At 42.1% G+C, this 64,003-nt stretch overlaps 1 protein-coding gene and 1 pseudogene across 1 annotated transcript in view; one reads left to right on the forward strand and one right to left on the reverse strand.

The window, feature by feature from the left end:
* Nucleotides 1–12,083: 12,083 nt before the first annotated feature.
* Nucleotides 12,084–12,198, forward strand: LOC111827112 (annotated as a pseudogene).
* A 48,105-nt stretch (nucleotides 12,199–60,303) lies between these two features.
* Nucleotides 60,304–64,003, reverse strand: part of SPAG6 (sperm associated antigen 6) — a 105,049-nt gene continuing 101,349 nt past the window's right edge. The window contains 1 exon segment of the mRNA XM_006109726.2: nucleotides 60,304–60,367. Coding sequence (XP_006109788.2) covers nucleotides 60,304–60,367 — 64 coding nt within the window.

Below are 64,003 nucleotides of genomic sequence, written 5' to 3' on the forward strand. Positions count from 1 at the left end.
GGATGTTGGTGAGCCAATCACGCAGGCCAGGCTGAGGGACCCGACCAGCGCACGAATTCATGCAACAGGCCTCTAGTAGTAGATAAAGAGGAGGGAGACAACACAGCACATTCAAGTGATTTTGTGTGGCTAGGGTGTAGATTTAGAGGCCAAGAATAAACATGAGGCTGGATAAGGTGGGTAGCACCCACTGTATACCTATATCTTAGAGTGATGGTATTTAGAACTTACTCCTTCAACATACCAATCCTTGTGATAGGAATTTATCCTACATAAATAGTGAAAGTCATGTGAAAGAATTCTGCACATTCACTGAAGTTTGTAGTGGCAAAAATTGAAAATTTAAATTCAGGTAGAAAGGGAAGGTAAATAAATAAGAGTTTATCTTAAAAATAAGTCATGGTGCCCAACAGTACATAGAGGATAATCCCATTTGTGAGATATATATCCTCGCTTGTAGATATATAATCTTTAGGAGAAAACACAAGAAACCAGTTTCAGTGATTGCCTCTGGGAGGGGAAGTACATGACTTTGAGACAGAGGTGGGAGAGACACTTCCTCTAGATTATATACCCTGTTGTATCTTTTGCAAATACAAAATAAATTCTAACTTTTTAAAAGAATGATGGCCTTGAAATTGAGGGAAAGACTTTTGACTTTCAACATTTTCTTTGTTGTATCTTAGACAACTTACTCACTATCTCTTACTCTGGGAATTCATTCCCTTTTAAAAAAAAAGAAGAAGCTCCTTGGAGTGAGGCTCCAAGGCAGGGGAGCTGGGAAGTTGGCTGGTTAGCCACTTCCGCCTGAGTTCACTACAACCCCTCCCAAGGGGGGTATAGACAACTTGTTCTCAAGGTTTAAGGTTTGATTTCTTTGGGCCTTCTCTGGTGTGGGTAAGTAGACAAACGTTTGCACTCCAAAGAGCACTCACAGAAAATAATGGGACAGATGTCCACAAAGTGGTCTAAGCACAAAATTCATTCTTCTTTCTCATGGTAGCTGGGCTCCTAGATATTGCCACCTGCAGAGTAAGCAGGTAGGGTAATGCCTGGCAGCTTTTAAAGCCTTGCATTTATGGAGAAAGCTGTAGGTTCACCTGTAGTTGAATTTTTACTTCTGCATTTTCAACACCACTGAGCAGATTTCTTAAGTCTGGTGACACTGGGTCTGATTGGGTGGGCCTTCTCCTGGCTGAATTAAATCACAATTGCCAGTGATCGTGCCAGATGTAGATTCACTTTCTCATTGGGTGAATGTCAATTCAGCATTTATAACTTTATTTGTAAAAAATAGCATGTCGAAGCTTTTTGTCCCTCCACTTTTTTGTCATTTTTATTTCCTCACTTATTTGTATTTATTCATTGTTCCCAGCCAGAATTCTCACCCAGGCAAAATCAATTGAAACATGTGAATCAGATGTCAATAGCAGCCCTGATATTGGTGCAGGGAGCAGCCATAACCATGAGCGAAGGAAGGGAGAGGGCTGCATGGGCAGTGGAGGCTGTCAGAGTAGGTGTCCTAGACGCCTATAAACCCAGCCTGAGACAGAAATGCTGCCAAGAAACAAGATCTCTAGATAAGTGGAAAAGGCAGACCTCTAGGATTTGATTATACAGAATCTGCAACATAATCTCTCATTTAAAGGATTGTATTGAGCTCCTGTGTGTGAAGCTTTGTGTGAGCCACTGATGGTGTAAAAAAAAAAAAATGAACTAAAGGGGCTTATGAGCTAGCATGAAAGATAATTGTAATATCATGCCAGAACCGAAGGACTGACAGCACGGAGGAGGCATGGCCACCCCCTGGGGACCACTGCGCTAAAGGTCGGGGCCTCTATTCTCTGCTTGCTGCCTATAGGCAGATGCGTGTCTTCAGAGTACACACTGCACTTCTAAGTGGAAAGCTTCCAAGTTCTTCTTCCACTCCCCATCGTGAGAAGGGCACTGACTTTAAGATCATTTAGATCTGAGGTTGAATCGAAGCTCTGCATCATGACCCTGGACAGCTTCTGAGATTTCATTTATAGAAAGTGGATAGGATAATATACATGGTTGTTTTAGTGATTAACTGAAATAACAATATGTTATGCACTGGTTTTAGGACTTAGCACATAGGAAGTGTATATGTTCCCCCAGATCATTCAGAACTGTGGGTATTCATCAGATAGTCCTAATTTATTAATTAGAGGGAATCATTAAATCCATTTCCATACAATAATCTAACATCACAGATGCTTTCAAACTTCCTTTCTTATATGTTCACATGATGTCTCAGAGCAAGGTCAGCCATGTCTACTTTAATATGTCAGTGCAAGGTCAACCTTTTGGGGTTATAATTTGATTGTAGGTACAACAAGGTAGGTTCCAAGAAAGTAGGAACAAATGGGATCAGATGGTGCCCTAGATGAAGTAATGCCTTTTCAGGCCATTATAGAAAGCAATAGAGTGAAGAGAACATTGTAATTGTATAGAACTGGTGGGCCTACCTCAGAAGTCCAGGCTCTGGGTTAAAGCAACAGGAAACACAGCAGGTAAAAAGTTCCAGCTGACTATTCGCCCCACACACCAACTTTCCAATGAGAATTTTCTCCCAGGAAGATGATATGCAGACTCTCACCTCCAGGAACAGAAAAACAGCTTTGCAGAACCTGGTGTGCCTATCTCTGATGGGTTTTCTGTTGGGACTAGAATTCCATCTGAAAGTGTCGTAACAACATGTCAGACATAGTTTTCCTTCACCTTCACCTTGCCTCCTTGCTCAATATCTTCCTAAAACCTTCCTCTTTGCCTAATGGCTTCCAGCCTGATTTCTCTTGACAGATAAACTGTGTGCAGACCCTCAGGCAAAGTATTCTTTGGAGGATCTTGGATGCAACTCAGGAAAAAAAAAAAAAAAGCTTTATTGGACCAAGAATTCAGGAAAAGCATGCTGATGAGTGTGTTCTCTGTCTGAAAGAGACAGGGATGGGGAAGTAAGAGAAAGTCATTCCCAGCTTCTTGGATATTGTGAATAAGTGATGTCTTACTAAATTAAAAACACACACATAATAATGGAAACTTCTTAAAAATGTGTTTAAAGAACAAAGAAAAAGTTTTGAAAGCATAATAAAAAAAAGATGTCTAACCCATCAACTTGTAAATATAATCAAGGTCAGAAAGGGAAATTCAACAACACAAATTCCAAAAACCTTAGTGTTTTTGCTTGTGGCTTGAATCAGCCAATTCTTCTCACTTCCAGAGGGTCCCTTTCTCCAAGCCCCCAGAAGCCCACTGAGTAGAATCCCACTTAGCAAAGGTCAAACCCATCAACAAAGGTCAACGCTGTGGTAGCCCCTACTGCAATATTCCCCTGTCAACTTTTCAAGCATAGATTAGATAATAGCATGTTTCATAATCTAAAAGCAAGGATTAAAAGGTAAGTAAGATAAATTCCTATTTTTAAAGAATAAAAGTTATCTGAAAACCAGAGTTTACAGAATGCTTTTGTTGAGCCCTGCAATGACAAATGATCCCCAGGCACTGCAATATCCTAAAGGGCTTTATGACTCACCAAAGAATCACATAAATCATGGTTGGTTGGATTGGTCTGTGTGGTGTGAATGCTATTAAGGCCTTTGAACACTTTTTTGAAATTAAGTGGTTCATTTAGGGCATATTAATCAACTTAATCAGAATTCCCCCTTTCCCTATCATTGTGTGTGTGTGGCGGGGGTGGGGGGGGATTAGCACAAGAAAAAAGCATTGACTGGCCTTTCTTTATGATCATAAAACCTTTCATTAGGTCCATCCAGTCAACCATCCAAACAACAAATCTTTACTGACGTCTGCATTATATATGGGAGCTCTGTGGTGCTTGCATGTCCTCTATTCAGCCAATACCTCCACTGACCACCTGTCCTTTTCTCCCCTCAGTTTCTAATCACCTTCTTGTCTAGTCATTTGTGACAGAAGTTCTGAAATAAAGACAGGTCCTGTTTCCTCCAAATTTCAGAAAGTTACACATTTACTTTTACATACTTGAGTGAGACATTTGCTCAAATGCACAACTTCCTATGAGAAATATTAAAGGCTTTAATGGAACAAAGTATCCATTTATGCCCTGCTTCTAGAAAGTCATGTTTTTATGGTGATTTCATGTTGGGAACCAAGGGCAGACATCACCTCACTTGACTGTCCCATGGGTTTCACATTTCACCTTCTGGTACCTGCTCCTCAGTTGCTGCTGAGAGCTGGCGAGTTACAACAACTGTTGAGGGCTTTTTAAAAAATCAGTTTACTAGAGAATCTCACTTTCTCTTCACAATTTCTCAAATTAAGAAAAAGAATTCATTATACATGAAATCTGAAATAATAATTACTTTCTAAGCAATTACTTAACCATTGTAACCCTATAGATGGCAAACACAGCCAAATGCCTCTTTTACATAGAACAATATTTTAACAAGGTGAAGTAAATTTCTTTTGATGAGTACACTTCAGTAGCACTTTCAAATGCCTCTTTATTTGCAAAAGGTTAAGAGTAAACTGCATAGATATTCACCCAGTTGCAAATTTTGTCTTTACTTTTTTTTTTTCTTTTAACTAAAAAGTTTCTGGAGTCCCTAACAGCAGCTGGTGCTCTCTTTCTTTAAATGATAATATTTTAATTTTTTTTTCTTTTGAAATCCAGCTCTCACTAAAAAAAATGTATTCACATTCATCTTTGCTTGCTTTGCTAGTGACTGCACGGCACTTGTCAGCACACGCTTACTTCGTTTTGTGTCTTCCTCCCCTTATTCTTAGTACATGTGGACTTGGAGAAACTGGTCAAGTTATTTTCAGGCATTTAAAAAATGTAAATGTCATCACAGGGCAAATAAATAACAATGCTAAGTATGGAAAAGAGCAATTAAACTACAGCTAAACTTATGCTCTCTTGCTTGGGGGATGGCTGGAGGGGGCATGTGCTGGTGAGGCCACACCACTCCTTCAGGGAAATCACCTTCTTATTTGTTTTCTGTATTTAGCTACAACAGAACTGTTTTTGCAGGAAACATGAACTTTTAAAAAAAAAATTTTAGGTATATTTTTAATTATACTTAACATGCAATATTATATGAGTTTCAGGCATATAAAATAGTGATTCAACATTTATATACCTTACTAAGTGATCACCCACAGTAAGTCTAGTAACCATGCATCACCATACATAATTATGATATTAATGACTGTATCTCCTGTGTCATACATTACATCCCCATTTTCTGCCCATCTCCCACCCCCATTTAATAATGATTTTTATTTTGTTTTAAATATATTTTATTTATTTTTACAGAGAGGAAGGGAGAGGGATAGAGAGTTAGAAACATTGATGAGAGAGAAACATCAATCAGCTGCCTCCTGCACCCCCTACTAGGGATGTGCCTGCAACCAAGGTACATGCCTTTGACTGGAATCGAACCCAGGACCCTTCAGTCTGTAGGCCGACGCTCTATCCACTGAGCCAAACCAGTCAGGGCAATAATGATTTTTATTGATATGCACATCTCTGGATCTGACCTGACTCAGCCCATTGCACTGGGTGGGACTTAGAATAATCTGAAAAGAGTTCTGTGTGGGGAGCTGATAGGTCATGATATTACTTTAGACATTTCTTCTGACTTTTTTGTGAAAATCTTAATAAAGGCTCATAACATTCCTGAAAAAGGCAGTTTTCTCTGATTTCCAGAGATAGCAAACAAGTCCTACAGAGGTGAAAGTTTTCTCTTGCATCACATAAGAATTCTGGGGCTGTGGTGAAGGTTAGAATTTGACATGTCTACTTCCTAGTTTTTAAATCTTGCTAGAGAACATGCTCCCTCCCTTTAGGCCAATAAGTCATATTAACCCAGGTATTGATGTTGCTATTTCAATCTAATCATAAAGGTCACTTTCAGTAATGATAAAAGGACACATTTGCATATATCAATCGCAGTCCATTGTCCTGTGAACACTGCCATGAGCTGAACAAAGGCTTCTTCCCGAATTCTTATCTGTCTCAATGGTCCTGAATATATGGCCCATGTCACAGTATAAAAATATAAGCCAGCTCAGGACAAGTTTGTGTTACTGTAAATGCCACAGGAAGGGTGTGTCTGTGTGCGCATGTGTGTGTTTCATCAAAGCCATTACTATAAATAATCGTTTTCCCATATGTTCCTCTCTAATTCCTCATTTTAAAAGGGGAGGGGAAACAGGATGACTCGTGTTGGCAGAAATGTGTGGAATAAAGTGCAAATGTACATAGTAATTTTTATGAATTACAAGGTTTGATTCGGTTTTGCTTTTTAGCAGCTTCTCACTGTTGACAGAAAACAACTCCTGACAGATGAGCAGATAAACGTCACTGAAAGACACCAGGAGCTTCTGTGTCTGTTCAGCTTTAGCTGTGATAAATGGAAGCGTCTGCATCCTTCCTCCGAAGCCTGGGACCACTGGACACTGAATGCATTCATCTTCCCTTCAAGCTTTCCTCACTCAGCATCTTTTCTGACACCTATTTCCTACCAGTCTCCAGGCCTTATGCTAACCTTCAGATTTGGGAAAGAACTGAATTGGCTGCTGCCACTGGAAACTTTTCTCCATGAAGGCTTTTTATATGGTTTTGGCAGGCACATATATGCCAGCAGAGAGAGAAATCCCCCTGGCGAGAGAAAATAAAACCTTAACATAACTGTAATGGCCTGAGTGGTGTTTTACATGCTATGCTTGCTCAAGATTTATGTTAAAATCAACCCTGCAAAAGAGGTTTGTAAAAAGCCTTTCAAGCTACCAAAATTTAAATAGGTAACCAGCCTGGTACAAACTGGCATCTTCCAGCAGTCAAAGGCCTCGCGAGCCTGGTCTAATTTCAACAAATAATTTTTCATTTACTTTACAAATATCTGAGTCCTCTTATCCATCTCTCTCCTCCTCATTCCTCTCCTCTCCCCATGGGAATTGATACCAATTAATCTAAAGTCATTGAAATTAATATTTTAATTTGGAGACCACATTTGGAAATGCTCTGTCTTCGTCCTAAGGCTCCTCCCCTCAGACATTGCTGCCAGGCCTGAATGTTTTTGATAATCACTCCTGCATCACTAATTGCTGATGGTTTCTTCCTGAGTTAGCTAGATGTCACTTCTCCATGCACACCTGCTCCCCAGAGCAGCTCACCACTGCCAAGGCAGTTCTGCCTCAGGGGGAGGGTTAGGTCTCTTAAATGCAGCTTTTTCTGCTCCTACCTCCACTATCCAGGACTTATTGCACTCTGGAAAGAGGAAATACCTTTGCATCTGCATAACTAAGCAATATTTATATCTCCCTTACTTGGCTAATTGATTTACCTGGGAACTTGCATTTTTCAATCACTGAAGAAAAATTACTTTCCACACATGAAGCTCCTTCGTGTGGTTTAGAATACACTTAACTAGAATGAGAACTATATCTCTAATAATAAGCTGGTCTAACAACAAATCAGGAATTTTTTCCTTCTTTTTAATATATTCATCATGGAGAGGCCACCTGCTTCCAAGAAGGAGCTGAGGCAGTGGAACAAAATGGAAGCTTATGAGTTTTCATGCTGACACGGTACCTCAGCTGCCCAGTAAGTGACAAAGGGCTACAAGCTACGGAGGGAAAATGCAAAGGGCAGAATTCAGTAACCATCTGTAAGAAGGAAGGATGTTAGCCAGCTGTTTTCCATTCTGAGTGAGAACAGAGAGAAAGAAGCTGAGGTGGTGATTTGAAGAGAGAAGACGGGCTTATCAGGAAACATGGGTCCAGGCCCTGGCTGGTTTGGCTCAGTGGATGGAGCATCAGCCTGAGGACTGGGAGGTCCCGGGTTCGATTCTGGTCAAGGGCATGTACCTTGGTTGCGGGCACATCCTCAGTGGAAGGTGTGCAGGAGGCAGCTGATCGATATTTCTCTCTCATCGATGTTTCTAACTCTCTATCCCTCTCCCTTTCTCTCTGTAAAAAGTCAATAAAAAAATATTAAAAAAAAAAAAGGAAACATGGGTCCAGGTCTGAGGCTGTACCACCTCCTTTGGGAGCCTCACCAGGGACTAACCAGTCCCCATCAGAAGGACTAGATGAGGCGGCTCCAGACCCAGGGTTCTGTGCAGGAACTCTGAATGCCTTGTGGGCTGGTACCCTCTTGAATTTATTTGAATTTATAGTGCTTTATATTTGCTCTAACAGCATATAAACAAAAAGGTGATGGTGAAGACCATCAAAATAAGAGAACCACCAGGTGCTCCTGGCTGACAGGTCTGCATTCCTCACCCACACCAGCTGGATGCTGTTTCCAACCATCTGAAAAGCAATAAAGCCCACGTTGCCTAAGGGGGATCTTCACAGAATATTCTGCACATGGGACCCTCTAGTGAGGATTTCCCAGTATAAGAGGTGAAGATGGTTATTTCCTGAAAATATGGTAGGTTCCAAGAGGAAGCCTGTGACCTTTGAGAAGAGATTAAAAATGGAGTGGGGCAGAGGGCACCATTTAAGTTCCCAGTTGGAATGACCCCTGCCCCAGTCCCTGTGCCTAGTCACCAGTGTCTCGCCCCACTTCCAACAAGCAGAACTTTGGACAGGTCCTCCCCTTGAGGGCCTGGTGACCTGCTACAGAGCATAGTCTTGGGTGGTCATACACATACTTTTACAAGGTGCCTATTGAAAGTCACATTTCCAGCTATCTAGGACCTCCTAAGTGTACAGTAAATTCTAAATCACTTTGCCAATGTTAATTTTTCTTATCTGATGGATAACTAGTATGGTTAAATAAAACTACTGTAGACGTGTTCCACAATAGCTTTGCCTTCTTTGGTAATGGGGCTGGAAAGAGAGAGAGAGCCATCCCATTGGAAGACCATGTATCATCAGAAACAGACTTAGGGTATCAGCAAACATCCTGGGGAAACAGACTTGGGGAATGGAGACCAGGTCGGCTGCTAAAGTTGTGAAATATTTCGGGGGGCGGGGCGGGGGTGGACAGTATCTAGGAGCCCAGAAAGCTGGTGCTGGTTAGCAAAAACATTGAAGATGGCTTCTGGGCTGGCTCAGTCTCCCTGCCCTTTGCCTCAAATGGTTATCAGAATCTTTTCCTAAAATACTAACCTCATCATGTTACTTCCCTGTTAAAAATAAATACAGGAGTCTGCCCCCACCCTTCCTCCAGCCCCTTGTTTGTAACAAAGAATGCAATCCCCTCCACTAAGCATTCTAGAGCTTCGCCCAATTGGCATGCACCCCTCAGATAACTGCTGCAGTTCTCACCAGGGACCCTCTGCTCTAACCAGGGCCAGACTAGACCCACCTTTCAGTTTTGTGAGCAGAAACTCTGTGACCAGGAATGCCTTTCCCCTAGCTCTCTATCTGTCCAGTTATATTTGCTCCCCCACGGCTCTGCCTGAGTGTCCCACTCACATTCCCCCTTCCCTGGAGCCATTCTGCCATGGGACCCTCAGAACCCAGTCAAAGTGCCTGCACATGCTGACTGTTTAATAAACACTTTTAAATGAGGGAATGGCTTCGATGGGCAGAGAAAGTAAAGTCAGAACTAATGCCCACTCCATGTTGCATCTCCTAGTCTGGGGCTGGATGTCTCACTGGCTTTCTTGCAAATGAAAGCAAGACACCCCTGGGAGGAAGATGTATACAAATGCATTCTTTAAAGGATGTCTTCTGAGTCATGTTTTGATGAAAGATGTGTCCTGTCAATTAGAAACATATTAAAGTCTAAAGATTGTTTTGTTCATTCTTTCACTCAACAAATAATCTTTACTTGTGGAGAGCGGCTATAGCGTTTGGACAGGTTCAGGACTCAGACTGACTTGTGGCAAAGCCACATACAAGTCCCAGCTTGGAAGGCAAAGCCCTCTCAGCACAATTATAACCAAAAGGCTATGGTTGTAAGCTTGACCTTATAGTGTGACCCTGCAGTTCTAGATGTGGGCTGCAAGGGGTGCAGCAAGTGCTGCCTAAATAAGGCTTGATAGAGTTCAGAGAATGGCAACAACAGGAAAGAAGCAGATTTGAAATTTGCAAGAACATTGTAAACATCTTGCCCTTGTTTTGCTTTGTGTGATCTGACTATAAAAGAAAACTTCAGCTTATAGGCAGGGTCACTGTTTCCTCATCCAGGCCCAGTGATCTACCTGGTCCCAACTGTATTCTCTTGTCTGTCTTCTTTAATCCTTCACCGCCCCTCCTCAAATTCACCGCTGGCCGTGCTGGACGCAGTTCATTTACTCTGTGGTAAACACTGGGTAAACTTCCCACTCTTCACTCTTGCACTGAACTTTGAGTTGAAAGAGGGCCAGGGGGAAAAACACAACAAACAGAATGGGTGGATGTGCATAGGATACTGTGAGTGTTAGAGCTAGGACCCCTGTTCAACCTTAAGAAGGGCAGAGAGCTCCCATAGGAAAGCTGATCACTTGAGGGAACAGCGTGAGAGAGCAACTGTAGTCAGCTAAATTGTATGACTGGAGCAGGAGGGGGCCACTGGAGGGTGGGCTTAAAAAGTTTGGGTAACCCACTAGAATGATTAAAATTAAAAGACGGACGATACCAGATGTTAGTGAGGATGTGGAACAACTGGAATCCTCAAATGCTAGTAAAAGGAACATAAAATAGTACAGCCATTGTAGAAAACAGCTTGAAGGATTGTTATAAAGCTGAACACACACTTAGCATGCAATGAAGCAACCCTGCTCCTAAGAATCTACCTGAGATATATGCATACACACATTCACACAAAGACATGTACACAAATGTTCCTAGCAGCTGTATTCAGTATAGGGAAACACTGGAAATAACCCAAATGCCCATCAATTGGTGAATAGATAAACTAATTGTGATATGTCCACCCAATGGAATGCTAGTCAACTGTTAAAAAGAACAAACTTCTGATACCCAAAACATTATGGATAAATATAAAAAGCATTATGATAACTGAAAAGAAGCCAGACATAAAAGACTACATTCTCTATGGTTCCTTTTATATAAAACTAGAGGCCCGGTGGGGTCTGTCGGCATGGCCTGTGGGGATTGGGCCAAAACTGGCAGTCCAACGTTGCCTGCCACTCCTGCCTGACGCTCCTGCTCATCCCAGCCCTGCTGCATCTGCCACTCCTGCCTCTCCACTGTGGTCTCTGTTTGGCACCCGACTGTCAGCTGAGCGGCATTCCCACTGTGGGAGCAAACTGACCACCAGGGGGCAGCTTCTATGTTGAGCGTCTGGCCCCTGGTGGCCAGTGCACCTCATAGCTACCAGCCGGTCGGCCAGTTGCTTAGGCTTTTATATATATAGAATCCTTTTTAAGGGCAAAACTAGAGTGACATGAAGCAGATAGATCGTTTCTAGGGACAGAGATATGGGAAGGGGGCCAAATCAAAGAGACATGAGGAAATTGTCTTATATCCTAATTGTAGTGGTGGTGGCGCCATGGAAAAACACACTTGTTAAGTTCATTGAAATGTATGTGTAACATCGGTGAATTTTATTGTATGTAAGTGATACCTCCATGAAGCTGAAAGAAAGGGAGAGAGAGAGAGAGAGAGAGAGAGAGAGAGAGAGAGAGAGAGAGAGAAAAGAAGAGGAGAAGAGAAGAGAAGAGAAGAGAGGAGAGGAGAGGAGAGGGGAGGGGAGGGGAGGGGAGGGGAGGGGAGGGGAGGGGAGGGGAGGGGAGGAGGGAAGGGAAGGGAAGGGAAGGGAAGGGAAGGGAAGGGAAGGGAAGGGAAGGGAAGGGAAGGGAAGGGAAGGGAAGGGAAGGGAAGGGAAGGGAAGGGAAGGGAAGGGAAGGGAAGGGAAGGGAAGGGAAGGGAAGAGAAGAGAAGAGAAGAGAAGAGAAGAGAAGAGAAGAGAAGAGAAGAGAAGAGAAGAGATGAGAAGAGAAGAGAAGGAAGCGTGTGTGTCATGCTAAAAGGATGAACTTTATCTGAAAAGCTCAGGAAGTCAATGGGAATCAGCCTAAGCAGGGAAGTGACAGATGGGATTTGTGCTTTAGGAAGATGCTTTGACAACAACAGGGAGGATGGCTCACAACCAGGACTATAATGTCCAGCCCTAGACCTAGCTGTCTGAAGGAGACAAATTTGGCAGTCCCCTTGATTAGGAAGAAAGTACTCCCCATGGCTTCTAAGCCCACACACACCACATAAGTCATGGCTCCCACCTTGTGCTTTTTAAACGAGGTCTAAATGTTAACAGTGATTATTTCTAGGTGGTAAGTCACAGATAATGTGCTTTCTCAATAACGTCTTGTGTTTCCAAATTATAATAAACATGCTTTACTTTTATAATCAGAAAACTTCTCTATCTTTTAAGCAAAAGTATTATTTATAAAAATTAAGCTAGCATCTAATTTCAAAAGAATTTTGGGAAATAGGACTAGCCCCTGCACTCGGCATCTAGAGAACATGGCTCTGGAACATCACTCCTGAGTCGTCTATGATGGCACCACTCAGCAACACCTACCATGCTGGTGGCAGGCTTGTACCCATCAGGCAACTTCCCCATGTGTTGTTTGAGCCTGCTGGTCCTCAGCTAACATGCTGGTCCTTTATATACTGGAGGTTTGACAACTATAGTCGAATGGGGAATGGGTAGTGAGAGTAAAATCAGAGATAGAGCAAAGATCCAAAAAACAGAAAACCAACTCTGCAAACTGAGTGTCAGGACAAACCAAAATTGAGTTTGGGGTGTGCAAGACTCAGAGGTAGTGACTGAGGGCTGAGTCAACACTGGACAACTCACCCCACTGAAGTACAAAGAACCTAAGGGTTATTGCAGAACTGAGGGTCAAAGCCAGCTTAGCACTCAGGGCAATGGAAGACCCCGGGTACAGGAAAACCTTGATTTGGGCAAATCCTGTCTCAAGTGTGAAATCTTTTACACTCTTCGTGTTGTTGGAAGAAAATGAAACATTTGCTACAGAATACCTGACATATGAGGCAAGTCCTGATACCAAACTAGTCATTAGATGGATTCATTCATTCAACTTACTGCTACAAACTGAATGTTTGTGCCCCTCTCCCCCAAATGCATATGTTCAAATCTAATGCCCACTATGATGGTATTAGGAGGTGGGGGGTCCTTTGGGTGGTGATTAGATTATAAGGGTGGAGCCCACATGAATGGGATTAGTGCCCTCATAAAAGGGATCTCAGAGAGATCCTTTGGTACTTCCACCGTGAGGACACAGCAAGAAGATGGCCATCTATGAACAGGAAAGCAGGTACTCACCAGACACTGAAACTGCCAGCACTTTGATCTTGGACTTGCCAACCTCTGGAACTGTGACAAATACATTTTTGTTGTTTAAAAGCCACCCAGTCCATGGTATTTTGTTACAGCAGCCCTAACTGTCAGGACACATAATGAGCACCTACCCCATGGCAGGGACAATGTCAGGGCTACAGACTGAAAACAAGTTCCTGTCTTTACGTAGCATGCATTATGTTTTCATTTGTATGCTATCTTGAAAAAAGTGTTCATCATTTACAAAATGTTGGAGCATATTTAAATTATCTGTTCAGTAACTGAGGTGCCACTTTTGTATAGTAATCTGAATTGTACCAGGTCTTATAGTTGAAAAATGATTCATTCAATGGGATGTCCTACTGGGTAAGCAACATGGGTGTTGCCACTTGACCTTTCCATTCTATTCCCCCTTCTATATGACTCAGCTCTCTGTCAGTACATGAACTGGAATTCCCTAAAAAGTTAACTTGTCAGATAACACAACTCAAATTTTGATATAATCTTTGGCCCTCCTCCTTCTGGTCTGCTATGATGATTTTGTATTCATGACAATGATGGTCTGAGAGTGCCCTTAGGAGACAACAAGAATCAATAGTATCATCAGTGCTTTTAAATAAATCTGTAGCTTTTAGAGAAGTGATATTTTAATCATCAAGTTTCAGGTATTTTTGTTAGTTTAGGTGAAATCCTCCTTTTGTGCATTCTCAAAAATACCACATACCATCTCCCTCATGGCACTAACCATAGTTGAAATTTTACACTGATGTGTGTGATTATTTAATTAATTCTCCCACCCATTAGACTATAAGAGTCATGAGGGTAGGTACCATGTCTGTTTCATCCCACAATTTTTTTCCACTGAACCCAATATAGTATCTGGAACATAGTGTTAGCATAGGTAGCTACATATGAATAGAGGAAGAGAGCAAAGGGAATTGGATATTATTAAGCATAATAAACTAGGGAGCAGAAGCCTGCTTGCTTTACCAGGAAGTTACAACTTCACACACTCCTCAGGGAGCCACTGGTCTTTCTTGCAGATTATTGGGAGGAGGGATAGAACAATAAAGGGGGAGGTAAGCCTGGGAGAAGGATCAGATTGGATGAAAGACGCAACCCAGGAAGATCTAGGAAATAGATTGGTTAGGGGGTGGATCCATCAAAAGCTCAGAAAAGCTTAGGAAGTTGATTGGTTAGTTTGAAAAGGCACCTGGTCCTTCCCAAGCCCCAAATAATATAATCCTAACAAAGAACTTTTGCTCTCACTTGCTGGATTACATGCTCTTGCCCCTTTCATTCACATGTTCTCTTTCCTTAACAACCGTGTGGCCTTAGCAGCCATCCAGTCAGCAGCTGAACAGACTCCAAACACAGGCTCCAGGTGGGAGCCTGGGCACAGCAGCAGAGCAACAGATTGCTGCCAGGAACAGCGTTAAGCTACCTGGATGGGGGCTGAGACTGCTGGTGCCGGACCAATGGCACAGATCTTTGGACACTGGCCTTTGTTTTGGCCTTTATGAAAATGAGACTGGACTTTTTCCATGGCAGAATGGACAGAGATGGGACATGGGAAACCTGGGGGCAGCCTTTTAACCTTACCATGCCACAATCCCCACCTGTGGGTCTCTCAGAATGCTTTCCTTGAGATCCTGTGAATGAAGAACATGATATCCATGGGCAAGAACAGTCAGTACTCAACAGATATTTGTGAAAGTGTGAAAGGGCAGGGGGGTGGGAGTGGGGGAGGGGGAGGAGGGACAGAAAAGTAAAGAAGATGAAAGAGTCTGCTCTGGGGCTGTGATGCAATACATGTTTCCCATCAGAGGCTGAGCTAAGCTAAAACTATGCCTCAGAATTCTCCTCCCAGTGTGATTCTAGGTGAGACCTGGCCAGGAGAAATTTGCATTGGATTTGGAAGACAGAGCGAAGCAACAGCCATGACACTCTGATGGTTAGTGTAGGACACCAGGTGCCACTGTAATGTGTGCCCGTGACCTGCTGGCCTGCCTTGTGGGTGACGAGCAGCATGTGGCCAGCAGCTCCTTCAGCTCCCACCAAATCTCCTACCTCAGCTTCTCTGAGACCTGGACTAGGTGTGCGTGCAGCTCCAAGGCAAAGCATGCCAACTCCTTCTGTAGGCCTCCTGTGACCCAATGAGAGAAAATGCAGGTTTCAGGTTGTCCCTGAGGGTTCGTTTGTTCTCACTCTCTCATATTTGCATCCAGATTTCCTCCCTCCCCTTCCCCCCAACTGCTGACCTAATGTGAGTAGAGGATGGCCCCAAGCTTGGAGTCAGCAGTAGCATGCAATAATCTAATCCGTATAAGTCCTTTATTCCAAATCACTCCTAATGTTGCTGCTTCCCTGAGAGCTCCCAGATGACACAACCTAAGAAATTCAGCCTATGTCACACAGCTGAGGTAAGGATATGAGTCTAGATCTGTCTACCTCTAAAACCTTTATTATTATTATTATTACTACTACCTATTATTCCTTTTAGTATGCCATGTTTTGTAGTAGTGAGGTTTTATTTTTAAGTTTCAGTTTTGTCCTGCTTAAGTTTCATCTAAGACCCATAGTAAACTAATGTCTCATTTTAGCAAGAAAAATAAAATTTAAGGCTTTGTTTAGTAAATAGGGCTGCTCAGAGACACCAGGTGCCATTTCCTCAGTTATCAATAAAAGGATCAATATTCTATTTGCATGTGATTTTTCAGTGTGAGATGTCATGAATTGAGGACTTAATGAAGTTGATTTTCCAGAAATTAATTCATGGAACTCTTCAAGGATTGTGAGGCACCTAAGTCCATCTCAGCCCTTTTCACTATACTGGGTATGTCTGACTTCATATTGTTTCTTCAGCACCTAACACAGCACTTGGCAAACAGTAGGTGTTCAATAAATGTTTGTTGAACAGATAGGTCATGAATGAGTTTATTTATTCCACTTCGAGTTTCAGTCCATCAGTATACTGTTGTCCTTAGCTCATTATCTCTCTGAGGCTCTTGGAATATTTTGGCATATATTTAGTGTGGTAATTCTTACTTCCCCATTACATTGATTAAATATGGATACACTTAGCAGCCAAGGCCAGATTTGGGAAGTCCTTATGACAAAGAAATGAGTTGGGTATGCCCTATCTGACTCATAACATGTCTGCCATGAGCAAACCCCCAAATTACATGAAATGATATAATTGGAGTAGATTTTTAAATATATTTTACTTCCCATAAAAGACTCCCATGACAAGTACTCTTTTTCATAGGTGGGAATCTACACAGCTTTAAAATACCCTTAAAATTGAAGGGAAACTTCTGTACAGTCAAATGGCAATTGGTTTTGTGAGTTTTCACCCTTCTTCTAGTCTTAAGGGATGGGCCTGGGAATGAATGCTGTATGTCAGAGAGCAATCTGTCTCTAAAGTGACACATGGTTGCTCTGACAGGCTCTGTCTCTGGCTCTCGGTGACAGGTTTGTTCAGGAACTTAAGCTGTGACTTTCCATGCTTCCTTGCCATTTGGAATTTGACAGTGAATTTGCTCATTTACTTTCCATATACAACATTTATCTGGTCTTTATGAACCGTGGACTTCATTTCTTTCAGGCTGGCCTCTTTGGAAATTAACAAACTAACAGTGGTTTTCAGTAGAGCCTTTCCACCTGCCGCAATCTTGCTATTCTCAGAGAGCTGAACAAATCATGAAACTATCCAGCCCTTTCACCTCCGTGATTGCTCAAAAGCAGTAAGTGGTGTGCCTACATTTAGCACATATTTACTAGGAACATACCACATGCAAGGTACCATGGAGGATTCAAAAGAAGTGTATGAGAGAAACCCTGCTCTGGTCACCCAAGGGAAAATGATTCTGGAGCAGCATGCAGCAAAAGGCATAAAAAATCTAAGACGAGAGAGAAGCATAGCCTGAGCGGTCAGGGAGGTCTCGGAGGAGGTCGGTCAGATTTACATAAGCCCTGGGAAACTCAGGTGTTAGAGACCAGTGGGACTGAGTACAGAGGCCTAGAACAATACACTTATACAGTTTTAAATTCAGGAGTGATGGCTTTGTAAATTAACAGGTGACAACAGGGTGCAATAACATGGTCTAAAAGTAAATCAGCAGCCACAGTGAAACCAACAATAAGGCCATAAAGTGACTTTAGTTTACTCTTTTCATGATTACCTCAGTTTCAACCCTCTTATCTTCACTCCAGTCTCAGTATTCTTTTGAAGGAGAACTTGTCAGGGACCTAAAGTGATTCCAGGCCCAAACTTGGAGTTAGGCCAAGTAGGGCCAACCCTGCTCCACTGCTACCAGCTGAGAGAGATAAGCCATGTAAGACTCAGCTTCATGATGTTTAAAATGAGAGGCATGATACCTACCTGGACAGATTGTTTAGAAGATTGAATAAAATTATGTGTAGAGTCCTGAGCACAAAGCTTGACATGTCGTGCAAGCTCAAGAGAATGGCAGCCACAATGGCATGACAGAGTGACAGGCAGATGTTTCTCCCAGTTGGGGCATGTGACAGGCATGCAATAAATGCTTACTAAATGAATGACTGAACTAATTAAACAAAGATCCTTCCACTTCATTTAAAAGCTACTATTAAATCAATGTGGCATTTATTTTATATTCCAGTATTACTTGAGCTTTATTGTTTTGAAAAAAACCTGTGACAGAAAATGTTCCTATCTACTAGACCTCAGAGAAAATAAGTGACTATATTATGGTCTACAAAATATTTGTGGATCAACCTGGAAATTATTATGCTAAGTGAAATAAGCCAGTCAGAGAAAGACAAATACCATATAATCTCATTTATATGTGGAATCTAATGAACAAAATAAACTAATGAATAAAATAGAAACAGAGGCATGAATTCATGAAACAGATTGACAGCTGTCAGAAGGAAGGAGTGTTGGCGGGCTGGATGAAAGAAGGTGAAGGGATTAAATATACATATAACACTGTGGTGATAGCCAGAGGGAAAGAAGGGGTAGAGGTAGGCAGAGGTGGGCAATGGGCGATAAATAGGGACAGAAAGAGACTTTGCTTTGAGCGATGGGCACACAATGCAGTGTTCAGATATTTGGGATTTTTTGTGTGTGTTTTTTGTTTTTGTTTCTTTTAAACATATTTCTATTGAGTTCAGAGAGAAATGGAGAGAGAGAGAGAGAGAGAGAGAGAGAGAGAGAGAGAGAGAGAGAGAGAAATATCAATGATGAGAAATAATCATTGATCAGTTGCCTCCTGCACAGCCCCCACTGGGGACCGAGCCCACAACCCAGGCATGTGCCCTTGACTGGAATCAAACCTGGGACCCTTCAGTCTGCAGGTTGATGCTCTATCCATTGAGCAAACTGGCTAGGGCTCAGATGATGTTTTGTTAAGTTGTACACTTGAAACCTGTATGGTTTTGTGAACCAATGTCATCTGAATAAATTAAATTTTTAAAAATTGCCAAGAACTACTGATGAGGTGTTCCAAAATTATGGGAAGCTAAAATGTAATGATAAAAATACAACAACTATTTTGATATAACAAATAGTAACTGCTGAATTCAAATTTGAAGAATTATGAGTTATCTCCCTTTTTCCTCCAATGAGATTCATTTGGGTCTTTACAATAAGTTACTCCCCTATCTTCATGTATGAAGATCAGGTACATTTTTTAAAATGTTAATAAATTTTGCCCTGGCTGGCTTTGCTTAGTGGTTGAGGCATCAGCCCTTGGACCAGAGGGTCTCCGGTTTGATTCCCAGGCATGTGCCTTGGTTGCCAGTTTGTTCCCCATCCTTGGTTGGTGAACGTTTAGGAGGTAGCTGATTGATGTGTCTCTCTCCCATCAATGTTTCTCTCTTTCTCTCCCCTTTCCGCTCCCCCCCCCACCCCCCACTCTCTCTGAAAAAAAAAAAAATCAATGGAAAAAATATACTCACTTCTTGGATGAGGATTAAAAAAAAAAGTAAGCAAATTTCTTTAAAATAAATTGGCTTCTAAAACAGGACAAAATACCACCCAACAGAGGACAATTTCTGACTCCTCTTTTTCAAAAAAGGACTTTGTAAGCTGCTTTTATATGTGAATGTTGAGATTAACTTTAGAGACATTTCAAGCCCCAAGCATACAATCAGCTCAGCTCGTTGGACCGGTTCAGGAAGAAAAACATCTGTAAAGATGTCAGAATTGGAGAAGGAAGGCCAAAGGATAGCTTATACTAGTATAGCATAACTTATCAGAAAATGAGAAAGAAAAAGAGAGAAGAGAAATGAACATTGGCAATAAACTTGTCTCAGTACTGAATCCTTGGTATCCTGAACACCACATGGGTCAAATTAACTCCATGGTTCAGGGATATCCTGTTTTCTGAAGCTACTTTGTACTTTGAACAATTTTGCAGCATCTGTTGGAAGTAAAATATAACCTATCCAATCTCACTTGCAGTTTTTGAACTTTACCTCAGCAACCCCCTCAGATGTTCTAAGAGTACATAACCATTTTTGGTGGCAGAGCTTTGTGTAAAAGTTGATGGTCTCCAAGAGAAACAGGAGGCCTCTGCTTCTTGCCACTTTTGTGGAAAAAAGAAGTGGTTGGGCAAATACCAACCATGGCCTTCAAGACAATGGGCCATGATTGCCTCTCACTTCACAAAGGCCAGGCGCTGCTCTGTAAACGTTTTATTTTCCTGACTTATTTTTATATTCAGATTTGTTATCTGCATATTTGCAGCAAAGAAACTTTCAAGATGGCCAAACACAATGTTCTCCTACATAAAAAAAAAGGAGAGGTTGTGTAACTTTGTCCAAAGGCATATGTGGCCTCTGGTTATAGCCCAGCTGCTGGTGTTGCTCTTAGGGACCCTGGAGAACTGAGAGCAATCTGGGGGGTCAGACCTTTAAGAAGCAGTGTGTGGTGGGGCAGGGAGGGAGTGAGAAAGGGGTAGGGGAGAGGAACACATAACCCTACCATTTCTCTCCACCTAATGGGTGTTTGTTAGCAGTGGTAACTAACCAAGAGCAAATTCTTTTAAAAATAAAAAAATCTCTGTGAATGAATTTTAAAAGATTCAATGTTTATGTGTGTGTGTTGTGTGTTTGCTAAAACACACAACTTTAAGGCATATAGTCAGAGGTTATACCATAAATTAGGAAAAAATAACTCTGATACACATGATATTGCCACCTCAGAAAGCCTTTATAATTAAGGGGAGAATAGTCATGTATAGTCCCCAGAGGCTGTTTGGCAGACTACCTAGTAAGATTTCAGAAAATTTTTATTTTTTGTTTTGGGAAAGTACAGGAAGAGGAAAATGAAGACTAAATCTGAGTTAACAACATAATCTATCTTTTCAGGTTACTCAGGTTGTCTCAAATAAAATATTGTCCCTATTCTTTGCTTTAAAATGTTTTTATAGCTAAAAACATAAAACCAGAGATATCCCTGCCAGTTTCTGTTAAGATAAATGTCAGTTGTTATTTTAAAAGATAAACATAAAGGTTACATAAGCTTACATTATTCTATTTAAGTGTCTCTGACTTTGATGATAAAAAATGGCAGAAATATGTTCCCTATTCCATCCAAGCTTGAACTTGACTTGTTAGATTTGAGGAAGTTCTACCCTTAATTAATTTCAAATGGTCAGCTTCAATTAGTTTTGATAAATAATATTGTATAATCAAATTACCACTGAGTCATCCGGCAGTACTGCAAAATTGGTCATTTTAATCATGAAGCTATTTTTAAGTGTAGTCTACAAAAAAATTACAAGGTCAACCACAGCCTAGGACAATATTTGAATCCACTATAAAAGACAAGGTTTTTTATGTGTAAAATATAAATAGAGCATTCAAATTCATAAGAAAAACATAACACCAATAGATAAGTGGGCAAAGTATATTAACCACAATTCACATGTAGGAGGAAAGACAAATTAGCAAACATATAAAAAGTATATGTGTCTTCATTTGTAATAAAAAAAAAAATACACAGAGCAAACCCAAGGTTCGATTTTACACCTGCCCAGGTAACATCTTTATAAAATAACTAGAGGCCCGGTGCACAAATTCGTGCATTGGTGGGGTCCCTCAGCCTGGCCTGCGCCCTCTCGCAATCCGGGACCCGTTGGGGGATGTCGGAGAGCCAGTTTCAGCCCAATCCCTGCAGGCCCGATCCAGACAGGAGGGAGCCCAATCCTGTGTGTTGAGCATCTGTCCCCTGGTGGTCAGTGCGTGTCATAGTGACCGGTTGACCGGTTGTTTGGTCATTCAGTCACTTAGGCTTTTACATATATATAAATAACATCCAATGTTATCAAGGTAAAGGAGAGACTGTTTCTCTTCTTCATTGCTAGAAGGACTATACACTATTGCAACACCATCAGAAAGCAATATGGCAAAGCATATGAACAGCCAAAAATATTTTTTTCTCCCCTGGAAATTGATCAATAAAAGTCTACAGTAAGGGCATGGTAGCTTTAATTGCCACAGAGTGACTGAAAGCACATGGGGGAGGACAACCTTAATTGACTCCAAATCCCTGTCTAGCCCCTTCCTGTGTCTGCCACTCCCACTCCAAGCCTCAGTTTCCAAGTAAAATGAGATTAATAAAACCTATGTTCTGATCCTTCTATAAGCCTTAAGTGAAATCATATATGCTTTTAAAGTGCTAAACATAGTGCATGGAACAGAGTAAGTGCTTAATAAATGTCAGATTACATTATTTTTATCAATTAAGACCAAAAAAATAAAATTGAAACACTTAATTTTTCATTTTCAGAGACATCTATATATATAAAAGGCTAATATGCTAAGTCTCCGTCCGGGTAATGATGTCATGTAGCAACACCTGGCTTCCTCTCCCTAGTGATGATTAGCCTTTCAGTTTCTTCAGCCCAGGAACACAACTTGCTTTAGAGACAGGTACACACATTTCACACTTTAGCCAAATGTCTGTGAAGTGTTTTCCTGTGCCTCATTTCATTTGATCCTCATAGAAGTCCTGGAGTAGGTAGATAGGAGACTTGGTGAAATCCTATTTTCTTTTCATTAGCCAGAACATGGAGATTTAGAAAGTTTAGAAACTTGACCCGACTAAAAACAAGTAAGAAATGGTGGACCTTGAAAATGACTTCAGGTTTTCTCACTGTGTAGAATATAGTCAAACACTGCTGCAGCTAAATATTTTACCCTTTGTTCTCCATGCGTGATCTACAATAATAATCTGCTTCATGTTGATATTTACTGCTGTGTTGCTGACAATTACCTGAAAGAGAAGTTGGGGTGTTTTACTGGGCTAGAAAAAGTTTTAGCTAAATGAGAAATCAGGTCTAATTAAGCAAGTTTATTCTATATCTATAAAAGGCTAAGTTGACTCGCACATGAGTGATACATGTAAAACTCTTGCTGGAGCCAATCGCACACGTGTGTTTCCATCTGTCATTGTTGATCATGAATTTGATTGACACTTCTATTATGGAGAAAGGGCGAATAACAATATTAAAATATTTCTTCTAATTAATTTCCTTTCAATGTGCATGAATTCGTGCACAAGGCCACTAGTGGTTTAATATATAGTGACAAAACAGTAAAACAATTTGCACAGCCATTTTCTTAGTATGAATTTTATAGAAATCACGAAAGACTTATACAATAATATACTAAATAAATACAAAATAATATGCTTATTCTTATTGAAACTATTCATGTGAGTGCAATTATTCAAAAATAAAACTGTTGTATAAGGGTGGGGGATTATGGTTGATTAAACATTATTTTAATGTTGTTATACTTCTATTTATAAGATTAACTAGTATATTAAAATCAGCCACACAAGAATGATTCCACACGTTAGCATGTATTCAGCATACTAAATAAATCAAATGCACTGTGTAGAGAAGGGGGAAAAACCTAAATCACTTTGACCAATCATATACATCTACTTAATTCAAAACATTTCCAGACAAGAGATCCTCTACTTCTATCAAACTAGCACTTTAGAAGTGGACACATTCTGGCGTAGTACATATAGTCAATTCAGAAGAATTAAAAAGAAAAGCTTAGAGTTACTTTGACTAGATATGGAGACATAAAACAATTTTGATGCTAGAATATAACTTCTTAGCCCAATTGGCCTTTTTCAGTTTTACTAACAACCAAAAGCATGAGAACAATGATACAATATACTTTCTATAAGCTAAATATCTGAAAATATTACCAGCTAGTTAACCAATCCCCTGGATCTCTAAAAAGAGCTGATCATCCATAATTCAAGGTTATTTAGGAAATAAATGAGGAAATATATGTAAAGCATTTAGCTCAGTGCCTATCACTGGGAACATGACTTTTTCTTTTCTTCCACAATCCCACCTAACCATTTTCTGAGAAAGGATAACATGTCCTATCTAACTCTCTCAATGTGAGAAAAATGAATGAAATAACATGTCCCCCCAAAAAGGTGCTTTGAAAAATAAAGAAGCGATCTAAAAGCACAGAGTATTGTTACTAAAAGTGTATGTCTGGAGAACGGGGAAATACACCTGTCTAAAAACACTTTAAACTATAGCAAGGTTTTTAATAGTTACTCAGCTGATTAATATTTATAGCCCAGAGCGACAAGACCTTTCACTCCTGAGAAGCAGGTTTTTAAGATTTTTCTCTATAAAAATCTTTGTCAATGATAAAAAGTTATTTATATATTAATCTAGTCATTCCCTCTCGTTCTCTCTTATTTTCAACACATTATTTTACTTTTGATTTTGTTTTGTTCACATCTAGTTTCTCTGGTTTATTTCACTGATTTTAGTTAGCTTTATCCTGCTGCCACTTCCTCATTTCTTCTGATTTAAGAGAAAGATAAATAAGAAATCGGTGTTGTTACAAGCCATACTGACATTTCCGTTTGAGGCAAAAGGAAATGTCAGTAATACATTTGTTTTTTAATTTTTGATTATTTGTTCACCACAGATTTGTTGTGTTAATTTTGATTTTTTTAAAAAATATTGTATTAAAATGTTTATTTTGATTATGGGTTTTCTGGCACCTCCTTACATTTTGTGCATAAGACAAATACTTCATTCTCCCTAATCCTATCCCTGTAAAAAGGGGAGGAACTCACTCAGAAAGTTTAAGTGTTCATAACAGATTGACAGAAGCAGATGCAACAGCAAAGGGCACAAGCACACGTGAACCTGACTTGATTCTTCCACTCATGAAGAGACCTACATGTGGATCATCCCACTTTCTGTCTTGCCAAAGCCAGGAAAAAAGGATGAAGAGGAAGAAGATGCCTGAAATTCCTTTAACACACATCCCCTTTCTGGAGACATTACTCTGACATCCTAGGTTTGGTCTCTTGTCTGTCTCCCAAGAGCCAAATGAATTGCTAAGGCAGGAAAGACAGAAAAGCTGCTCTGCATCATGGTACAGACTGGCCCATGGATGGTAGGGTTTCCAAACTCTGATTTGGGGGACAGCATAAGAACAATTTAGGAAAAACAAGTTGAAATGTGAGCCAATAATCAAACTGTAGTGAAGGGACACCACTGAAGGACCGTGTGTGGGAAAGACTGCCTCCCTTTGATCCTGAGGGCTGCATTTGCACTTTCCTCCTTCAGTGAGTTCTGTCTGGAGCAGGCTGGCCTAGCCTGGGGTCTTTTTCACAGGGACGAAGCCTTTCATTCCACAATTAGAGATAAGGCCCCAAGTGCAAAGAGGAAACATTTAAAATGAAAGACCAGGAATGAATATGTCTCAGAGACTGTAAATCTGTAAATACTCAGAAAGGGCAAAATGTGTAAAAAGCACTATTGTCATTGACCTATGACACATTGAATGTTGAGTAACTGGTAACAGGTATTTACTTCACACACTTCAGCCCAGCTGGACTTGGCCTGAGGTGCTGCTGACTAGGAGCTGTGTGGGACATAGGTGACAAGGGGAACTCTCGGCAACAAATCATTCCATTTTTACCTCTTGCCACCTTCCTCCAGGCCTAACCACAGGAATCTCAACTGGCGGAGGGAGGAGGCGGGAGGAAGGAGGAGAAACTTGAAATGTGTTTTGCAAGGGTAGTGAAGACTTACTTTCCAAATGAAGCCACCAAGCATTAGTAACCACAACTTTGGTGAAACCAGCTTCACCTGTTTGATTGATGGCTCGTGCTAATTCACAGGTGAACAAAATGTAGTCAATCCCAACTCTGCTTCTTACCAGCACTGTTACAGAACATCGCTATGCCTCGGTTTTCTCACCTGTAAAATGAATATAGTCATAGTCACTGCTGCATAGGGTTGTCATGAAGGTAAAATGAGACAATACATGTCAAATGCTCAGCACAGTGCCAGGCACATAGTAAGTGCTCATACATGTCAGCTATTATTGTCAACCAGACTCACGCAGTCTAGCACTCATTTTCATACATTTATAAGCAATTTACAAAATCTTCAAATTCTCAAAAGCATGTTAGCCCCAGACCTAACCATCAAATATGCCATCTTCTCTCTTCTAATACAGCTTCCTACCTCTTTCCAATATTTTCTATGCCACCAGGCTAAAGACATGAGTATCTCTAAGTAGCAAATATGAAAATCCAAGCAAAAGAAAGATTACAGTCAATTCTTTTAGATTCCAGTCTCATTATCTCAAGACCTAACCAGGTGAGAGGTGTAGATTAGAGTGGGTGTTCATGACCAGGAATGGTGGATGTGTCTGGGTGTCTCTGCTCTATAAAATTCAGGAGGCATTACAGGTCTGAAGTTGTTTAAGATCTGGTGCTAATAAATGTCACATCCCGCAGCTTCTGAGAAGGGAAAAAACGGTCCCCGTCCATGGCCTGCACTACTAATCAAGGCCAGCTGCCTGGGCCTGTGTCCAGTGAGTCAGGCAAGGTGGAGGGAAGAGGAGAAAGAGGGGGACCCATCCCTTCCTCAGAGGAAACCCCCCATCCTGCTGCTGTCTTTGCAAAGAGGGGCTTCTGTTTACTGGAACAACATCCTCCAGCTGGAAGGCCTTGTCCTGTGGAAAGGCCTCACTCACACTTGTGTCCTTGGCTCTCTTGCCTGGACTGCACCCGGTTTTTTGTTAGGAACCCACTAGTCTCTGCTGCCAAGAGATGTGTTGCACCCACCTCCTGCCAAACAGAGCAGAGATGCCATGTGAATTCCAGGGGAAAACCCCTATTAGAATTCACAGTGTTTACTGCCAACTTTAAAGTGACAAGTGTGACAGAAAGAGCCCAAGGACAGATCCACAAAACCCCATCTTTCCTTGTGGCCTTGGTCTAATCACTTCACTTCTCTGGACTCAGGTTCTTCAGCTATAAATGCAAATCATAGGAGTTGTAAGGAGCTAGCAAGAATTTTGTCAGTTCTCATGTTGGGAAAGTGTTATGTTGTGATTTCTGTCACCGCTCCAGGGGTTGAGGGATCACTCAACAAGCTCCTGTTTGGTCCAGACTCAGCCCGCTGGTGACAGACCCAGCAGCTCTCTGGGTCCTGTTCTAGTATTGCATCATCTGGGGAGGAGCGGGGAGGCTGAACTAGCAGAATTCAAAAACAGCTTTGACTTGGAGTTGGGAGTAGGGTTTTGGAGAGACAAGTTGGTACATGACTTTGATCTTTAGCAAGCAAAAAAAATTTAACTAACACAAATATAGAAGGGCAGTTTGCGCTTTTGGGAATAGCTGAGTTGGTTGGAGCATCATCCCATGCACCAAAGGGTTGCAGGTTTGATTACTAGTCAGAGCACATACATACCTAGGTTTCGGGTTTGATCCCGGTTTAGGCCATGTATGGGAGGCAACCGATCAATGTCTCTCTCTCACATTGATGTTTCTTTCTTTCTCTCTCTCTCCCTCACCTCACACACACTTCCTTTCTAAGATCAATAAATATATATCCTTAGGTGAGGGTTAGAAAAAGGGTAGATTTGGGGGTGGGGGGTGGAGAGAGAGATATAGAGAGATCCCAAGACTATTATCAGTAAAAAATAATTTCTAAACACCGGTTTCAGCCTTGTGAAACCCTTCTTGGTCAATATGAGAGTTTCCAAGATGATCAGAGAAATGTTTTCATTAGCAGGTTTCCAGATGCCTTCCTGTGCTCTAAGTGGCAGGAGGCCTTGGCAGACACCCACCTCCCAACACTGCCTGCCTCCGCCCACCATGGCAGGAAGAAAAGTGGGATACAGCGCATGTTACTCCATGCAGGCTGTAGGCCTGATTCTGAACAGAGCCTTTGGAGCTAACTTTCCCTTTAGAGAAGGCCAGTCCCACATTGTCTCCTTGTAGCTCTGGGCCTTTAAACAATTAGTCAACACCTGCTGGATGTAGGAATAATAATAAATAAAATGCCTGTCCGAACACCCACTGCTGTCACCTCCACTTGTCTTGCACCTGGTGCCTTCTACCCTCATGTCCTCCCAGGCCACTAATTTTTCCATACTGAGTGCTGAATGGTGGGCACAAAGAGGGGAAGATGGGAACCCACAGTGCTGATGGCGGTGGCACTGACCTCCTGCCCTGACCATCTAAACTGGTTCCCCCACCTGTGGACCTCATTTAACCATTTGCTGCCAGAGTCTTGAGCCCTAGACTAATTTTACAGGAAACTGATTTGATCAGCCCAAAAGCTGATTTTGCCCCGGAGTGATTTGCAGAAACTGCCTACAATTCACATAGCTACGGTCCAAGCATCTGACCTCCCAGGTGGACTTTTGTTATTTCAGTGGACAGTTAACATTCATGAAACTCAGTGACCACCGCAGTCTGATCTCTGACACTTGAGGTTGTAGAGCACATCGTATTTTTAATTGGGCCGCAGATGGGTCTGCATTTCCTAACTGAATTAAAAATGGGTACTAATTTAACGGCTGTGGGTGTTTTACCTATATCTTTATTTTGCATTTTGAACTTTCTTCTTGATGCAATTTAAATGGGAATGTATAGGATAAATGGGCATACATATTCTTTAATCATAATAATCTCTAGGGAGTGGATCACACCCCTCTGCCTCCAGGATGTGATCCACTGTTGGTGGACACACAACTCCTCAAACAAAAATAAGTGGGAAGTTCCAATGGTGAATTCGTGCGCAGAAGCTGGGCCATCTAGGGGCGGTGAGCCCTCCCTGAAGGGCTCCTGCCTCTGCCGCTTTTCCAGGAGGAGCGGGGCTGGGCTCCCTCCCGCGCAGGGAAGGCTGGGTTTCCCTAAAAGCCTCCTCCCGCTGCTGGCTCCGCACCTGGGGAGGCGAGGGGGGCCCTCCTTTTGGCCGCACAAACCCCGGGACACAGAGTGGGAAATGTGGGGCTGCGCTGTGGAAGCCGATAGCTTGGAGGCCTGGAAAATGAACGCAGCCAGACCGAGGCCCGGTGTCCCCAGCGTCGCGCCAACACCTCCACTCTTAGCATCGGCGAGAGAGCGCGGCGAGTTGCACCAGCCCACGCCCCGCACCACCTCAGCCTTCGACCCGGGGAAGAGGGTGCTGAGCCCCTCCGCCGCCCTTCTCTATGGAAGGGAGTGGGCAGGCGGGTGGCGGGCAGAGGGCCCCTGGCGCAGCCGGACCCTGGGCACCCAGGCCTGCGGACCGGACCGAAGCGCCCGGCCGCTGGGGAGCCGCGAGGGCTGAGCCTGGGCGCAGCGGGGAGGAGGCCCTTCCACTGCCCGCAGACCTCGCCCGGGCCGGGTCCATACAGGGGCCTCCCGGTCAAACCCGGGGAACCCCACCTCCTGCAGGGGCCGCCCTGATGGTCAAGCCCCTGACTATGGCTTTAGGAGCATGAAGTGTGGGTGGGTAGAGACGGGGTCCCCTAGTCGCCCCGGGGGTGCAGGCGACCGAATGAAAGGCGAAGGGGCGTCAGCTGGGATCTCTCGGGGTGATTTCAGCTCGCGGAGAGGCGCAACCTCGGTTTCCATGGGCGGCGCATGCAGAGAATGACTTATGCGAAGGGGTCTGCTGACGCCGACACCCAGCAATCCCTATTTAGGAGGGCCTGGGTGGCAGGGTCTGAATATTTGAGTTGTAATTAAAGGAAAATAATTATGCCCCAGCAGCTCAGCTTATTAATATTTATAGCCCAAAGCGACAAGACCTTCGCTCCCTGGAGGAGGATTTTTCAGGCCGAGGCGCGGAGGCGCGGAGCCCGGGTGTCTGGTCAGGAAGAAGGTTTGGTGGGTAAAGGGGGCATCGCCCGCCTTCTGCGTTCCTCCTAATTACGGGGCCGGGGCCAGGCCCACGAGGTGTGGACGCGCCGGCGGAACGCGGTCCGCTCGTCCCCAGGGCGGCGGAGGGGCCACCGCGCAGGCCCGACTCCGGGCAGCCAGCGTTTGGGAAGCCGGTGATGCTCCTTATCTGTCACCCAAACAGCCTTCCCGCAATAGGTGTCTACCTCCCGAGACAGACACGGCGTGTTCAGGAAATGTTTCGATGATTAGGACTCTGGGTAAATATCTTTTTATGCTTCCGCCCTCCCTGTGAGAGCCTGTGGGCAAGGGCGAGGAGGATAAACGCCGCCTCGATTTGGGGCGGTTCTGCAAAAAACGCCCACCCGGTCCTCTGACATCCGCCATCTGCGGGCTGCCGTCCCCCCGCGGCCCGAGGGTGTCCGAGGAGCCCCGACTGGCAAGCGTGCCTCTCCGCGGCCCACGTTGCGCCCCTGACCAGCTGACGCGCGGGAGCGGCGGGGAAGGAGGAGCAGGCTGGCCGGTCCCGCACCCGCCTCTGCGTGGGGCTCGGAGCGCCGGCTCCAGGTGACGCTCACGGAGCGTTTCCAATTTGCTGTCCGCTCGGCGGTCGGTCCTGCTTTCCCTGCGTGGGTGATGGGGGCGGGGAGGAAGCGCGGCCCTCCGTCCCGCCGAGGGGGCGGGGTCCGCGCGGGTGGATTCTCTCGTCACACTCGCGGGGTTTCGCGGGGGCCAGTTGCCATGGCAACGCAGCGCCAGGCGTGGACCCGCGAGCGTGGGCTGCGAGAGCTTGCGCTGCAGATGGAGCTCGTCGCTGCGGTCGCCGCGGCAGCCACCCTCTTCCTACTCTTGATCTTCATCATCTTCGCGTCTGTCTACATGGGCTCTGGGCCTGTCCACCAGCCTCTGCCCCAGAACTGTTAACTGAAGAGGGATTTGTCGTCGCAAAAGGTATTCCCGTTGGAGCTGCGCCCCACAGGGAAGGATGGGCTACAGCCTGTGGGTACCCTGCCTCTGGCACCGGGGCCCAAATGTGGCCACATCAGGCACTGCTTTGTACTTGGCCCATCTGAGCCGCTCTGAGGCTGGTCAACACCGACACCAATACATGATGAGGAAGACTCCCTGCTTCTTACCAGGCGATCCACGGGACTTAAATATGACTATGGATTGTAGGACAGTGGCATATTTAACAAAGAGAAGTAGATGGTATGGCAGGAGGTTTTTTAACACATCTCTATACACACACTCACACCTGGTAAGAAAACCTTTTGGCAGGCATGAAATGAGTTTTTCTATGTATCCATAGAAAGGATGTGTGTAACTACTGGATTCTGGCATTTAACAGGACAGAACGGTGGAACTAGATGATTTACAACGAGGAATATGCTATGTGAAAATAAAAACTATACCATCCATTCCGTCCATTGTATGTGTACAACTTTTTTTTAATGTTAGCCAACTAAAAAAAATAATGTGGTAAGGATGACAGTCTTCAGTTTTATCATGGGAAAGTAAATCTGATAGAAGAGTAATCTATTTGATGCTAATGTCCAGTAGATAAAAACATTTGCTCTTTATTGCTTATTTACACTTATTGCTTGAAATAGATTATACTACTATTTTCATTTTCTTGACTTTCCAGTAGTGTCTTTGTAACTGCCAAATTAACTCCCACTCACCCCCTTATCCTGCTTGTTTCTATTTTTTTTAAAAAAGCTTTTTAAGTTTTAGAATCATTTTAGGATTTTAGAAAGGTGGCAGAGAGTTTTTTCTGTACCCAGTCTACAGCTTCCCCTGTTGTTAACATTTTACATTAGTGTGGTACATTTGTCACAACTAATGACCAATTCTGATACATTATTACTTACTAAACTGCATACTTTATTTGGATTTTATTATTTTAAAAAATTTTTCTTTTTCTGCTCTTAGATACAGTCCTCATGTCTCCTTAGGCAGTGATAGTTTCTCAGACTTTCCTTTTTTTTTTTTTTTGATGACCTTGAGAGTTTGAAGATTTGTTTAAATTGGGATATAATTTACATGTAGTAAAATGCAGAGACCTCAAGTTAAAGTTTTATGAGTTTTGACAATTGCATACATCTAATATAATCCAGTTTTTCATAGAAAACATCAAATCTTATACTTGAAATATTGTCACACAAATGTTGCAGAAAAATTGGCATCGTTTCTCACACATACACTATTACAAATTTCCTCACACCATTCTATTCCAACTTAATATTTTAAAATTTTCAGTTCCAAAGCCTGTTAAAGAACTGTTAACCTCATGTTATCTTAATGAGTTGTTGATCATTTACCTCACTAATTTTCTTTTGGACACAATTTAAGCTACACAATTGTTCTCTGTTCTAGAACATTTTCTTCTCTGTGGAGAGTCTAGTCTAGGCAAGCTCCTTAAGAAACCAGGAAACTAGGGGATGTATCAGTCTGGGACACTTACTGGGACAGTTAGCCATTTTAAAAACAGTTTTATGCACAGCTCTTAGGGGAATTGTTTTTTTAAGTATATTTCAGGGATTTTGTCATAGATCACTGATTCTCCTAATTATATATATATAAAAAAGGTCTTCAGATTTGTCTTTGAGAATTTGCCACATGTTATAACCCCAAAGATGTGTTTGTAAGTGATGTTAACAACTTTAGAACTGGTGTTTCACAATGAGGAAAAAGAAAACAGGTCTTACACCATTTTTAACACTTATACTATAACCCAGAACTTGATGCAGACACATACATTTAAATAGATGAAGAAATCACTTAATATAATCTAATTTCCTCTTTATTTCTGTGGTGTTTCATGCTATGAGGCCCAGTGGACCACATTTTTATGATTGGTAACATAGAGTAGTGGACATCAGAGAGAAAATATAAAATTTAAATCTGAATTTCTCCTCCTTGCCATTCACCATTCATGCAAAACTTTTAAAGAAACCCACAAATCTGCTCAGTGAAATGGAGACCTTCTAACAACATTTAATTGAAGCTGTCATGTCAGAGGATGCTTCTATCAGTAATTTCAGGAGTTGCCTTTCAGAAGAAATTGTTGGGTAACATAGCTTTAAGAGTCAGGCCATTTTGTGCCAATACAATTCTGGCCCATGTTATCTTTCCCAATCCACAAGTAAAAACTAATCCAACTAGGGTGGAAGACTGTTCAAAAGGTGTGGGTAGCAGCAAGCAGATGATTCTCATTCTTTTACCATGGCCAAAGAAGATTAAAAAATCTGTGTAACTAGAATAAATATATTTTCTGTCCATTTTAAAAAAGAAACTCAGGATGTCAGAAACAAAAATCTGTGTTTTCTACATGCTTACAAATCATATTTCAGCAGCTGTCACTCACTGGCTAAGAGTTCAGCTGGTAGAGCATGACAGAGTCGTGTGTGCCTGGATCAGGCAATAGTGACTAATGAATGTGGCCTTTGAAATTAGACAGCCGGCTCCATATCTGGCCACCACGGACTTGCAGGTTACTTTAAGCATGTCACTTAAAAAAATGGGGATCATAATACCAGCTTTATAATATTGTTGTGAGGATTAAATGACATATGTACATAACACTCAGAATAGGAAGCATTTAGTAATAAATATTATCGTTATTGTTTTTACTAATTTTTAAATAGCTACTGTAGCCAGGTAGTATATTTTATGCTGCATTTTTAGTAATATAGAAAACAGATGTGTTACTGCCTGGAGCCTAAAAACTGAATCTCTAGCTTTGAGCCCTGTTTGCCCTGTCCATTTTAATTTAACAAACAGTTATTTCTGGGCTATAATGTAACATTGGGGTAATTGCTGTTGAGTTTGCCATGTTCTTGTTCATTATCACAAATGAGATACAAACGAAAAGAAAATGTAACTCCCGGTGAGCCTACCCAAAGTCCCAGGTCGATAAGCTGTGTAATCACACACAGATCCTGACAAGATTCCCCGGGAACACAGAAGCCAGGCCCAACTGCAAAGGCTCCCCCATTTACTCAACAAACATTAATGAGTAATCGCCAAGTGCCAGGCACTGCTCTGAGCTGGCTGTTCATAGGTAAGACACAGTCCCAGCCCTCAAGAAACTTATGGTGCATTGGAGCAAGACACAAAAGGAAACGCACAATTAGGGTACACAGATAAGTATTGTGATAAAGATACACACAAGATGCAGTGTGAACATAGGACATTGAGCCCAGACTGGGGGGTACAGCTAGGCAAGTAAAACCTCCAAGAGAGATGCCTGATGTGTTGAGGAAAAATCATGGCATTGATCAAGGTGAGAAATCAGGAGAGCAGAGCTGAGAATGGTCTGTGGATGGAGAGAAGGGATTAGGTTCTAGAGCAGCGGTTCTCAACCTGTGGGTCGCGACCCCGTTGGTGGTCGAACGACCCTTTCACAGGGGTCGCTTAAGACCATCCTGCATATCAGATATTTATATTACGATTCATAACAGTAGCAACATTACAGTTATGAAGTAGCAACGAAAATAATTTTATGGTTGGGTCACAACATGAGGAACTGTATTCAAAGGGCCAGAAGGTTGAGAACCACTGCTCTAGAGGAAGAAGAGGCAAAGCCTGTCCACGAAGTGAATGTGGGGAGTAAAGAGAAGAGAGAATGAAGGAAGACCCAGGTTTTTGTTTGGTACACTGGATGGATGATGGACCTATTGACCAAGGGGGGAATCCTGTAAAAGAGCAGGTTTGGGAGGAAGATGTCTTATTTGATCTCAGATACAGAGTTTGAGGTGTACAGGGGACAGGCAAATGGAGCTATCCAGTCTACAGAAGGATGCAAGGTTGTGAAGGTGTGAGGGAAGGTAGGAGGGGCTATAACATTTACATGAGCCAAAAGCCCATCCCTGTGGCCACACGAATGAGGGGCAATCTACCCAAGGAAGGGGTGGAGCAGAAGGTATGCTAATGGATGTCATTGTCTTATGCAATTCCCAGTTCTAAAAGGTAGGATAGTTAATCCAAAGGAGAGCACCAAGAATTTTGTGAGAAACCAACTTGTCTCCTGGGAGAAATCCCTTTGGCCTAGGAAGGGGAAAAGACATAAGAATAGGAATTTAGGGGTTTATATCTGATTTGGAAACATCATGAAAGCCTGCTACAAGGTTTTCTAGGGTATTCAACATTATAATTTCTATAACCTTAACCCTTTTAGGTCAGATAATTTCCTGTAAAAAATATAGAGACTTACCAGTTTTCATTAGTGGAAAAACTCAATAGGAAAATAGCATTCACTCTGTAGAAAGTCACTTTATAACTAAATTAAACACATTATAATTATAAATGTACAGAATTATAGTTAGTTCCCTTATATAGCTAAAATTTTTCTTATAAAATTTCTCAAGAGATTTTAGGAATTGTGAAAATGATTTATAATAAATACATTTCACTTCTGCCAACTCCTTTGCTTATTTTTCTGGGCACACTAATAACAAAAAAAATATGAAGTTCTAAGACTTATAAACAAAGAAATCACTCTTACTGACTCAAATAGCCTGGTGGGTGTGGGTGTTGAGGGAGATCATAATCCATAATTTAGGAGAGATGGTGTGGCATTGACATTGAGAGCATGGGCATTAGAGTGAGGCAGGGGAATTTGAATCCTGCCAGGCTTTACCACTTGCTAACTATATGACCTTGGGCAAATTCTTTCCTCCAAATCTCCGTTCCTCTCCTAGAATACTGGATATCATACTAGTACTTTTCTTGTTATATGAAGATTCAATCAAATAAACCATGTAATATCCTTAGCACACTTGCTACATAGTAAGTCTCAATAAATTTAGTTAGTACTGACAGTCTACTTAACTATCTTGGGGCCAGCTTTTGTTCTAAGTTGGTATCTCTTCAGTAATTTACTTCTTAAAATCTGGTTCTTCCAACAAGCTATTTCAGGATTTTCTATTGTCCATAGAATTCTGCCTGCATTGAACAAAATTATAACAGAAGGAATGGGACTATTTCAGGGACTATCATTTTACATCAATAAAAACAAATATAAAGTTTTAGGTGTCATTTCTTGGGTAAAATTGAGACCTGCACTATGCTTTCTCCTAGACTGTAATGATGAAGGCAACACTTTCTGATTCTCAGTTTAGTTGACTTTCCATCAGTTCTTCAAATGTTTCTGAAAGAGCCATGAAGAGTGAACTCTGCAGACTGGAAAGTGAGGCCAGCCTTTGTGTCAATGACTTGCTCTAGCAACATGAGCTTTGATTAACACAGTGTAAATGCTGCTTCTCTGAGAGCACTGAAACTGGCGCACTACAACTCCACTGCAAAAGGAAGTACAATTTTAAATGTTGTTTTTGTCAAGGAGTCACATTTAATTTAGCAGAAAGTTACATTTGGTCAACATCCCTGCCTGCTCCGCATTCAGCAAAGAGGTAAAAGCCAGAAACAGGTTGCTTTGTGGGAATGCCAGCATTCTGCATTGAGAGCCAGAGCCTTTCCAGCATGGGATGGTCTCAGGAGGGCACCTTGAGGGTTCAGGGGGCCCAGGGAAGTGTTGCAGACAAACTTCCCCTCCTGCTCACTCATGAGACTGTCCCCATGACTTCTGCAGGTCCAAACCTTTCTTACGCACTCAATGTACATATTATCAGTTGCTCCTGTATTTTTCTTGACTGAATAAAGAACTTCAGATGGCCCTAGCTGGTTTGGCTCAGTGGATAGAGCATCGGGACTGAAAGGTCCCGGGTTTGATTCCGGTCGAGGGCTCATGCCCAGGTTGCAGGCTCAATCCCCAGTAGGGGGCGTGCAGGAGGCAGCTAGTCAATGAGTCTCTCTCATCAATGATTCTATCTCTCCCTTCTCTGAAATCAATAAAAAATAAAAAAGAACTTCAGATGAATCAAGAGGGGTGGAGTTAGGAAGTGAAGAGTTCAAGAACCTGGAATAACATCTATGACTATTGCTTTGGCAAAAGAGTAAATATTTATCAAATAAATTTTTGTTGAATGTTAAATCACTGCACAGACATATGACTATATTTCCTAAGAATTTACTATAGTTATGTTTCACTGTCTTTTATAACAATCCCATAAAAAAGACTCATATATCCCTTTTTTGGCAGATTAAAGCAAGCCACCACAAATCAAGCAATTTCTCTATGGTGGCAAAGAAGTCAGTGTAACTGGAATTTCAGATCCCTTAATTATGAGCTGCACTAATACACACACACCCTTCAGTATCAAAATTATCATTTTTAGATTCTTGACAAAAATTCAGAAAATAGGTGATGGATGACATATATGCTAAATGTTAAATTGTTTCCTATATTTTAGCCTAGCCAGTGTGACTCAGTGGTTGAGCACCGACCCATGAATCAGGAGGTCACAGTTTGATTCAAGGGCACATGCCTGGGTTGCAGGCTTGATCCCCAGTAGGGGGTGTGCAGGAAGCAGCTGGTCAATGATTCTCTATCATTGATGTTTCTATCTCTCTCTCCCTCTTCCTTCCTCTCTGAAATAAAAAAAAAACAACACACATTTAAAAATTGTTTCCTATATTTTGATAATGAAAGGGCAGAGTAAATTACCAGATTTTTTATATTTTACATAGTGATTGCTAGGATTATTTTTATTTCTCAACAAACACCTTGAACTACATAGACTTCACAGTTACATTTAAAAATCATTATTAATATAGTCGCAGCACACATCATATGAGATACTTTTAATATTTACTGCCACCTAGCCCTTGATGGTTTGGTTCAGTGGATAGAGCGTCAGCCTGCAGACCAAAGGGTCCTGGGTTTGATTCCGGTCAAGGGCACATACCTTGGTTGCAGGCTCCTCCCTGGCAGGAGCCCTGGTAGGGGCATGTGCAGGAGGCAACCAATCGATGTGTTTCTCTCACATTGATGTTTCTCTCTGTCTTTCCCTCTCTCTTCCATTCTCCCTAAAAATCAATGGAAAAATATCTTCGGGTAAACAATTAACAAAAACAGAACAAAAATTTACTGTCACCTATAATAAAATACAGAAAGAAGTATGAGCTTGTTTAAGGACAAGTGTCAGAGATTCCAAGATGGCTGTTGAGTGGGTGAAGCTACACTCGCCTTCTCCTGGAGCCAAACTGGATTTACAGCTAAATTATAGAGCTATCAACATGAAAGCTAGCTGAACTGAAATTATTATAACCAAGGATTTGTAGAAGCCTCATAGACACTGGTAAGAAGGGTGGAGACTTGGAAAGGGCTGGCCCAGGCACCCAGGTGCAGCAGCTGAGAAGCGAGAGGGATATCTTGGCTGCAAAGCTCCCTCCCCCCAGAACTGTGGGGTCTCAATCCCATGCAGGAAATCCCCAACCCAGAGTACTTACAATGTGTCAGTTTCAGTGCTCAGATACAGAAAAAGATGAAACAGCCAAAGCAACCTATGGCAAATTGGCTCCTGCCTCAAGAAATCTCTAAGGAAAATGACCAGTGAAGACAATTGCAATGCACTGTGGCAAGGTTTTGATGGGGCAAGGGTATGTCCCAGGAGCTGAGGTACAGCTGCTTTCCCTCCATACACAGCCAGTGAGTGTTTGGGAGATAATACTAACACTCAGGGATTAGACCTTCCAAAATTTCCATTGAAAGATATTGCTCAGGATTTCATAGAATATATTTAACAGTTTAAGAATATACATTATGGGGGTAAAGATAGATGGTCATCTTGAGAATAAGTCTTAAGTTACCTAGCATTGATATGTTTCTGCACAATAAGATTTTAATGTCAAGTCTTAAGAGTGTACGGAAATGCCCCTGGCGAGTGTGGCTGGATTGGTTGGAGCATCCTCTTTACACCAAAAGATGGCGGTTTCAATCCCCAGATGGGGCGAGTACAGGAGGCAACCAATCTCTCTCTCTCTCTCTCTCTCTCTCTCTCTCTCTCTCTCTCTCTCTCTCTCTCTCTCTCTCCTCTCTGTAAAGTTAAAAACAAAGAGCATATGGTAATGCATAGCACAGGAAAGGAGGCACTGTTTGACATATTCTAAGTGTTTGATATGTGCCAAGTTACTAACCAACGTGTGCCTCATTTTCCTCCTCTGTAAAATAGGATAATATTGGTATCTACCTGACAGGGTTTTTGTGATGATTAAATAAGCTAATTCATATAAAGTACTTGAAACTCAGCTTGCTACCTTGTGCTATTATATTGTAAACCAAAATATAGTAGCTGGAGTAGAGATATTAATAAAATAGAAATAGTTTAAATAATTTGGTATGGCAGAATTTGTATTCTGCAATCTTTATTCTTTTAAAAAAATTTAATTGATTTTAGAGAGAGAAAGGGAAACAGGGAGATAGAGGGAGAGAGAGAGAGAGACATTGACTTGTTCCACTTATTCATGCATAAGTTGGTTGACTCCTGTATGTGCCCTGATGGGGGGTCGAACCCAAAACCCTGGAGCATCTGGACAATGCTCCAACCAGCTGAGCTACCCAGTCAAGGCTCTTTATTTTTATCTTTTATTATTCATGTGAAAATCATTAAAAATAAGAGTCCTTGCCTTTTAGAGATTCATACTGAAGTATTTGTGGATGAAATGAGATTATATCTGGAACTTGTTTCAAAATAACACAGTGGGTGGCCATATATTGATAATTGTTGAAGCTAACCACATATGAAGCTTTGTTAGACTAGTCTTTATTTTTGTATTCATTTGAACCCATACTAAAAAGTTAAAAAATAATAATAAAGTCAGGACTTATAGCTATTCTCTGCTCCTATTACACATTCTCTGGTAGGGATTGAATGTCCAAATTTTCTTTTCAAACAAGGCAAGCATGAATTTATGTAAACCTGAGGCAGAAATCATGTTGCTATGGAAACTCTTCACCACACTAAATGACTGTAGAACAAAAACGGCAGCATTTTTTTTCTCCAGGAGATGATCTGAGTAACAGAGAGAAAAATCCATCCAAAGACCCCTTCCAGCCACCCCACACCCTAAAGAGCCTGCATCCCCTGTCTGCCATGGGAACTGAGGGGTATAGATACCAACAGAGTTTTGAGCCCAGGAGAGGAGGGGATGAGGAGCATCTGGTAAGGCCCCTGAAGGCAGCCACATCTAAATTCAGAATTCTGTCGACTGGACTTGATGTGACGTTCTCATAGTCCAGGTGAGGGCCACTGGTTGAGCATCGAGATCTCTAAGGAAGACAATCAACGAACATCTGTTCCTTTCCTTTTATGCCCTTTCCCAACATATGCAACTGATCAATGACAAGAAGCAAAGCCCAGCCCCGACTTCCTGCACATGGGACTCTGTTTCTCTGGAGGCCCACTATGTTTTTTTAGAACCACAAGAAAACCATCATGTGGCCAGGGACCTATGGGCGTTATTAAGTCCATGCTCCTGCCTTCAGAGAGACTTTCTCTAAATCATTCCATATGGTGACTTGAGCAGTGATATGAGGGCAGAGGAACTCTAGGCAAAAGGCATGAGTTTCGCTCCACATACAGAACAGGCCCTCTTGACTTTGCTCACTGGAGGGATTAGACATATTTTGCTGGATCAACCTGGGCAAGTCATTTAACTGTTGTGTGCTTATTTCCTTGCTTAAAAAATGGTTCCCTCAAGGTTGTGATAAGAGTAAAACAGATAAAATGTGAGAAAACACTGTGAATAATGTATGATTGCTACTCCTATGAATAGATAGGGGATAAATTACAAAGGCACTTAAGTCATGGCTTTTCCCCCTTTTCCTTCCTCCATTCCCCCCAAAGCTCTCTTCCTCCCTGCCTCCTTCTCTCCCTTCCTTTCTTCTTTCTTCTTAAAAAAAATTCCATAAACCAGCCTGCAATGTTTTTTTAGCATGTTCCCTGGAGGCAGTCTCCTTGAATTTGCAACAATTAGTTTATTTTTAAGTTTCTGGTCATTGTCAGTAAGCACCTAGTAAGTGCATTGCACATTGGTCCTTGGGTTTAATCATCCATCAAGTTCCCTGGTAGTGCCTACTACACTGACTCACAGTGCTGTCTCTCTCCTTCGATCAAATTCCTCCTCCAGCCAATCAAATTCAACACTCTTTCATGCACACTATTTACTGTCTCTGAAAATTGCCTACACAGCACAACCTGGAAATCTGGCTACCTGGAATTTTATCTACTCAATCAAGAAATTGTCTTTCTTATGGGAGTAATAAAATGTTTATTTTAACTGAGTCAACACAAAGGGTTGGTTTTTTGTTTGTCTTTTTAATGTTTTCTTAACACTTGGTGCTGGCTGCAAGAAGCCCCCTAGCATCCTGCTTGGCATCGGGGATTCAAAACATTTTTAAAGTGACAGAATGTCTGTGCTGGTGTATATGTTAACATATCTCAGTGTTTGGAACAGGCTGTTTTTCACAAGGCTGCTTCTGTTCTCTGTTTTTTATTATTTCAGGTAGAAATGGTGACAAAGGTAAACTCATTATGTAAAGCTTTTATTTATTTTTTTTACACTCTTGAAAATAGTATTATCAAATCCTGTCTTTGATTTTCAGAATGTTTGCTACTTATCAGGTCATTGAATAAGGTGTTAACTATAAATTGAACATGTCTCCATTTAGTTACCACAACGTGCTGCCCATAGGAGGGAAGCACGTTTCTCCTTATGAGCTCCCCATGGGGTACAGGCTCCTGAGCAGACAGGGGCTGCAGCATGAAATGCGTTGTGACGGAGAGGATTGTGTGAGCTGGCATATTGATTGAGTCCAAAGGGCAATGGGGAGCCACCGAAAGTCCTAGAGTATTGACACAATGAGAGCCTGTTAGGAACCATTTGTCTTGTGGGTTTCTTCTGGTGAGTTACAACAACTAAATCAGATTGTAAAGCAATCTACTTGATGCCGAGCAGTCAAACCACAAATGATCTAGATGGGGCTCAAACCCTCTAAATCTAAAATGTGTCAGGAACTAACATGCTGTGAACATACCCAATGATTTAAAAATAGGAGTGGAACAGTTTCCATATTTCTAAGAAAAGGGTAACAAGGATTTGTTAAGGAGCAGGCCCCCTGAAATTGAATAATTCTGTGAAGAAAAGCCCTATCTCTTAATAATATTTGCCATCATCTTTTTATCTTCAACAAGATAAAAAGTTGAAATTCATGCAACACTACAGAATCCTGTATGTAGAAGCAGGTGAGTTCTTTGCATAGAGGAAGCTTAAACTCCAACTCAGAAAAAGATGCAAGATCCATCAGTCAAGCAGACTATCCACTTACTATCTATAATAAGAAAAGCATAATATGCTAATTAGACCGATGTCCTTCCGGACTACCTTCCTGACGAAGCTGGGGCTTCGAGGGAAGCCCGGGTCCCGGGTGCCAGAGGGAAGCCAGTGCTGGCAGCCGGGTGAAGGAAGGCCTACTCTTGCACGAATTTTGTGCATCGGGCCTCTAGTAAAATATAAACCATATGTACCAGGCCCACCAGTTTGGGATTAAAAAAAGTGTCCAATTAATAGTCACCATTTCATATTTCTCAGAAAGCATTATCACTCACTCAGCAGGAGCTCCAGCCCTCCACTCAGATTCCCAGATCCCTCCCACACACTTCCAGGACTTTGGTGTATGGGATGGTCGGGAAAAGTGGGAGCTGTCTCTCTTCTGGACGGTCAGTTGTTCAATTTTCCTTCTCTTCGTGCCAACTGACGACACCTACTCAATAATGCTGATTTCCCCTGTTGACATGGCCCTGCCCTCTTTAAATACATCTGTTACCTGTGGTCTGAAGGGCACAGTTGATTATACATTTTTCCCTTAGGTTTTTCTTTTTACTATTTTTAAGCATTAAAAATATCTTCATGTTGTTGTCTTTAAGGTTTGTGTCCCCTGGAGCACCTAGCTTGAATAATTGTTTCCCTTTTCCACCTCTTTGAGAACTGCCCCCACCCCTGGAAACTGCCCTGCTCCGCACAGCGAGCTCCACCTTCCACCTCCCCCACCGTCACAGGAAGTGTGGGAAGGCTCAGCTCCCCAGCATCTACACAGACCTCCTCCCCAGGTTCTGTTTGCTCAGCACAGCAAGCCTCAGCCCATCAAGAATCTTCATGACAGTGGAAGGGAGTCCTCAGACTATTTTAAATGTTTCCAAAAGTCTAACAACTACCATACAGGGACCTGACTAAAATGGCATGAGCCATGGCATTTGGCTAGAAGTCCATCAGCTTGTCCCTCCTGCTGATCATGTGTCCTGAACTTAAAAGTAAAAAACTAGTTAACGACTACTTTTTTCCACAATGGAGGATATTAATAAGAGTTCTTGGTAGTAAAAGGCCAGGTGCTCTGCTTTAGTCAATTCCATTTTACCAGCGCAGATTTTCATGAAAATTCAACCAACACAGGCAAGACAGTTTATTCAAGAATGTGAAGATATTATAAGCCTTTAAGGGCCAATACCTAGTTTTCCGAAAGCCCAAAAGTCTGGTTTATTTTACTCTGGAGGCATCGAGGCAAATGCGTGGAATGGTGGAAGGGAGGAGTACACTGTTGCTTTCCAAAGCAGCATACTCCAAACGCTTTCAGAGCTTTGACTGCCGTGTGGGTGGAGGACAGAGACACCTGAAGGAACATTCCCGAGCCCTTTGTTCTCTGCCCTTCCAGCCCAGTCCCACTCCCACCTCACTCTGTCGGCCATCCTCACTGTGCCTCACTCTCCTGCCCCCGAGTCCTATGGGTAGCAGGTGGGAACAAACTCCTTACTCCTCCCTAAACCATAAAGGAGGGGGTAGGATGAGCTCTTCTGATTATACAGGAACCTTCTTTTACATAAACTTCCATTATATTTTTACATGCTTTCTTTAATGACTCTGACCACATTGTTTGATGAACCTTAGGAGTTGATGCCACTTTAAAACCACAGAAGAGGTGGGTAGCCCAAAGGGACTATTTCACAGTTTGGGCAAAGCCATAAGTATTTCCAATTTTGTGATCTTGGGCCTCATTAGCACTCATTCTTACAATACTTTATTCTTTCCTGGATTGATTATATTAACAAGTAAACCATGTGTAGGGAAAATCTCTCCTAAAAGAGGAGCTCACTCAGCCTTAAAAGTGTATAGGATTTTTTTAAGTGTCTGCTTGGCAAACACTTTTCCATCTACTAGTGCCATGGTAGCATTAATAGACAGTAGCGTTTTATTAGAATCACAAAACTTGGCAATTTCAACAATAAAGTTCTGTGATCATACCAAGTGTTTTTTAGAAATATTAAACCTCTGCTGAATATGCTCACAAACCACCTTAAGATTTCATTTCAGCTCTTGTTAGTAATATCAAATATTATGGGTGGGTTGGTTATTTTAAATGTATTAAATGTACACGGATTTGTATTGTCAGAAGTAATGTTGACGGACATTCTATAGTCAGTGCTCCAGTTCCTGACCCGCAAGCTGTTGATCACGGAAAATTTATTTAGCATTTTTATGTATTATCTTGATTGCCTGATAGACACTTGCTATATTTTGCTTCACGCCAACCTTGGAAATGTTTACCATGAGCAAGGTCCAGTCTGGGATTAAACAGTCAGCACCAACTCCAGGGCAGCACCACGCCTGGGTAGAGCAGGGCAGTGTCCCAAGTGCAGGCTTATGAGGTGACTGCATCACTTCCAAGTTTTTTCTCTCTCAATATCACTGGTGCTGCTATTCCCAGGGCTAGTAATATTGTAACTAAGTTATAAACATGAATTAAGATTTTTAACACAACTTTAACCCACTTTTGGCTGGATCCTGAAGCACTGATTACAAGGTTCCCTGTGACCTGCAGCAAGGGATCTAGGTACCTATAACTCTTTGGTTTGTTCATAAAATACATGTCAGGGCAGGTTTAGTAAATATGATAAAACAATCACAAGCTATCATCTTTGTGGGTACCTGAAATCTGCTTTGTATGGATATGAAAAAAATGAAATCATATGAAAAATTAGATGAGATTGCAAAACCTTAAATGGTCAACTATATAGCACAGAAAATACTTGTGAAGGAGGACCAGAGGGTGCACTGGGATGAAGAAGAGAGAAGCATTTTCTGGGCAAGAGAACAGTACATGCAAAGGCCCAGAGGCAGAGTGTATTGGAGAGCAGGCTAGTCTGACAGAGAGTGGATGGGAAGCTGGGCCTAGCTGGGCCTAGCCCTTAAATTTTAGGGCTTTGTCACATTAAAGCACGGAACTGACACTGAAAAGGGGGTAGTGGTTATCTCCAGAAAGAGATTTTATATACAGATTTTTTTTTAAAATATAGTTGCCATTGTCCATAGTCTGTGTTATAGCCTGCTGCTTTTTTTCACTTGGCTGTATATCATAAACATTTTCTGCTTTTTTATTTATTGATTGATTTTAGAGAGAGACAGGAAGGGGGAGAAAGAGAAACATTGATTTGTTATTCTACTTATTTATGTATTCATTGGTTGATTCTTGTATGTGCCCTGACCAGGGATCAAACCCACAACCTTGGTGTATCAGGATGATGCTATAATCAATTGAGCTACTCTGCCGGGGCTCATAAACATTTTTAGTGTTCTTCATCAGAGCCATTTTTAATAGCCAGTTATTAAATCATATTCTTGTAATCAGATATTTAGACTTCTTTCAACTGTTTTATTATAAGTTAGAGTAGTGCTGAATAACTTGTACATAAAACTTTCCCTCCTATTTAAAAGTAATTCTGGCCCTGGCCAGTATTGCTCAGTGGATAGAGCAAAGGGTTGCAGGTTCAATCCCTGGCCCTGGTTGGGCATGTGCAGGAGGCAACCAATTGATGTCTCTCTCTCTCTCTCTCTCTCTCTCTCTCTCTCTCTCTCTCTCTCTCCCTCTCTCCTCATTCCCTTCCACTCTCTCTAAAAATCAATGGAAAAAATACCATTGGGTAAGGATAGCAAAATACAAGTAATTCTGTGTCAAGATATGTTCCTAGATGTCACACCAGCAATATGTGGTAAATTAATTTCCTTGCTAAAATGACTATTTGATGGGTGAAAAATCATTATCTTCTAGTTTCAGTTTATATATATTTTTGATACTAGGAAAATTTAATAGGTCTCCATATTTTTCAACAAGTATTCTTAGGGTAATAGGTAAAGTCATAAAGTAATTTAGTGAACAGATAAAGAAAACATTAATTTGGTGTTTTACACCCCAGTAAACCTGTGGAATGTGCAGACCAGCAAGATAATTTTAGACTAAAGTTCTTCTATGAAGCTATAGTATTTTTTTTAAGTTTTCATCATTCATTTATTTTTTTAATATAATTGTATTGATTTCAGAGATGAAGGAAAGGGAGATATAGAGACATCAATGATGAGAGAGAATCATTGATTGGCTGCCTCCTGCACACCCCACAGCGGGAATCAAGCCCACAACCCGGCATGTGCCCTTGACGGGAATCGAACCCGGGACCTTTCAGTTCGCAGGCTGAGGCTCTATCCACTGAGTCAAACCGGCTAGAGTATTATTTAAAAATCAGCCCAGGAAGTCTGAAATGATCTCATTGGACGGGGCTCTATGCAGAGTTGCAGTCGTTTCAAAATGGTGTTTTCACTGAGCCCCACACACAAGGAAGCTGTTTGCCAGCCTCTCCGGACAAATTCCCAACTTGGTTTACAACAGTATTCATGAGAAGCTCAGAGCAAGAGAGCTGTCGGATTCCACTTCAAAGGCCAAATTCGAAGAAGAAAAACTCTCCCCTTCCAGCTGCCTCCAGGATAGGAAGGACACAATTCTTAAAAGATTTGTTTGAAATTTACGTAAAATCAGACTGGTTCGCAGTGAAATAATCACCACCACAGAGCCAAAGCCATGACTCAGATGGCCAGATGCCTAAGGTCTGGCTGACTGTACCAAACAGAAAGTCAAACCTTGTTGATGGAGAAAGGTTCTGGTGGTGAGCAGAGCCACCCTCTTCCTGGGGTTGTTTCCCAGAGCTGAGGTGACACATTCCGAAGGCCAGCCCTGGAGCGCCAGCATTGCAAGCCCAGCAGACCAGTGCAGAGCTGGCCCTGAGGGGCACCCCCAGGAAAAAGCAAGACATGGTTTCTCAGGCACTTGGGGACTCTGTGCTGAGGCCGCTGACTGAGTCATGGACAAGGAAAGCCTTCAGAGTCCACAACTGCCATGGCATGAAGTACCCAAGGCCATATTCACCCAGGCTATGGAGAAATGTGGGGTGCTCTTCTCCATTGCCTCGGCACTCCTGCAGGTGGCATTTCCCCTGCAGCCATAAGTTCAATGCCCATTTAATACCCTTCCAAATACCAATCCTTTGAAGCTGGTTTTAGAAAAGGCTGTCAGAATTCTATATGATACTCTAAAATACTGAGGATAATTACTCATTTTAGCCCAGTCAGCATAAAGCCAACAAGATTAAGAATTAGCCTCATGTAGCCTCTTGACCATAATAGTTTGTTCTTCTCTTGGAGTCTCTGAGGAACTATTTTGGGTGACCTCCATATGCACCAGATTGCAGAAGAGAAAGCATTTTGCCAAACCCCTCCATGTGGAAAGCCATTGTGTCTAGACTGACCCTCCTTGATTTAATTATTGTCTTTGGTAAACTCAACAAGTAGGGCAGTAAGCAAAGGACCAGAGGGGATACAAAAAGCCACTCTGCTGTATTTTCTGCCTCAGAAAATAGGGACTGTTCATTTGGGGGACTTCCTGTTCTCTTCCATACTCTTGAAACTGGATACCACCCTGGTGAGGGAAAAGTATGAAGAGCTTGAGTAGCACAAAAAGGATAATTAATCAGGCCATTACTTGGCATACAGCCATAGCTTCCTTGGCAACATGGATCCTTCAGCTGTCAGCAATCAGACTACAGGCAACTTTCAATTATCAACGCTATTGGAGAGGGCAGTGATGTGAGTAATCCAAAACAGCAGATAACCCCTCCAAATCATTAATTTATCTTTTAAATGGTTTTCACATGTACACACACACAAACATACAGGATTCTTTCCTTCCTCATTAAGTTTTCCTTAGGCCAAAAATAAAATTGATGTGCATTCCTTGGGCATACACAATTGATAAGAAAGTTGACTGAAGGAAGCCAGTTCCCAGATTAAACATTTTCTGTGGATCACCCTCTCATGAATAATCAAGGGTTTAATATATTGATTTCATAAACGCATAGTACTGGAAGGAAGCAGGAAATCATTCAATTCAAACCCTGTGCTTTGCAGATGAATAGACTAAGTCCAGTGGCACTTGCCTGAAACCCTGTGGCTAGCTAAATGCCCATGGATTGTCATTATTTTATTCACAAGACTTTTCCTTCCATTAACTGATCCTTTAACCAGTTGTGCCCAATGGGGAAAGTCATAAGAATTTCTCATGGACTGCATAGCATGATGCTAAGATGGCCCAGACCAAAGATCTCAACTATGGAAGCTCATTAGAATTGCCCAAGAAACATACAAAAAAAAATCCTTAACAATTAAATTAGCACCTGGAATTGGGGCTAGAGCAGTGATGGCGAACCTTTTGAGCTCGGCGTGTCAGCATTTTGAAAAACCCTAACTTAACTCTGGTGCCATGTCACATATAGAAATTTTTTGATATTTGCAACCATAGTAAAACAAAGACTTATATTTTTGATATTTATTTTATATGTTTAAATGCCATTTAACAAAGAAAAATCAACCAAAAAAATGAGTTTGTGTGTCACCTCTGACACGCGTGTCATAGGTTCGCCATCACTGGGCTAGAGGGTGGAGTGGAGGACACTGCAGGTGAGACCCAGGCACCAGAGCTTAAAAAGCTCTCCAGGTGAAACCAAACTGCAGTCAAAGTTGAGAATCACTGCCCAGAGTCAGAATTTTGACTTTTCCCCCTACTAGCTACATAACCACAGTCAAATCTCCTTACCTCTCTGTGCCTCAATTTTATCCCCTATAAAAGGGAATGGTAAGGATGACCTATCTATATAAAAGCCCAGCAACCAGAACAGCAGTACAACCAGAACGACCAGTGGCTATAACATGTACTGCAGCAGCCAACCAGCCTGATCTGGACCCCAATCACCCTCCCCCACCCCTGGCCAACCCAGCCCCCAGTTGACCCCCAACACCCTGATCTGGGCGCAGGGCCGGCTGGCTAATCGCCCGTGGCCCCTCACCCCCGCCAACCCGGCCCAATGGGCCCCCATCACAGTGGGCTGGCTAGACCCCACCTGTGCACGAATTCATGCACCTGGCCTCTAGTGTATAATAAAAGCCTAATACGCAAATCGACCAAATGGTGGAACAACTGGTGGAACAACCAGTCACTATGATGCACACTGACCACCAGAGGGCAGACGCTCAACACAGAGCTGCCCCCAGCCTGCAGGCCCCAACCTGTAGTGGCAGCAAGGGGTGGGTTGGGCAAGCGGGTGGTGCCAGTCCAGCCAAGGCAGGTGCCAGCGGGGGCCCCCCCGATCACCTCATTAGTTGCCCCACAGATCAGCCCTGATCGCCAGCCAGGCCTAGGGACCCTACCTGTGTGCGAATTTCATGCACCGGGCCTCTAGTACTTTAATAGTTGCCTTGCTAAGTTGTTGACAGGATTAAATGGTTTAATATACAGAAAACACTAACAACAGTTCTGTTTTGGACTGAATGTTTGTATCCCCCCTACTCAAATGCATATGTTGAAATCCTAAGCTCCAATGTAATGGTATTGGGAGGTGGGGCCTTTGGGATGTGACATATTAGGTCATGAGGGTGGAGCCCTCATGTATGGGATTAGTGATCTGACAAGAAGAGAGCTTGCTTTCCCTCTCTCTACTCTCTGCCATGTGAGGATACAATAAAAAGTCAGCCAGCGGCAAACCAGGAAGCAAGCTTTCACCAGACACTGGATCTGCCAGTACCTTGACCTTGGATTTCTCAGCCTCCAGAATGTGAAATATAATTTTTGTTGTTTAAGCCACCAAGTCTATGGTATTCTGTTATAGCAGCCTGAATGGACTAAAACACATTATCAGTATATAAACATTACCTGTTATTGTTGTTGTTGTTGTTACTACCACTACCACTGCTACTATTATGATTATGAGACCTTACATATTATTGTTACTACCACTGTGACGACTACTATTACTATTATATGAGACCTTACATAAGAAGGAACATGCTGAGGGTATTTCTGGAAACATTGGTCTAAACAGGGACCCCTTTTGAAAAGTTGACTTGTGACCTTGAAATTTAAGTTGACTTGTCTACTCAACAAAATATCTGAGGAGGGGGATTTCATTGTAGGTGCTGGGAAGAAATATATCAACTCCTGAAAACAGGTTCACCATTCAAGTTGGTGGAAAAAGAGATGGGTTGTATTTTAGGGCTATTACCATAGCATTTGGCCATTGTTCACTTAGCATTTACCGTACTGATTTTAATTATGTGACAGTATACTGTCAGTCTGAATTTAAGGCATTAATAATCCTATATTACATTATACTCACAGCTCCCTTTGAGCAGCTGTGATGCACCTCACATTGAGATGAATGTCCAAATACGTTTTGTTTCTCTAGACCCAGAGGGGTAGTGATATCAGTTTACTTGTGCTTTTAAGAAATTTTATATTATAATTTCACTCTGATGACAAAAATATTTTGCTTTCCCATGTTGTATTTTATTACCAAACTTGTTGGGTTAGAAATGATCTGAAATTGGCTTATTTACTGTCCTTAACAAAGTGACTATCAGTTTTGTTCTAAGGAAGCAGACATAATGTAAAAGCAGTTTCAGGCTATATGAAACTCACATGCTTCTCATGAAATGCTCCTTACAAAAATCTTAGCAAATAAGATTCTTTCTAAATAGAACACGACTATTTTATAGAAAAAATTTTAGACTAAGCATTTCTAATAACATATAAAGCATTATGATGTTTGTGTATTATAAATTCTACAAGATTTATCTACCTGTCCTGAAGCAAGACTGGATAGTGAAGCCTACACTACATCAATCTTTCTAGTTGATTTGTCATTTTCCAAATTTAAATCTCAATTTTTCTCAGCCTTGACCCTTGTCTTTGGCATCATTCATTTTCCCACCTTTTCTTTATATAATTTTATGCCTACAGATATGTTCTCAAACATTTTTCTTAAGTGGTTATTGGGTAATCATACATAGTTCACTCCAAAGGTGAGCTTGGAAAATGTGGGCAAAAGACCTTCAGCTCTTGACCAAAAGAAGTTACAGCTGTATGACACTGACACTCGAATAATTTGCTGAGATTATCTAACAATTATTAAACATCCATCGGGATTAGGAAGCCATGAAGGTCCCAAAGACTAAGGAAAAACTGCTCTTGAGGGGCTCATAATCTTGAGAAAATAATTAAACAGGGCACAAGGGGAAAAGAGTATAAACCAGGTGACCTGCTCTACCCCTTACAGGCTGTGTGACTTTGGACAAGTTTATTTGCTTCTCTGAGCCTTACACTCCCCATCTGTAAGTCGAAATAGTAAAACTTTTCTTGACTGTATATTGGGAGGATTAAATAAACAATACTTGGGAAGCACTTACTTAAGCATGTTAACTGGCATAGTACACATTCAATAGTTCTTACCCTCTACCCCTACTTCCCATTTTTACAGCAACTATCACACACAACTTTTTTAAAAAAATCTCAAAACATGCATTTAAAACTGAGAAATATTTTAATTAAATAATTATTTTAATTAAATTTTTACATGTAACACTGCTATATTAATTAAACCCACACATTTAGCAACCATCAGTTCCAAGGACGAACTGTCTCAGTGTCCATAAGTCACAGGGTAAGAGTTCAGGGGTAGGGGAGTGCAGGTTAATGACCCCTCATCCTCAGATTATGTTGAGCAAGTCTGACAAAAGTAAATACAAGTTTTGATACATAATCTTTAAATTTTAGAATATATTTACCATAAAAAAATCAAAGGCAGTGTAAGTTGAAAATACAGATTAATAAAATGTTCTAAGTAACCAATATTGTGCAAAATGATTCAGTGAAGTTCTTTTTATTTTTTTCAAAAGCACTACCTGTGTGAGAATCACCACACCTTGTTTATCCACACCGATAAGCACCCTTGAAAACTCACTGTTTAACTTATAGAACTTTGGACTCTGTGAAGTGAACAAACTTCAAAATCTACTTATTAATGTTGTTGGTGAGTGAGCTTAGAAACCATTTTTCCAAATTTTCTTTGCACCTAAGAACTGTCTGTAACTGGTAATATTAAAATATTATAGCTTACTAGTTCATAGATTCAACTAGATATCACTATAGATTATCCCTTTGAAAAAACAGATGTGTTCCTAAAAATTGGCTAAGAAAGTTAATTTCTAAATAGAGAATCTATTTTCTAATTGGTTTTACTTTTTTATTTTTATTTTATTTATTTTTTAATCATCACCCAGGATATGCTTCTACTGATTTTTTAGAGAGAGAGAGAAAGAGAAACATTGATGTGAGAGAAAAACAATAATTGGCTGCCTAGGAGGCACCAGGAGTGGAAATCAAACCCACAACCCAGGTACGTGCTAGTGACCTTTTGGTATATGGGAGGACACTCCCACCAAATGAGCCACACCAGCCAGGGTGGCTTTACTTTTTTAAAAAATAAAGATGTTCCTTTGGAAAAAATTCTAGCACAAATACATAATAAAACCATACATATGCATACAATAAACTTTGTTTTTCACATTGAGGTGAGCAGTAATCATATTGTTATTTAAAGTTACTGTACCACAAAATCTGAATGCAAATTAAAGAACTAAAAAAAAATTTTTAAACAATGCAACAAAAATTTCACGTGTACAGCAGAGCATTTCAGATCCTGCTCCCGAGCATATAGCATCAATTGGGCTCAAATAAACTCTTATAAAAATTCTTTACAGGTTTAGACATTCTTACATTGACATTTACTAGGTATAGTCAGCAGGATTCTGAAGTAGCTCACCCAAGACCACCCAGATCAGAGGTAGGTATAAGCATGGGCCCGTGGTGCCCCACCAGCTCCCTGCTTTACATTGGGTGAACTTGGGTAAGTTTCTCTTGGAATTTTGGGCCTCCTTTCTTTAATTTTCTTTTATTAGAAAATCCTCGAGGTGGATAAGGGTTAAGAAAACCCAGGAAAAGAAAAGAAAAAAGGGTTGCTGCTTTTGAGTTTTTAAAAAAATTTATCTCTATTGTTGAAGGTATCACAGATGTCTCCTTTTTTCCCCCACTGACTCCTCCCCCAGCGCTCTAGGCCTTCATCAAACTATTGTCTGAGTCCATGGGTTATGTATAGATGCATATAAATTCTCTGGTTAATCCCTTCCCACCCCCACCTTTGCCTTCCCTCTGAAATTCATCAGTCTGTTTCATGCTTCTATGTCTCTGGACCTATTTTGTTCATCAGTTTATTTTGCTCATTAGATTACACATGAGTGAGATCATGTGATAGTTGACTGGCTTATTTCACTTTGCATAATACTCTCCAGGTTGTTGACTGAGTGTCTGAACAAAATCTTTGGTGGTCAAAAGAAAAACTGAACTTTCTTTAGTCTAAAAGAGAAAGGACACTTGTTTTCCCAACTGGAATAAACAAAGGGGTGATGACAATTGTCCAGATTCCCAAATCCAGAGTGGTGGAGATGGGTGCCACGAGGTGTCCAGTGCGATTGTGAAGCAGCTCACGGAAACCCCTGAGAGAAGGGCAGGGTGCCCTGGAATGAGTTCATCCAGAGAGGGGCCTGTGCACTGGAAAGAGTCTTGGCTCCAGCAGTATCTAATAAGCTCTCGCTGGTCTTTGCTCAGGTATTCTTAGGTGACTAAGAAACTTTGTGGGCTGCCTGAGGAAGAATTTTCTTCTAAGGCATAAATCAGCCCTATAGGGATAACCACAGAATGTTGGCCCTTCTGAAAGGTGAACGTAAAGGCTGATTTTCCTTAGAAGTTTGTTCAGACTCTACAAATCTCAATATTAACACAGGAAATCATGACTCTGAGGCCAACAAGCCCCACCAACAATTTCCTATTAATACTAAGATAGCCAAAATTAGGATCCTATGATACTTCTAAATCAATCTTTTGTGCACACAATTAGAAAAAGCTGGGTACAAAATTAGGCAGAATGAATGGGGGGGGGGGGCAGTCATGCACTATTAGAGAATGTCTCAGAACTTAAAATAGGCTTTTCCTCCTAAGCTAAAGTGAACCATGTTAAAGGATTTAGAAAGAGAGAGGGGGAGTATTTAGATAAATGGCTCAGCCTATGATGTTGTTTAGGTATCAACCCAATTCTTTGAGGTATTAAAAATGGCTGTCCTTCTGGACAGCTTTCCAGTGGAGTTTTACCAGTCATTCAAAGAAGAACTAACATCTATTCTCCTCAAACTATTCAAAAAAAAATTCAAGATGAAAGAAGACTTCCAAGCTCTTTTCCATGAGGCCAGCATTATCCTAATTCCAAAACCAGATAAAGACGATGACAAAGAACAAAAATTACAGGCCAATATCCCTGATTAACATAGATGCCCAAATCTTCAACAAAATATTAGCAAATCAGATCCAGCAATATATAAAAAAATTATTTACCATGACCAAGTGGGTTTTATCCTGGAATGCAAGGATGGTACCATAATCACATCAATAAATGTGATACATCACATAAACAAAATAAAAGATAAAAATCAGGTGATCGTATCGATACAGAAAAAGCTTTTGACAAAATCCATCATCCATCCTCCTATATAATAAAAGCCTAATATGCTAAGTGTCTGATCAGCCGGTTGGCCATTCAACCAATCAAAGCATAATATGCTAATGATATGCTAAGGCCGCTCAACTGTTCACTATGACATGCACTGACCACCAGGGGGCAAACAGTGTAAAGCTGTGGTACATTACACCATGGAATACTATGTACCTGTAATAAAAAGAAGGATCTCTTACCCTTTGAGCAGCATGGAGGGACTGGAGAGTATTATGCTAAGCAAAATAAGCCAGAGAAAGACAACTATCACATGATCTCACTCATATGTAGAATCTAAGGAACAAAATAATTGGATGAACAAAATAGATCCAGAGACATAGAAGCATGGAATAGATTGACTCTTCTCAGAGGGAAGGGGGAAGTGGGCTAGGAAGAGATTAAACAAAGAGTTTATAGGCATATATGCATAACACATGACACACACATGGATACACCCAAAAGGGGGGGGCAGGAGCTGGGTGGAGGGGTTCAATGGAAGGGGGGGAGGGAACATCTCTAATACTTTCAATAATAAAGATAATTTTTTTAAATGGCTGTCCTTATTTTAAAAACAGGAAAGATTGTTTGGAACTTGACTTATCAAGGACAGATGTAAATTGTAAAAGGCCTCCAAAACAAAATTTGGATCCAACTGCTCTTTATGTCTATCTGTATACTAGTATGTCTATATATGTATGTTGTAAACATGAGGTAATTTTCTACTTCAGGATGGTATTGTTAAAATAAATTTAAAGGCGGGTACTTTTAAGGATTGGATATTCTAAAACTCAGAAATACAGAAACTAACTCAAATGCTTTTCAAGTTCACGTGATCTAAGGTAAATCCTTAGTAAATAAAATGTAGCTTTAGAGTGTTGGTTTAAGTAAAACAGACATGTCTTTATTTTTCCTGGTTTTTTTTAAAAAAATATATTTTATTGATATTTTACAGAGAGGAAGGGAGAGGAATAGAGAGTTAGAAACATCGATAAGAGAGAAACATCGATCAGCTGCCTCCTGTACACCTCCTACTGGGGATGTGCCCGCAACCAAGGTAGATGCCCTTGACTGGAATCAAACCCGGGACCCTTCAGTCCGCAGGCCATCCCTCTATCCACTGAGCCAAACCGGTTAGGGCTAGGGTTTTATAAAAATAAGTCCATATTGATAATTATGTCCTTGAAATATGTTTCTAGAGGATATAAAATATCTTCATATATCTGCCAACCTAAAGAATGCTAATTGCTTACTTCTTTAGTTTTCATTAGAAATTGAGCTTTTAAGGGTTAAAATCACAATATATGTAGGAAGAAATCTGTGATGTTTCAGAAGATGTTCTGGAACACCTCAAAAGATTAGAAATTGCAGGGGGAGTATTGTAAAATAAGTGATGAAAACTTCTAGGGTATATTGTATAAGTAAACAATGTTCATAAATTTAAAAAGTAGTCAGGGCTATGGGAAACCCAAGACAGCCACCTGGTTCTCCCCTGCTCCCTGGATCACCATTTTTTGGTTTTTGCATTCCTTTATGCCTCACAGTACATTGAAGCTGGACTTAGATGAAGTAATTTATGAGCTGACTTTATTGAAAGGAGACATATTACACTATTGCCAAGTGTGATAAAGTCACTTAGAGAAAATGCAAGTTGGTAACTGCTCCCTTTTACAGTGAGCTCCCAGGAGACAAAGACTTTAGATACTATTTTTTTTTTTAAAGAACATAAAATAAAAAAGATTCTACAGCTTCATTGGATGGGACTTTATCAGGCAAATGGCCATCTGCCTCGTCTCTGAAACTCACCTCCGCCTACAACGGACATCAAAGACTCCTCTAGAATGAGAAGCCGTTGATATCAGAGATAGACAACTATCTTAAGACATTGACAAGGTCTGTATACCTATGGCTTGATAATGAACTCAGAATTCATTTTGTTTGTTTGTTCTCACCTGTCTACTAGTGATATTAGTCATAATAATAGTTACACTTGTACTTGAAGTTTTTCTATATAGTTCAATGGTTTATGATTATTGAACACATATAAGATGATTGTTAATACTCTTCATAGCTTATGTAAAAGTTATACTAGATGCCAAATAAAGAAAAAAATGAGATAGGAGGCCAAACTCAGGAATCTGTGCACCAGTTCACAAGATAGAAATGACTCAGTTTTTTTCACAATGAAGGCCATAAGACCGAACTGCCTTCCATTTACCTGACCTTTGCATTTTGGGAAAATTCAGCCTCAACTAAGATCCCATGGTTGCAGTATTACTCCCTCCCCAATGGGCAACCAGAAAATGTTGATAGTGAGGACTTCCTAGGAATGAGCCTTTGTAGCTCTGTGAGACCACACTATTAGTCCAAAAGGTTGCTCATTTGGATTGATTTATGACCAAAAGGGGAAATGTGGATGAAAAAGGGAATTCTACAAAAGAAAGTAACCTCACAAAGTGATCTGATCATAAATTCCTAACTGGACAGGTGATGGTGGGTGGTCATGCCCCAGGCATATAACTTCCTTATAAAACAAAACAAAACACCTTATATTTGCTTTAAGCAAGCCCTGTTCATTGTTTCTGTGCATCTAGGTTAAAGCACCTTTGAAATAACCACTGTCAAGAGAGCACATAACCTTGTTAACTATCCTGTAACCCAATCCCCACCTTGCTTTCCCCACACCTCCATGTAATCTTCCTTATGTTCCCTCCTTCATTTTAAGTGTTCTCTTTGGCTTTTTTCCCTTTTATTCATTCAAGTTTTACTGAATACCTACTATGTGTCTATTACTGCTGGTTGGTATGGAAACATACCTCAGGAATTTAGATGAGGGGAGGAAATGCATGGCAACAGAATTATAATCAAGTAGTCAGTGTTAAAATAAAGCTTAAAATAGCTGCTAAGGGAGCAACTACATTGTCCGAGGGAGATTTCATTAAGGAAGTGACTTTTGAACCAGATTTTGAAAGATGGATAGGATTTTTCCAGATGAGAATGATGCCGGGTGGCCTCCACCCGATACCCATACTGAAGTCCCGGTTCTTGGCACCACACAAGAAAGGATTTGAGAATGGGACCAAAAGGTTTAACAAAGCACAGTAGATTTATTAAATTGAAAGTACGCAGTCAAGAAGTGTGCAGGCGGCTCTGATGGGGTCTGGGTGGAAGTTTTTTATTAAACACTAGAGGCCTGGTGCACAAATTCATGCACCAGTGGGGTTCCTCGGCCTGGCCTGTGGGATTGGGCTGAAACCGGCTCTCCGACATCCCCTGAGGGGTCCCCGATTGTGAGAGGGTGCAGGCCAGGCTGAGGGACCCCACTGGTGCAAAATTGGGGTCAGGGAGGGACGCAGGAGGTTGGCCAGCCAGGAAGGGACTGCGGGAGGGCTCCAGGGCGTGTCTGGTCCGTCTCGCTCAGTCCTGATCTACTGGACCAGCAGCAAGCTAACCTACTGGTCGGAGCATCTGCCTCCTGGTGGTCAGTGCATGTCATAGCGAGCAGTTGAGCAGCCTCAGCATATCATTAGCATATTGTGCTTTGGTTGATTGAATGGATGACCAGACGACCGGACACTTAGCATATTAGGCTTTTATTATATAAGATAGGCAAGAGGGGCAGCAATAGGGTGGTCCTTGGCATCTGACACTGGTGGGGTGACTGCTGATTCAGATTGTCCTTGTCCCTTCTCTCCAGATAGCAATTTCTTATTTGGGTCTGTCATGGTGATTCAGGGCAAAGCAGTCCTGAAATCTCAATGCAAATTTATTATAAAGATAGTATAATGGCCTGTTGGTCACTTTTAGGTCAATATAGCTGCCAATCTGGCTGAGATCCATTTTTGTCTCAACTACAGGAGTTGGGGAGAAAAAACTGGGGGGAACAAGTGGTCAATAAAAGTCAAGTTCAGGAAATTCCAGCCTAAATGGAAAAGGAGAGGAATAGAGCTTGAGGCCTTTGTTCGCTTTTCTAACTTTTCTGCCTCAAGAACATAGGGCGAGAAGAAGGGCAGGCAATTTCCAATCCAAGGGATCAGCACATGTGAAGACAAAAATTGTGTGAGAACAAACACAGCTTAAAGATCTATCCATCGTAGGTAGGAACACTGATGACAGTGTTCCTGAACTGGATAAAAATATCTTTAATTCCCATTTCCCTATTTCTACTCCAGGAAAATCAGTTGCATAATTCCTGCCTCCTTGGTATTTAGAGAATTATGTGGCTTTTACAGAGTTGACCATCTTGGCCAAAGGGAGTAGGTGCAAAGTATGGACAAGATTCCAAAAGCAGCAGAGAAGGGATTAAAGGGGATGAGCCGGCAGGGAATCTGAGCACTGTGACAAAGCTTTGGGCAGGACACTTGGGCACATTCAGTGATTGACATACACTTTGCAGTGTATTCAGAGGCATCCTTTGGTAGGATACTCAGGCGAGTGAGGTTTATCCTCAGCCCCCTGAGCATGCTCCCCCTTCTCCTCTCCCTTCTCCTTTCCTCTCATCTTTCCCTGCTCCCTCCCTCACCAGCACCACCCACCACCATTAATGTAAGGGCAGAGTCTGATTCCACAAATATAAAAAGATGCGTGGGGTTGAGAAAGAAGGACTAGATGGAAATGTTGAGGGCGGGCTGTGAGAGAAGCAGAGTTCCTGGGCAGCCCTCCTGGTGTGATGCTCCCAAATATCCCAGGTTTCCCTCTCTGAGACAGTGCCAATGCTCGCCCTGCATCCCAATGCTAACAACACCCCCATAACCCTCACAGGAGGATTGGTCACTTTTTTGTTATTGTTGTTAATCCTCGCTCACCTAAGGATATTTTTCCATTGTTTTTTTTTTTTTTTAGAGAAAATGGAAGGGAGGGATGGAGGGAGGGAGGGACATCCATGTGAGAGACTGGTAGCCTACCACATGCTCTCAACCAGGGCCAGGGATCAAACCTGCAACCCAGGTACATGCCCTTGACTGGGAATCAAACCCTGGACCCTTAGGTGTGTGGGGGCCAATGCTCTAACCATTTTGCAACACCAGCCAGGGCAATTTGGCACTTATTTTTAATGTGTGATGATTTCCACCTTTGGAAACGGTGGAAACGCTGGTCCCTTTTATTTGATGCTCCCAACCTCCCTTCTCTGATTGACCAACTTCCACTGATCCTTCAAGGCCAGCTCAGGGGTCCCTGTCCCTTGTCCCTGTGGAAGCCTTCACTGTGCCCCAGCTCAATGAGCTGCTCCCATCGCTGTGCTCTCAGACATGCACACATCTTTGCTCCTGTATCCATCGCTCTGTATTGTGATTATCTGCTTATGTTCTCTATTTCCCTTCCATTGACTCCTTCAAAATAGGGACTACGTTCCACTCACTTTTAAGTCTTTGTGCCTAGTTTAGGGCTGGCACATGAAGACATTCAGTAAACATTTGCTTGTGACTATATATTTGAAGGTATAAATTAGAAAGGTTTGGCCTGCACTGTTTGCCTCACTCTACCTTTTTCCCCCTCCCAGTTATAGAGAGTATTGTATATGGCAGTCAAGAAGTAATGTCCTGACCTTGTTACTGTGGTGTAAGGCCTAAAAATTAAGGTCCACTATTATGTATGCCTTGACATCGGGGGAAAACTGGGAGACCTCCAATCCTATCACAAGTCCCCTCCCGCCCTGCTCCCGAGGATGGGCCCCTTACCAAACAGCCCTTCTTATCCAATAGCCCAGGTACCATTCCTGCTTACCCCGAGTCTTGGGTTCAGTTCCCTGTCAGCCCTCAGAATTCAAACAAGCCAATCACATCCTCCCATGGAACCAGGGGGCACCCCATTCTTTTGATTCCACAAAGAAGCCTGTCGCCCCCCTCCCCCAGCTCCTGGTCCCCAGCTCCTGGTTGTTCATTCCATTACAGTGTGCAACCTCCGTGTAGCCCTGGGTTCGGTATGCTCCTCCCCGACTACGGTGACTAAGAAGCTGCCGTTAATCTCATCCACCCAGGGTCAGGCATTGTGTGTCTGGCCACCCCCATAATTCTAAGGCAGAAACCCCGCCCTCACCAATGGCATGAATAGGAGGCAATGAAAACCATCAGTTCCAGAGGAAAAAAAGTGGGAACTGGATTGGCAGGAATGTATGCAGAAGACCTAGAAGTCTTGGTTCATCATTCTTCTGAGTTTCATGTCATGCTGGGCTCCTGAGTTCCTAAGGTAGAGCCAGTGATCTGTGTATGGTCCCCAATGCTATTGAAAAATCAAAAAAACAAAAAACAAAAAACAAAAAAAAACCTTACCAAAAAGTGTGTGTACCTGAGTAAAGGCTACAAAGGTTATGAATACTACTACATGTTGGGTCGTCCAGATATTTCAAAACATGGCAGCCATGGAGTGGAAATGTAACTTCTAAAAGGTCTTTAGTTGAGAATTTCTGGCCTCAACCAACCTGTTCTGTAGGATTGCTGAGGTTAAACTCCAAGAGAGCCCCGGGCCGATTCCCTTACATGCCATATTGTTTTGTCCTCTTTAACCCAACTTAAACCAAGGGGAATCCATTAGGACCAAAGCACTGCCCAGCTAGGGTAATCCAAACAGGAGCAGATTGTTTGGGCCTCAGTTATTTCCATAAATACATCACTTTCCACCTGACATCTGTGTTTGGCCAGTAGAGTTATCTGTAACTACATTTTAAGTTTTTGAAAGAACAGGCTCCTCCCAATCAGCAGTTTTGAGACAGAAATCACAACTTCAAGATGCAAATCAGTGTTCCCTCATTTAATAAATTGCTTACTATATAAATATATAATAATGTTTAAGATGCAAGTACTAGGAAAAAATGGGAGATGGGGGGGTAACAACAACTGAAAACTAAAATAAGCTTCAGAAATCTATCAGAGTGATGTTCTCTTAAACAAACTTCCCTTGCTGAGTCATTTTTTATTGTTTCGGTAACTAATTTCAAAAGCAGCTTTGTGTTAGCAAAAAGTTCAGATTTCATCCACAGTTCAAGTCCCAGGTTTCTGGGTAAGTACCTGAAATCAGCAAGGGATTACTGCCTGATGTGCCAGCCACAAACCATTTCAGCCCACATCACTGCCATCTCGCACAGATATTTTTTATAAGGTTCTTTGGAATCCAGAGGAGTTGAATACACCTGATAAATATCTAAGACACCTTGGACATGGTTCAAAGTCATTTTTTTCTAAATAAAGACATTATACTAAAGCTAGAGAATGGACTATATTCACCTTCTCAAATTCCCTAAACCAGTGGTCAACAGAGCCAGATATCAACAGTACAACAATTGAAATATCTTTTGAAAGCCAAATTTTTTAAACTTAAACTATATAGGTAGGTACATAGTTATTAACTTAATTAGGGTACTCCTAAGGCTTAGGAAGAGCCACACTCAAGGGGCCAAAGAGCCGCAGTTTGCCGACCACGGCCCTAAATGTTCTAACATTTGTATATTTCTATGGGTAGCAATACCATTATTTATTATTTCAACTCTATCTTACTATATGAAGCACTTTACAAAAGCTAGCAAGAATTCTTGGCCTACAAGCCTGAAAAATGGGTTTAATAATTTAGTAAAGCTTAAATAAATAATGTTTCAATAGTCACATATCCTTCCTTGTCCTTTTCCACCAATAACCTCTTAGGAAACCCAAAATAGCACCGTAGACAACAGGTGGCTATGGCATAGCTGCTCTTCTATTCCCGCCCCCCCCCCCCCCGCCTCCCACAGTGTTAAATTCTATTTATAAATATTGCTCCATTTACCTTTATTATAGACAACAACTTACAGAGTAGTTATAGGAACTTGCCGATAGTCTCTCGGAACTAGAAACAGAGCACAGAACTCTCGTTCCAAGCTTTCCCTATTGACCCCTGGAGACCCCTGGAAAGGGCTGCAGTGCACGGAGATGCTGACAGGTCCCGGCCTGCCCTCCGCCCCACATGCTTCCATCTGCGTGAGTCCCGCTGGGACTCGGCCCGGGCATCCTTCCCGGAGCTTCCCAGAGGAGGCGGCAGAAGGAACAGGACGACTGTGGAAAGGAGCCTGGGCTCCCGTCCTGGTTCTGCCACCGACTGGCAGAGTGCTCTTCCACCAGTTTCTTTTTGGGGCCTCACTTTCCTTCTCCGTCAGATGAAGACACTGAACCAGATGCTCTTTACAGGTTCTGTCAAATATAAGGTTCTGTGTGTGGTAGATTATTTATGAAGGTGGTCACGATAGCCCTGCCTACCTCCTGTTTCCTACCCTTCTTTTGTATAATTTGCCTAATAATTATAACAAAGCGCACACATTTTTGACAACTGTATACACCCGCGCATACACCACCACAATCAAGGTACAGAACATTTCTATCCCCCCGCCCCCCGAAGTTCTCTCATGCCCTTTTGTCAACCCCTACCCGCCAGCCCTGGACAATCAGTGCTCTGCTTCCTGTCCCTCCGGATTCGTTGGCCTTTCGTACAATTTCACATAAACAGGGTCGTACATCATATACTCTTCTGTGACTGTCTTTTTTCACGCATCAGAGCCACGTCCCTCCGGCAATGTGCCTCTCACCCTCCTCCTGGTAGGAGTGGAGTCCGCCGCCCGATCTGTTGCGGCCATGCTCACTAGCCTCCGACTTGCCTTGACCCACGGAGTGTGATCCCAGTGATGCTCTGCGGTCTGTCACCCACCCGCGCCCTTGGAGGGCAGCCACGTGTGCGAGTGCGTGAGCTAGACCCCTGGGTTATGGAGACCAGCTGGGGCGGGAGGAGGAGGCAGGTGGAGGTGGGGGCTGGCCCTGCAGAGGAGAGGCGGCCGCCCCGGCCCCCGCCCCAGGGAAGGCACCCGCCACCGTGGCAGAGAGCGGATAAAGTGACCTTGGCTTCAGCCCCTCCATTCGAGGGCGGCTCATGGCCCAGCAGTGGTAACGGAAATAATGAACCTTCTGCCCCGTTTTCTTCCAAGGCCCAACGGAAGTTCCCTCAGGTTAAGGCGAATGGTGGCTTTCTTGCTCCTGCAAACATGGAGACTCACATCTGAAGGACAATGGCGTGAGGAAAAACGCTAGGTGTAGAAGTGTTTCACCTCAAAGCCTTTCTACTTCTCTTCCTGCCTTTTCTCTTCTCATCTTGAGGTATACTGACATGTGTTAGTTTCAGGTGTGATTCCACATTTGCAGATATTGTCAAGTAATCACCGCCGCACGTCTAATTAACAGTGGTTCTCAGCCTTCTGGCCCTTTAAATACAGTTCCTCATGTTGTGACCCAACCACAAAATTTTCGTTGCTACTTCACCACTGTAATGTTGCTACTGTTATGAATCGTAATGTAAATATCTGATATGCAGGATGGTCTTAGGCGACCGACCCCTGTGAAAGGGTCGTTCGACCGCCAAAGGGGTCGCGACCCACAGGTTGAGAACCGCTGAGTTAACATCTGTCGCGAAACAGTTGAACACATTTCTTCTTGTGATGAGAACTTTCAAGATGGCCGCTCTTGGCAACTTCCTCGCGCAATGCAGCATTAACTATAGTTGCAAGGACATGCATGACATCCCGTGCCTTATTTTATAACTGAAAGCTGGTAGCTTTCCCCCCATCCCCCCCAAACCTCCCCCTCCCCCACCCCCCAACACACACACACACAGTCCCTAGAACGAAGCAAGGCTACGGCTTTCCTTCTTCTTCTGTGGGAGAAGGCCGTGGCGGTGTCTCTCCATTATTGCTCCAGAATGGGGAGAGCGGGTGCGAAGGGGCCCGTGGTCCTCGGGTCATGTGTTTTCCGGGTTGCGCTGCTCTCGCCGCGCCTGTGAGCCCCGTGCCATGTTTGCTTTTTATTCAACGAGTCAGTACCTATTTTCAGAGACCCGAGTGCTGTG

Source organism: Myotis lucifugus, unplaced genomic scaffold (assembly GCF_000147115.1).
Source record: "Myotis lucifugus unplaced genomic scaffold, Myoluc2.0 scaffold_132, whole genome shotgun sequence".
Lineage (NCBI taxonomy): Eukaryota > Metazoa > Chordata > Mammalia > Chiroptera > Vespertilionidae > Myotis > Myotis lucifugus.